The 70,902-nt window shown below is 41.0% G+C and overlaps 5 protein-coding genes across 8 annotated transcripts; 2 read left to right on the top strand and 3 right to left on the bottom strand.

Annotated features, from left to right (window-relative positions):
- Positions 1–621: 621 nt before the first annotated feature.
- arl9 (ADP-ribosylation factor-like 9) lies at positions 622–4,939 on the bottom strand. The gene is made up of 4 exons (XM_063876956.1): positions 4,393–4,939; positions 3,429–3,606; positions 2,921–3,096; positions 622–2,227 (listed from the first exon to the last, which is right to left on the bottom strand). Exons 1-4 carry the CDS (start codon positions 4,654–4,656, stop codon positions 2,051–2,053), a joined length of 795 nt encoding a protein of 264 aa, XP_063733026.1. The 5' UTR covers positions 4,657–4,939; the 3' UTR covers positions 622–2,050.
- A 1,697-nt stretch (positions 4,940–6,636) lies between these two features.
- On the bottom strand, positions 6,637–8,233 carry LOC134859479 (snRNA-activating protein complex subunit 1-like). Its single transcript, XM_063875987.1, has 2 exons — positions 7,453–8,233; positions 6,637–7,117 (listed from the first exon to the last, which is right to left on the bottom strand). The coding sequence occupies exons 1-2, from the start codon at positions 8,155–8,157 to the stop codon at positions 6,719–6,721; spliced, it is 1,104 nt and encodes a 367-aa protein (XP_063732057.1). The 5' UTR covers positions 8,158–8,233; the 3' UTR covers positions 6,637–6,718.
- Positions 8,234–9,273: 1,040 nt separating this feature from the next.
- srp72 (signal recognition particle 72) lies at positions 9,274–18,242 on the bottom strand. The gene is made up of 19 exons (XM_063876261.1): positions 18,103–18,242; positions 16,975–17,095; positions 15,666–15,786; positions 15,301–15,444; positions 15,076–15,187; positions 14,957–14,988; positions 14,484–14,608; positions 14,232–14,289; positions 13,781–13,912; positions 13,542–13,670; positions 13,011–13,083; positions 12,739–12,803; positions 12,530–12,625; positions 12,209–12,312; positions 11,967–12,044; positions 11,399–11,536; positions 11,252–11,289; positions 10,938–11,097; positions 9,274–10,258 (listed from the first exon to the last, which is right to left on the bottom strand). Exons 1-19 carry the CDS (start codon positions 18,200–18,202, stop codon positions 10,078–10,080), a joined length of 2,007 nt encoding a protein of 668 aa, XP_063732331.1. The 5' UTR covers positions 18,203–18,242; the 3' UTR covers positions 9,274–10,077.
- Positions 18,243–18,665: 423 nt separating this feature from the next.
- leprotl1 (leptin receptor overlapping transcript like 1) lies at positions 18,666–25,139 on the top strand. Its single transcript, XM_063876262.1, has 4 exons — positions 18,666–18,789; positions 20,599–20,674; positions 21,023–21,209; positions 22,419–25,139. The coding sequence occupies exons 1-4, from the start codon at positions 18,774–18,776 to the stop codon at positions 22,533–22,535; spliced, it is 396 nt and encodes a 131-aa protein (XP_063732332.1). The 5' UTR covers positions 18,666–18,773; the 3' UTR covers positions 22,536–25,139.
- A 1,341-nt stretch (positions 25,140–26,480) lies between these two features.
- On the top strand, positions 26,481–40,701 carry LOC134859357 (serine/threonine-protein kinase MRCK beta). 4 transcript variants are annotated; one of them, XM_063875797.1, is made up of 8 exons: positions 26,481–26,703; positions 28,860–29,017; positions 30,678–30,934; positions 32,343–32,430; positions 34,496–34,608; positions 35,301–35,453; positions 35,647–35,740; positions 39,953–40,701. In XM_063875797.1, the coding sequence occupies exons 1-8, from the start codon at positions 26,613–26,615 to the stop codon at positions 39,989–39,991; spliced, it is 993 nt and encodes a 330-aa protein (XP_063731867.1). In that variant the 5' UTR covers positions 26,481–26,612; the 3' UTR covers positions 39,992–40,701. The 4 variants fall into 4 exon arrangements, with proteins under 4 accessions (XP_063731867.1, XP_063731868.1, XP_063731869.1 ...); XM_063875798.1 differs by having other exon boundaries at positions 35,647–35,737; XM_063875799.1 differs by having other exon boundaries at positions 35,650–35,740.
- The last annotated feature ends 30,201 nt before the right edge of the window (positions 40,702–70,902 follow it).

Consider the following 70,902-nt stretch of genomic DNA (forward strand, 5'->3'; position numbering starts at 1 on the left):
TATATTGTATAACTTCAAAACAGATACCAAAAAAAGGTTTGCAAAGTTACTTTTTCACATGTTAAGTAAGATGGGAAATTAAAGTGTGGTAATGATCAGTTTCACCACAAGAGGCTGAAGTGTAGCACTACAGGTGATGTAACAACACGGTGTTTGATAGCAATGAATGTAATCCAGTTATATATCAAGGGAAAGAACGATTCATTTCAATGAGAGGACTTTTCTCCAGATTAGTGATCAACTTTCACGGGCTGGCCTGACCGTGTTTTCCAGAGTGGAGGCTGGTTTGAGCGCAGTCACCTACACACTGTGCCACACGTCGACACTTTTTGGAACTTATTTCCTGTTCCATGTTCTACTTTCTTAAAATGTACGACAATTTCTTCTAAATTAATAATTTTTCTAAAAGATCTGACTTGTCTTTTAATTTCTGGAATGTTTTGAAAACGTCAGATTCTTTTTTCTAAATTATTACTTTTTCGTAAAAAAAAAAAATATCTGCATTTTTTTTCCAAAATGTCGACTTCCTTCTTCCTGTGGCCCTAACTATCTTTGTCCATGTGTACCTGTGTGCATCATGAGTTCAACACATTAAACACAAACCACACAACAACCAACACATTTAGTGGAAACAATTTATTTAAGTGTGAAAAAATACATTCAAACTGTTCACACAAATACTGTCTGTTTGACATGTTGCTTTTGGTAAAAGGCTCTGAAAATGTAGAGGAAATAAAAAGTGCTTCTTTTTTCAAACCTCCTTATAAATGGTACTCCTGAAGGCTTTGCACGTACGGTGTATTTCCCTTTTATCCCAATGTTTACAGACACATTTCACCCAATAAGAAAGCATTAAGACTTTATAACAAGCAGCTGTGTACATCTCTCTAAACAACAACAACAACAACAACAACAACACATTATTACAAAAGTGACTAGAAAACACGTATTAAAGTATGTACGAACATTTATTACAAAACCAATAATGTGATCCAACAATAACACCCTGCAGTAACAGTGATGGGTAGTGTTAAGGTTCAGGTGACTTGTTTTCAATAATTAAATGACAATAAAACAGCTGATTTTTAAGGCAGACCTCATTTGAAATGCTTAGTTAAACCACTGTTTTATTTAGACGATGCTTGGGTGGGTTTTGTGTCGACTTTCTCTATCAGTTCAAATATTAACGGGTCATTAGAGAGCTTGGGAACAATCCTTTCTTATGTTTTAAAGCTGCAATAGTTCAAATGCATGTTGCCGTGCGAGATGGCAGAAAGAAGTCACGGCTTCAGAGTTAAAAGTACACAAAACATCACGTACCACCTGAATAGAGCAGCTTTTTCGGGTGTGTTTTGCCAAAATGTGAAGTAATAATACCAGATCTTAATCAGAAGCCTCATATTAGGTTGAAATGACAGCTCTTTTCCTCATAAAAACATCATAGGAGAGCTTTAGGAGTCGAGCTATTTTATATTCTTCAGATCACGACACATGGAAAACACTATGATGCAGTCCAGATAAATAACTCCGTTAGAGTCGACAGTGCTTTTACATTTAGTTTTCTGGCACAAACTGAAGCTAAAAGACGGTTAGCTTTGCTGGTGATGAATCTGATGGCTTGATTAAACCTACACCCTGAAATAAAGCCACTGAGATTCTGTACCGTCCGACCATCACCTACAGCGCTGAGTGGCATTAGGAATAAGCAGCACAGTAACAGTCAGTAAAGTGGAACATGTATGGCTCTGTTGATGAGACTCAACATCCGATTTGGTGAAAATAAATCTTTGGTGACTATAACGTTTGAACATAAGAGCTTCCTGTAGGCCTTAAGTTTAAATTAAGACAACAAAACAACTCTGAAGATCTAGTTTGTTGGTAACGGTGAACCACAAAATCGGTTTTTAGCGTCTTTAAATAAATCCAGATTCTAGTTTACTCAAATCAAGACGGCAAATACTTTTTAATTTTCTCATAAATAAATAAAGGTCTCGACCAAAAGGTGCAGAGAACCTGTTAAATCAAAAACCCAGGATTAAGCAGGAGTGTCTTATCTGCTGTCAGAGACCATCTGCAGGATCAGGTCTCGAGCGTCCTGAACGCCGGAGCTGAGCTCGGCCTCGCCCTTCTTCACGTGGGTGCCGATGAGGAACAACCTGCGGTCCCCGGCCCCGGACAGAAACAGAGCGTCGTGCAGGTCGGTGATGCCGCAGGATCCTGGAAGGTCCTGGAAACACGAGTTAGACATGAGGAGAATTAACCCTCCAGCTTTCAAAATGTCCTACGTCTTAAAATTACTAAGCTATTAAAGTCACGTAGATATAAGACCTGAGAGAGAAATCCTTTCTATGCTTTCATGAAATCATTTCCTACACAGACTGTCGTAAACAAAGAGTCGATTCTTTTCATACTCAATAACTTTGCATGAACAAAACGGCATTTCCTTATGATATTAGTCAAATAAACCATTTACTGTGTCTGATTTTGATCATATTATCGAGCGGATTGTAAAGAAATGCAAATTAAATCCAGGTGCAATGTTACCTAGATTCTTTAAATGACATCTCTTGTTTTTAAGCAAATATGGAAGAAGTTCAATGGCTATACTTCTGTTCTGGTTCCAAATGAACATGTATTCTAATTTTCTTCCTCTTGTGTAAAAACTAATTGAATTTCTTTGGGTTATGTGGTTCTGATCTGACACACCAAGTCTTCACTTAGACTCTGGGACACTGTGATGGACATTTGTGCATTATTTCTGACCATTTTTAGACCAATCTACAATGAATCTTAATCAACTAATATAATACTGCATCCCATGTTGAAACAAAGTCTCTATTTATTAACTGTTCATAATACTTTGAGAGGCTTGCAGGCTTTTGTTGAAATCAATGTGGAGTGTTTGTTCTGTCACGCTCACCTGCTTGTTGGCCAGTACCATTAAAGGCAGGCGGGGGTCAGAGGCCAGCAGCTCATGGAGATGTTTCTTAGCGACGGGGAAGAGCTCCGGGTTGGAGGAGTCGACCACGAAGACCAGCAGCAGCGCCTTGGACATGTACTTCTGCCAGTAGGGCCTCAGCTCCGCTTTACCTCCAACTGAAACACAGACATGAGACTGTGACATCCTGTTCAACAAGTGACTAAATGAGACTGCTAACGTTATCATGTCATTTAGCTTAGTGGTGGTAATGTGAAGTCATGTGACCGAGATGTAGTTCATTCATAGCACAGCATTAGCTATGGCATTGAAGCTTCAATTATTTTAAAAGTGGTGTTGATATGTGGAGATTACCCTTCAAGTACCATGGAAAAATCCTATTAGCTTTTTGTCAAAGAAGCCCTTGCAATGCGAACATCCCTGCCCCACTTTATAGGAGCAGAAGTGACCGGTCACATTGGGGATCATCTCTTTTGGGTTCAGGACTTACTCTCCAGGAACTCGATTTGCAGGTCCTCTCTGCTGATGGAGACGGCGTTGAAGCCGTGCGTCGGCTCCATGTCGTGCTCCAGGCAGCCGGTGGACAGACAGTGCAGCAGGCTGGTCTTACCGGCTCCATCCAGACCCAGAACCAGAACCTGAGTCCCTGCTGACTGCACTGGCTTGGACTACAGTGCAAACAAAATCAGCACACAGCAGAAGAAGGCAGAAAACTATCTGGAATTTTTTGATACACCAATTTCTGTACTGATACCGTCAAGATTTGTAGAATCAATAAATGTATTGTTTGATTTATTTGATGTATGTTTTAATCACAGCTTTAGAGCTGCTACTATTTTGAAGTTTTCCCAACAGCCAGTAAATGAATTTCCCAAATACTGATATGGCCAATGAGGTTAAACATTAAGGTTAATATGTGGTTAATTTCAAGACTCATTGTAACAGATTACTCTTTGGTCCATGGTGAATTATAGCCATCACAGTCTAATGAGCAGAAAATGGTAAAGATATATTAAAATGTAGGAAATCAGGAATTAAACAAAAGGTTTCAACATCAAATTTTTACATTTTCTGTCTCTGAAATGAATTATTTTTGTTTCACTTTTAATATAATAAATGCATTCCAATCTAATGGTCAGGTAAGCACTACATTTCCCAGAACCCCCCATGGCACAATCCAGAGAACTAGTATGAACGTGTGGCCATAAAATATAGCTTGGTATTTATTCAGCTGGTTGAAGTAGTAGTTTATACACCCTGGAAGAAGATCATAATAAAATATAAACTAAAGCTGCTGTTATTAAGATCATTTTCGATCAACTTTGAATACTGAAACTATCATTTTAAGTACATTCGGATGTCAATATTAAAGGGGAACGTTATATTTACAAGTAATACTACACTCTCCACCAACGGTTTCTAACGGAAGGTGTGTCCATGGTAACGTGTTTTACCTCGGGTGCTTTCGGAGCTTCTGCAGCGACAACCGGCGCTTCAGCAGCGACGACAACAGTTTGTTCATTCGCATTTTCCTCCCTTCGTTTTTCTTCATTTTCGGCCTTTTTACAGTCTTCCTCCAGCCGCGTTTTGTTCTCTTTACCGCCTTCCTGGGTCTCCTTCTCCCCGGGAGAGGACGCGTAGTTCCAGATAAGATAAGCGACTCCTCCAGCCACAGCCACGGAGGCTCCGAGGACACCGGCTATCCTCAACCCGAACATTGTGCTCAACAGCCGGGGTTAATGTTCTACAATCTACCTGTCTTTTTACCTGTCTGTTTCCACCATTGTTCTTACTTTTCAGTGGTGCTTTCACTTCGTATCCACCCCCTCGGTCTCCTCCATGAATCAACAAGTGGATTAACAGGCAGGAAGCTGAACTCCTCCCGCACGATACTTCCGGAAAGAAGTGCGCCGCTTTCAGTTGCAGTGTTACTAACTAACCGCTTGATGGCGCCATTATTCAACTCTTTTAACAATCATGCATTATAACCATAGACTGTATAAATAATGGGCGTAGTATCCGTGATGTCACCCATAGCTTTGTGAAGAGCCGTAATGAAGCTCAAAGTGGGCGACTCCCAACGTCGACATCTTCCCAGTCTACCTCTGAAGCGGGCGTGGCTACTGAAACACGCCCATCTAGCTCGAAGCTTCCAAGCTAGCGAAGGCTTCCAAGCTAGGCTACATGCTACCGTATGCTACTCTCATGCGGTAGTATTTTCTCCAGCGGCAAGGTGGCTATCACACGCTCCCGTTTAGCATCGTGGGCGTCTTGCTCGAAGGCTAACCCACGGCTAATTAGCTAGCTAACGAGCAAATCTAACAACTGAGCAGACAATACTTTATATATTCTATGGAGCAGACACACTGATAATTAGTGCTAACGGTGCTAAATTAATGATAAAGTTTCACTTACCGAAAAAACTGGAGACTAGACTTCTTGGACGGTCTGGTAGTACAATTATTCGCACAGCAAGCCATATTATGTCTGATATTTGCATTCAAAAGGCACCAACATGTCCGACAGGTCAAGTGCAGTGACTGTTATGCCTTGCACGACCGCTAGCCAGTTCACACTACACAACTCGCTCGGGAGTCTTGAAGTCGTTGTGGTGCGCACACTACGCGATTAAACGGCGACAGGGGGTCACACACTACACGATCTGTCACCAGGATAAAGCACCGGAGTCTGTCTGGTCTCCAAACTACGTTTTGGCACGTTTTTTTTTGCGCTCTCATTGGCTGTAGCTCGTCGGCGCACCCATTACCGGGCGCAACCCTTTTCACGCTACAGGATTTGGACTCGCCGACAGGGGACGCGTCGGGGAGTGTCTCACCTTGCTCTTGAGCAGTTCACACATAACGATCAAATGCCGACTGCCTAGCCCGATTTAACGCCGATTTAACGCCGATTCGTCCCTGAGCTCCAAAATCCGTCTGGGAGCGGCCGATTGGGCTAAAAATCGTGTAGTGTGAACTTGGCATTAGCGGAGCTAGCAGAGCAGACAACTAGCGGCTAGCGCCCACTGACGGCGCTAACCTGTCAATCAAAGCGACCACGCCCTTAATTATGCATAACTTTAAGCCTTAATATAATTAAAACGGGAGAGTTATATAGAAATCCACCCTCCTCACAGTTGTCACGAATAGAGAAATTAGCTATAGAGACCGAAAGCAGTTTTTGTACCACACTGTAAACATGTTTATTTCTGCTGTAAAAATTGGCATTTTAACAAGTAAATTGCTCTGTTTTGGAGCCAGTGCTCAGTTCACTGCTCAGCCCGGAGGTTGCCCCTTGATTATAACCAGTGGTAGAAAGTAGGCTCACTAGGTAAATGTACTTAATTGCAACATTAACAAAATACTGATTGTTTCTAAGAGTAATTGGAACATGGAAAATCATTTATATATTAATCAATATTCAAAGTCAGGATTTTTGAAAAAAGGAAACACACTATTGGGTTTATTTAATGTCTACCATTACATATTTCTACACTGCAAATTTGAGCATATTTCCTTATGATACTGTGTTTCGTATTTGGGCACATGGAAGTACTGTTTTATGAAATATACTTAAATCTATTGTAATCCCATGTGCACAAAAGTTCCTACCCTTATGAGATTAGGCAGGAAAACACTTCTGAAAGGAAATTCTGCATTTCAGTTGTAAAATAAGTCAAACAAAGAGGTCATTTCCCAAATGAAATAGACTTTATTTAACCTGGAGGAACAAAAACAAACAGAACATCTTTACAGAGCTGAACACCCTCCTCCCTTCCCATCACGGTACGAACGGTGCTTTCTGGTTGATCCTCTTCACCGGCACCCTCTCCTTCTGCTCAGGAGCGCTGAGGAGCCAAGCCTGCAGCCGGCTCTCATCCCTCGTCACCCCGAGACTCTTCCAGGTCCGAGCCCTCAAAGATGGAGGCCTCTTTCTCCGCCCAGACTCATTACGCTGCTCTGTTCCCGAGCTGGAGGACTCCACCTTCTTCGGCTGCCTGTACATCCGGTCCTTGGACTCCTCCTGGAAGTTGCTGTAGCTCTTCTGCTTGATGGAGGAGATGAGTCTGGCCCTGGTGCTGTTGGCCTTAGCTTCCCTTTCCACCTCATCCTCGTCCTCATCATCATCATCGTCATCATCATCATCATCATCATCTCCACCACCGTTGTCTTTGTTGTCCTGCGAGCAGTGGTGTAAAGTAACTCAGGTTATTCTACTTTCTACATTTTAGAAGCCAATATTGTACTTTTTACTCCATTACATTTATTAGACAGCTTTTATATACTTAAGATTTAGATGAGCTAATGCAACATATAAATCAATCATTAAATACACTTTGACATGTATTTATAGGTTGAGGAATCCAGCAGCAGTATATAAAGTATTTAAATTAGCTCTACATTTTGCAGCTGTGATAAAAACACACCTATAATCACAAGAGTAAGGCAGTACTGAATATTGAATGTGGGACTTTTACTTTACAAAGTAATTTAAAATCGGAGTGATTCTTCCACCTGTGAGAAGGTCTTCTGCTGCCAGGTAAGGAGCCCTGCCATGCAGTCTTTCAGGCGTGTGGTGAAGTCTCGCTGGGTCATGTTGGCCTCACATTTGACCTCCACCTTCATGTTCTCATACTGGCTCTCGATGTAGCTCACCTCCTCCAGGATGTCTGCGGAGAGGAGCTCCTGCACGGCCATGCTCCTCCCAATAAACGCTGCACACGTGGTTTCCTTCTTTTGTTTCCTCTGCTTTAGGAAGGAGAGATGATGCGGCATGGCGGTGAAGTGAATGGCTTTTGCTGCAACAAGCTTGTGATAGATATACATCACATCTTGATGCCCCGAGTCCCCAGAGTCCTTGATGAACTTCTGGATTACGTCCCAGTCCTTCAGGGCGAGTCTGATCCTCACAGGGGGGACAGAGAGTTGAGTGTGGTACAACCCAAACATCAGATACAGGCCTCCCACACGGATCTGATAGCTGAATGGAGGCAGGAAGTACTTCACGGCCGTGGCTAAGGCTACTCTGCTGAACCTCTTCTGTTCAGCCATACTGACGATGCCTATGAAAACATCTGAGAAGCCCATCTGCCTCCAAACAGCGGCGAAATCCTCGTACCTGATGGAGTTTGACTGCTGGAAATAAGCCAGTAGTTCCTCCACATCTTCCGTCAGAGGGGTGTAGAAAAAGTCACTGAAAGTAGGCCGCAAACGAGGCATCCTGTCCTCTAAACTAACACCTCAGAGACAATCAGGAGTCTGAGAGCTCCGCAGGGATTCAGAGCAGGTGAGGCTCGTCATTAGTTAATCACCTGAAAACCACGCCCACCAGCGGAAGTGTCAATCATGCAGGTGTGCTTTAGAGAAGGCAAATCCTCTCTGTAAAGAATCAGGATCATGAGGCTCAGGTGGCACTGTCTGAATGATGTTAGTTTTAGTTTGGATATTCAATATTAACTCTTCTTCATTTTTGTGTCAGTGACTTAAAATAAATGGATATTATCTCGCTTCTGTTTCTCATCCATATTGTAATAAAAGCTTTTTGAGTTCTACACTGGAAAAAGCAACACACACGTTTTTCCTTGAGTTTGGGTCACCTATTTTATATGAATATTTGATGAAAAAAATGTTTAAATAGTTTCCTGGTCCTGGGACCCAGTGACTCCAAATACATACTGTATTACTACACCTAAAAGGTTGTTAAGTCAGGGCAAAAATCTGTCGTTTTTCCCAAATAAATGAAGGTAAGTTCTTCAAAAAATAGTTTATGTTAGGGAATATTTTGCTTGGGTGTTTAACCTTTGACCTAGTTCATCATTTTCTCCTTCCTCTGTCTCTATTCTGATGGTATAGTTCTTTGGCCTTGGGGTTGCTGTAATCTCCCTGAAGGAGGGGCAGCTTGGGTGCTTTGTTGTTGCCAGTTTCTGACCGAGCACACGCTGACATGAGAGTTTATTGTTCAGGGACATCTGGGCGCCTATTTATCTAGCTCTAGATGCTCTTGTGCGCATATTCTATTGCCAGCTTTAGTTAGATAGTGTCCGTTCCTGTTTAGTCTGGTGATTGAAGAATGTTGATTGTCCATTCTGAACTACTTAAAACCTCGTACTACAGTAGAGATCTTCAGATTTGGTCAGGCAACCGCTCTGTCAGCTCATGTCAATTCTCCGGCCATCAAAGTTCCAGCTTTCCCTCTGTCTCTCTGAGATTTGTCTCCATTGCTCCAGAAGTTTCCATCACAGCATAAACCACATTATCCAAATGCTGACCCCACACACAGATCAACATACGTTTCAAGAGCAGTATTTATGTCTTAGGAAGCACACGGGTCATGTGTCTTTGTTAAGGGTTTTATTAAGACTTAACAAAAAGGGATCACCTGTCTGGTCTGAAAACATGCTCTGGACAGAATACAATTCAAGAATCTAAATGTGTTTCTGCTTGAATTTAGACCAACACAGGGATTAAAAAATAAATATTCCTTATCACTTGTTTTTGTAGCTGATTGAAAGTAAAAGGACAATTTAAGAGAAAACATGAAGCAAAACAGAGTGTGATATCCTATTACTCAGAACCAAGAGATATTAAGGACAATTCTCCCAAAAACGTACTTCATGTTGCCTTGAAAAAGCAGTTTTCTTACCATCATAACCATCGATATGTAAGCTCTTGAAGTCAGTAGTGAAATTGTTTGATTGAATAGAGTGAGAGTGGATTAACCGACTCCTTAAAGACATTTAGAGACGTTTCTGAATGTCTGTCAATTACATGTGAGCAATTTGGATTAAGAAGATGGAGCACCAGGTAAAAGTGAAGAAAACAAAAACATGGTACCATTCATCTGAACCTTTAATGACAAATAATAAATGGCAATATCTGTTTTTAATTAATTCCACTGTGACCTCACAAGGTCGCGAGTAAAAACACTTGGTTTTGCAGAGCAACGAAAAGTTAATTTCTGTGGAAACGTCCTTTAAATACTCTTCTGTGTACTTTTAACTACAAATCAATGCCAAAGAATAGCAGAGGGCAGCTTTTGGTTTCACAGAATTCAATGAATGGTCAGAACAAAAATAAAACTTGAAAATAAAAAAGCGGATTTCTCTGAGGCAGCCGTGTGTCACGGGACGCTCCCCTCGACTACCAGCCTCCTTTGCCTCCTTTCTTCTTCTTCTGTGGTACCTTCTTGCGCGTTGCCCCCGACGCTGCAGGTTTCTGCTGTCGCGGGGGGACCACGTTGCTTGCGGGGGCCGTGGAGGAGCCGGATGCAGACCCTGGTCTGGGAGAGGTAGGGGGGCTGCTGGCTGTCTTACTTGCATCCCTGGGGGGGGGGGGGGGGGGGGGGATAATTCATGTTAGAGGCAAGGAAGTATTTGTCCATTCTGGAATTGGTTAGCAGCTAAAAAGCACCAAATGTGATGCTTGACAAACACTGTGTCTCGTGTCTGTGAATACTTTAAAGGAACATTTAAATAAATGTGGTTTCAAAAAATGCTCCTTTGCTCTCTTTTCAAGACTTAAATGAGAACACACATCGCTAATTTTCAGCATAGTACTTGGTAGTAGGTATATTTAGAGCATGAAGCAAGACAGCCTATTCCCAACAATCGGTTTCGGTTTTAGACTCAAAATTGAAACTAAAATAAATAAAAAATGACGTGACTGTGAATTATACCTTAAATCACCTCTACTCATTGTTTTGTTTAAAACTAATAAAGTTAGTATTTAATATACAAAGACAAACTGTGAAAAGCATAGTAACCTCACATTTGAGAAGTTTACTTGTGTATTTACACTTTGGCTGAGACTGAGAATAACTTCTGGCTGAAGTAACACTGCGGGACATCTCCACTGAGGATTCATTGACACGGAAACAGAAAGGAGAATCTTCTGAGCTTTTCCTCCATGAGACAAGTTAACAACTGGGTTTCCCGAACAACAAACAGCCCAGAGAGCTCCACCTGCAGGAGATGTGTATATCGACGTGATTGTTCACTCACAGCTCGGCTGAAGCTCCTGCTGTCGCTCCCTGTGTTCCTTTTCCGATCGTGTCCTTCTTCTTGCCCTTCTTCTTGCCTCTGTAGTAGGAACGCTCCCTCATGGGCAGCCACCGCTCCTGGTCAGGGGTCGCTTTGGGGTCGCAGTTCTTGGGCAGTTTGCCTACAAAAACAACGACAGGTTAGACAGATCTCTGGTCAATAACAAGATGCTAAGGTTATGACAGCTCTTAAGGAGTTAAGTTGAGGCCTTTTTCAAGCATTTTGTGAAAGCAAGTTTCCATTTCGGTCCAAACAATATTTGAGAAATGTCTTACCTTTCTTTTTCTTCTTCTTCTTTTTGATCTCGCCTTGGCTGTAAAACAAATCCAGACGGCATAAAGAAGGTGAAAGTGTCAATACTTTTTTAAAACCATCTAGTATATTTCTGAAGCCAGTGTGAACACAGTAATGACAGTTCACACCTCTGTTCTTTGGGAAGGTTTTCTCCGATGACCTTAGCAGCCTTTTTCCTGACGTAGTTCGCTCCGTGGGAGTTCTCCAGCTCGTCCACGTCCACATTTAAGGCCATCGTTTCTGCGGAGGGGAGGTGTTTGCTGAGGCTGCACAGAATGCTTAGGAAAACCTATTTTATATTGGCATTTGAAAAGGTACACCCTGTAGTCCTCTTTGCACTTCTACTGTTAGGAACTAAATGGTGTTCAAGAGGTCATAGCATATATGAAATAGAATTAAAATATAGTGTTCATCTCAGCTTGGATAACAAATAATGAGGCTCCATTACAGTTTTCTATACAGTTAACACAATACTGTTCTTTAGCTTCTGTGGTGTGGTCTTCTAGAGCTGAAAATAAATACATTTTTAATTCTGGCAATTTCACAACTAAGCAGTCAACCGTTTTGTCTAGAAATTAAACAAGTGAATAATTATATTTTCCAAAATCACAAGGTGGTGTCTTCATATTTCTTATCTATCCAAGATAAGTCTAAAACAACAAAGATATGTATTGATTTCAGGAGGTCAAAGGATACGATTTGGCTTTATCTGTGTCCACCAGAGAGTACGCCGAGATGAGTTGTGCCAGTGTGTGGATGTCGTTGGTGTTTTGCCTTTTTTGAGAAGAAAAAACAAGACGCATTTTAGTTTTCCTGCTCCATAAGAACCTAATGATGTTTTGATTGAACAATAAGCAGAATCAACAGCTGAGAGATAACCACATCATCACAAACACTCCGCTCTGAACCACAGAGTGTTTCTACGGGGCTGAACTCACTTCCACAGCTGCTCCAGATCACTGATGGCTTCTTTTTTCCGTCCGTACTTCAGCTTGAAATTGGCAGCTTCTCGTACGAGGGCCAAGTGAGCAGCAGATCCGGGCTGTGGAGGAGGAAGATTATTAAATCAAAACACATTCAGAAATGACTTCCTGTCATGGCTTAACGTGTCAGTAAATTATTACTAACAGCCTCGACTTTAGGTGGAGAGTGGCAGCTGGTATATTCTGCATTATGACCCCATGTTTGTTTTGGATCATTCCTATCAAGTACTCTGATGTTTCTGCACAAATCCAAGAACATACATTTAAGACACAAACCTGCTTGGACTGGTAATGCTCGATCCCTTGTTTGAAAACCTCGATAGCGCTGTCGATGTCTTCTTCATGGGAGTACATCGTTACCAGAGCGGAAATCTGACGAGTCAACGACACAGTTTAGATTAGAGTTGAATCGTAGAGGTTACACAGTTACCAGGGTACGTAAACCAGCCACGCTTTATAGAAAAGGCAAATCTGAACACACTTACCATCCCCGATTTGTGCTTGAACTCTTCAATGGACCTTAGAACATCACAAGCTTTTGTTACGTGACCTAAAGACCAAAGACAGACCAAAAAAACGAGTATTATCACACAAACGCAGCCATGTGACCATAAAAACCAACTGAAAATGACTAAACTGCCTCATTTAAAAAAAATATATGTATTAAAAGCTTCTTTTTTTTTAAGGAACCTGGAGATGTAGAGCTGATACCCCGTAAGAGTAGGGTTAGTAATGAAACCATAAATCATATCCGTACCTTGTATTAAATAGAGTTGTGCCATTGTCAGTTTGATGCCAGAAGCACTCTCTGGATGTTGGTCTGAGAATTGCTGGAAGACAAAAGGATAATAAGTAAGCATGGTGCAAGAAAACACAAATCACTGAATGTGTTCAAAACAAAGGGTTCAGCAGCTTTTCACATTCAAGCACAAGGTACCACAGCCTTCATTATGTCCTCTAAATAGTTATAAATTGAACTGTCAACACCTTGATTTTCCAGCCTCAAATGCAAAACCTTTCTTGGGCCTGAGGAAACCCTGTCAAACGTTCAAGGCTTTGTAGGGACCCTGCATTAATCAGCAATTCTAGGATCATTCAAATGTCTCCAGGCATGTGTTGCATTCTGTGTGCCTGTAACTCTTATCCATTTGCTATGCCTGTCAATAAAACTAGACGTACTTGTGTAGTATAGATATCTATAGTCAGTGCTTCACTTTTTGCATGATCAGAAAGAAAAGCAGGAGGATTCATTTAGATTCAAGACAACCAGCAGTGTATCACTCAGTACCTGCAGCAGCTCGATGGCTCGGCTGTGCTGCTTCTCTCTGCACAGCTGAGCCACCTGGATGAGGACCGGCCGGGGGTGACCCGGATTCTGAGACTGAAGACTGGACGCCAGTTTCCTGCACTGCTCAGCCTGTTGGTGTTAATGCACAGACATATCCAGATTAGTAACGGGATCTAACACTGAGAAGTCAGCCATCACTGCTCTCCTCTTCCTCTGAATGATAACAGCTGATCCTCTACCTGGTTAGTGTACATGGCCAGCAGGGATTTGTTGAAGTCGATGGCCTGCAGCTGCTTCTTGGCCAGCTTGTACTCCACACCTTCAGCGTTCGTCAGCTTCACCTTTTTCTTCGAGTCAAACACGTTTTGGTCCTACGGAAACAGACAGAGCTTAAATTAAATCACATTTCCTCCTGGTGGACTTCGAAGAGTTGAAGATTTAGTTAGTGAGATTGAATGCGTTGAAATACAGATCAACATTCCACAACTATTTTTTGTACTACTATTCCGAATGTTATGCAGGTCCTGTAAACATCTTACTCTGTTTCGATATTCAGAATTAGTGCTTCTTAGGAAATTACCCTATTTTCCAATATAGGTGTGTGGGATATATCGATAAATCCAAGCTTTTATGTTGGGCCTAACTTGGAATATTTTGTGCATGTAATCGTATTTAGCATCATAAACTCACCTTGTTTATTGTAATGATATTGTTGGCAGTCACAGCGAGCAGCCCCACATCTGATGGCCTGCAAATAAAGAGCATGGCATATTCATTTAACATCTACACTGTTTACACATACTACCAAAAACAAACAGCTTGTGTACATAAATGCAACAGCGTAACAGGCTTTAACACACAAGTACAATCACACAACACACTGGAATACAACGGCATTAATGCTTTATTTCCTTCCTCAGCTTTCAGAAGTGATTCCCTCACTTGAGCTTGATGACCTGGTTGTAGAGCTGCAGAGCCTCGTCTGTCCGGCCCTGTAACTGCATGACGTACGCCATCTGAGAATGAATTACAGCCAGCTCTGAGTCGATGTCCTCCTCAGTCACATCCTGAAAGGGACAAACAAACAATTATTTAGCACAAGCATGGGCATAGTTGTACATGTAGTATGCAGAAAAACACCAGCATTATTCCTATTTGATCAAACATTTAAAAATCCTGATCTTTAACCGGAATATTTCTGGGGAATCAAGTCTGGGCTGTTCAGTAAGCTTCAACCGCACAGCTTCACTCTGCACTTACAAAAGAAATCGACTTAAAACAAGATGAAAGCCATTCATTATTATTTGTGCCTATTTGAGAGTTTATACTTCTTCAAGGCAACCTTCTTCTGCTAAAAGTGATGATTCTTGATGAATAGAGTTAAATATTTTCAGGAGAAATCAAACAACACTCACAGAATCATCTGCCAAAGACACTCTGCACAGCTCTGTGAAATAAAAACAACCAGTTAATGCCAGATCAAAGAAGGGGTAAATAGAAGTCTGACAGAAGTGCAGAACAGAGAGGGACTGACCCTCTGCCTCCTGTAGTTTGCTGAGCGCCTCTGTCAGCTGTCCTTGACCAATCAGAGCGCAGGCAGCGTTGTAGCACAGCTCATACGTGGACTCAGGCAGACCCAGATCCTCCTGTAGAAGAACATGGAACACATCTTCTTGATAACCAAATATTACAATAGATGCATGTTTAGAAAATAAATAAACCACATTACACTTTTCTTTATCTGGTTAGAAGTGCTTACCAACGGCGCTTCCTCCCACTGACTCATGGAGGCCACCACAGCAGAGAGGTTGGTCTTCCTCTCCTCCTCGTACTCGTCCTGGGAGTTCCTGATCAGGTCTGTGTAGACGGACTTGCAGTCATTGTAGCGCTCCATCCTGTACAGCTGTAAAATAAAGAGAGAGATGCTTCCAATCAGCAGGAGTCCTTGAATTTAAATTTACAACAAGGTTCAGAGAAAAAGCTAAGGGGTTTTAATGCCTTCCCCTCAAATTCATAAGCAAAGTGCTGGGCAGGGAACACTGTCTGCTTTCAATATACAGGGTTTAAAAGCAAGGTCTACAAACAAACAGGATCCAGCAATAATGACATGCTCTTTAGCCTTACCACTTGGCCATAGAGCTCCTTCAGCTTGTCTGTTTGTTCCGGAGCAGACTCGATGGTCTTCAGGGCGTTTTCCACTCGGTTCAGCCGGTATTCGCAGTACGCCTTCTCAAACACAACCTCACTGAGAAAGAGGAGGAATCAACGTTATTTTAGTGGGGAGATAGAGCCAACTGCAGAATAAGTAATCAAGTTGTTTTAGTAAATCATGAAAGAAGCCAGTTTTTAATACTGTTATCTGTTAAAAGCATTGAACACAGTGGCTTTATATTAAACATAGGGCTGAACGATTTTGGAAAATAATCTAATTGCGATTTTTTTCCTCAATATTGCAATTGCGATTTAATATGCGATTATTTTTTCAAGGTCCTCTTCTCATGTATTTTTCAACAAACACAAGCAATAAATCAATCGTGATTACAATCGTGAACCTGGTGAGGTAGCAACAGTAGCGAGGCACGTTCTGCACAATACCTGACATTGTGCAGCATCTTCCTTTTCAAAGCCAACATAATTCCACACAACTGACGTGCCGCCCCTCTTTGGTACCAAACTTCCAGCCGTGCACTCTTCTGACGAGCCCGAGGCCATTGTGCAACAGGTTCAAGCGCAGCGTGGACTTCTTTCCCTGCCTGCTCGCTTGCTCGGCTCGCTCGCTCGCTCGCAAGTCACGTGACCAGATCAAATCGCAGCCTTTGCGGTTGGAAAATCTTGTTTTGTCCTATCGCGATATTATCGCAGATGCAATTAATCGTTCAGCCCTAGTCAACAGAGCAGCAAGTAGGCTTTATTGATATTTAATATAACTAGTTGTGTCTAATAAAACATATCTGATTATGTTTTAGTGCCTATTCTCATCGAGTATGGAACAAACTATCTGCTGAAGGCAATTATAAGAGAGTATCATTAAGAGTCATATTCAAGCCATCGCTGCTTCATTTGCATCATAGATTGTAAATGCAAGCCATCTACTACTCATTTATTGTTTTTTCACTATATAAAGCACTTTTGTCTGCTTTACTACAAAACTGTGCTCTACACAGAATCTGTAATTAATAGTAGATTAAACAGTAGCGTATAATAATCAAAATGTCAAATATATCAAACACCAAACTATTCAATTAGCAATAACTTGAAACCGTGAGTAAACAGTAACATTAGAGAATCTGTAACCAGAGAATATTACGGTTAGAAATAGTAAATTATGTTAGTGGTTGCCTTTTTGGTTAATCAAACCATTGTTCCAGTGTTAATATAAACAAAGCAAATTGAGTTATAGAGAGACAGAAAAACACAGAACACAGTCGATTACCTGCCGAGCAGTTTGGAATGAGTGTTCATGACATTCAGCGCCTCTTTGAAGCCGCCGTTCTGAACCAGGCAAACTATTTTACAGTGAACGGCCGTCACATCGTCCCTGTTCTCTTGCAGAACTGTGAATAAAGATAAAACAAAGCAGATTAAAGGGATTTTCAAAGAGTGTGATGTTTGGACACAAAGACACCGGTAATCATGAAAAGGGGATTGCTTCAAATAAACCAAATGAGAAAGGAGAATAAATAGAAAGGATTAAGTAAGAAATGAATCTTGCTGAAACATGAGCAACAGTGAAAAATAACTGAAGTTCACTATAAAAATTACAGCAAATCAAAAAGGAGAATAAATAGAAATGATTAAGTTAGCTTGACTTAAGTTCACTATAAAAAATACAGAAGGAGGAAAATAGGTGAATTGAGGCAAACAAATACAACTTATTTAAACTAATAAATGTTGTCTTCTACAGTGCATGTTACCTGCACTATAATATGAAAATACCGCAATAAAATGAAAGGAAAGTGACGAGCTTGAGGTTGGCATTGGGTAATGATGCATTTGTGTATCGGTTTCTAAGGGACTTATGATGTCAGTACATGTGTATGTTGATTACAATGTTTGTATCACGAGTATGCTAAATATTGGAAGGAAGAAAACAGCAAATTAAAGAAACAGGTGCAAAATCCAACTGATTTACTGTGGACGGAAAACAGTATTATTAGAAGAGAATACACTATTCTGAGGGTCTGGTGACAGCTGACTGAAAGCTGGTTAGCTGCCCTCCATGATCAGTTAGCTGCAAGGCTAGGGACACGTCACTAGTCAGAGAAGGACCACGCATGTCTTTAGCTAAATACTACTTTACTACGTTATATAAAACCTACACAAACTCGATGCGTTTGTAGCAACAATACTGAAGTATACAAATATGAATATATGTTTGCTATACAAAGCTAACTTCGTGTTTGAGACACCTCACAAGTACATGTCTAACTACAGTTAGCTTAGCCACATGCTAACAGCTGGTCATGCTGCTTAGCAACTCAAGAAATAGACCGCATTTGTTCACTGTATACTACCATTTTCGGGTTGTTTTATAGTAGCAATGAAAGATGCGAATACGTACTTTTAGTCAGAGCTTTAAGGGCTCTTGTAAAGTCTCCATTCTGCCCACAGCGGTTCACTTCGGTCCACAGCGAAGCGACCGAGATCCCTCCGCTCGCCATCTTCGCTGAGTGGGGCTCACAGAGTCGACGGAAGTAGAAGCTGTACACATCCGGGTAAACAAGAATTGTGTTTATTTATTGTATTTATTTAAATTATTTGAATTAAATAAATACTCAAAAATATAGTTAATGATTAACCCCGACTTTATTCCATAGTGTTAGTTTTTTTTATTGTTTTGTTGTATATCTCGGCAAATGATGCTTTCATATACAACCTGAAAAGTAAAGCTTTCGTAGAGCTGCCATGGTAAGCAACTAATAGTAGCATAGTTTATACACTGTCCCAAATTAATGAACACTTTATTTCTATCAGACACCAACTTTGGTTGATGTTGAGATCATCAGAAACGTATTCCCCTCGTTTAGGCTATAAACAATAAAACTACAAACGATCATTTGTTTTTTTTATCAGGTTGTGTCTGTGAAAGCATCACAATTCCGATATTTATTATAGCACTGGAAGGCATCACCACAGGAGTTTCGGTCGAACTCGGCATCACTCGGCTTCACTCGGAGGGGGGGCACTGTTGTCATTCGTCAGGGCTGTGAGTCGAGCTTTTGTCCAGGAGAAATGGCTGGGATTAAAGGTAAGCCAATTGTACTTTTAATTTCCTCTAGAAAGCCTCTACATTCCGGCTCATTTTACGCAACTGTGACAATTCATCCCGAAGGAAGATGGATGCGTTTTCCACGTCCAGCTAGCTAACGGTAGTGAAGTAGGATATAGCAGCAGGGCCACTGTAGCAAGCCGGCCGTTGAAGCCGAATTTTGGAATGGCGTAGTGGCCAAATGGTGGTACTACAACATCCGTGAAGTCATTTTGGCCCAAAAATACTCTTTCCCATTGCTTTACATTAATAATAATAAACGTTATTTATATAGCAACTGTCATGCAAGTTGCAGCCCAACGTCTTTACAGAGTAAGAACAGATACATAACAGTAACAATGAGTACAAATATCAACACAAACAAAAAGGGTTAGATCACAGAACCATGAAACAGTAAAACAGGAACCATGATACCATTCAAATTAGCCCAAATTAAAAATATAGCTCTTTAAATGAATCCTATGGAGTTGGGAAAAAGAGTAGTAATTTTATTGTTAATCAGTGTATAATTTATGTTTGAGCTAAACAAACGAATCAGAACACCTTTATAGCCCTTATTTAAATTATTAGGATCCAAAAGTTAAATGTATAAATGTGCTAAAAGCTGAATCCAGAGTTATTTCAAATTAAATTCCAATAGCTTTATTGGCATGGCCATAATGATATACTGTATTGCCAAACATTTGTACAGTTCTGACATCTATACATAAATATACATAATAAAACAAGTTAAGGTGATTTATGATTATTGAATTATTGTAGTCCTTATTTTTAAAGCTGAATCCAGGGTTATTTTCTCTTTCAATTAATTTGACTGAGCCGAGAGCAGGGAAATCAGGGGCGGGGCTTAAAAGGGCAACTCAACAGCGCATGCTCAATGGGCCCACATACGGGTCCTTTATGCATTTACAGCCGCTTTATGTTGAGCTTCAAGTGCTCCTGAGTAACTCTCATAGGAATGAACGGAGTATCCAGTTCTCTTTATACATCCATGCAGTAGAATCGTTAGCATTTTAGCCTTTATTCCTCAGGCTAGAAAAAAAGGCGCAACAACACAATGAAATGCACAATAACGTTATTTGACACACTCCAGCTATGTAACGTTACATAATGATGGTGAATTTTATTTCCCCTCTTCTTTTAACAGTGTAATAACGTGGTGGATACCGTTATAATGCTAATGCTAGCTGCACCCTAACTTGATTGAGATGCTGTGCTTTCTGCAGTGAGCTGCCGGGATTATGTTCTGTTAGCGAGCATGCACACTGACTAATGCTTCCAGAGTTAAAACAGTCCCTAATGACCCGGCTTAGATTGCAAATGTAGCTGTTACACATGAAATCAGCTGATTCATCACATGAGAAGCTAAAGGGGCCCTGCTGCAAGGATGTGATGGCAGTGGTGGATAGTAACATAGTACTTGTACTCAAGTATTGGAAGTACAATTTTGAGGCACTTGAGGAGGTGGAAGAAGTACTCAGATGTTGTGTTTGAGTACAATTAGATGTACTAGGGAGTACAAATACTCTGGTACAAGTAAAAGTCCTGCATTCAAAATGTTATTCAAGTACAAGTAGAAAAGTACAAGCATCAAAATATACTTAAAAGTACCAAAAGTAAAAGTATATGGAGCACAATCCGGGCAAAACGTTTTTCATCTTTCGAAACAAAAACATGTATTAGAAAGTTCCTATTTTGATCCTGAACATTACATTGATGTGTTTATCAAAGCTGGTAGTGAACTGTGTCATTTCCCATGCTTAATATCCTCCCCTCTTCCTCTCCTAGCTCTCATCAGCCTGTCCTTTGGGGGGGCCATTGGCCTCATGTTCCTCATGCTTGGATGTGCCCTCCCTGTGTACGAGTAAGTATCAGCATCACACACTGTGTGTGTGTGTGTGTGTGTGTGTGTGTGTGTGTGTGTGTGTGTGTGTGTGTGTGTGTGTGTGTGGGGGGGAAAACTTCACACTTGGCACTCACACACATGCTTTGGGTGATCCCATCATAGGTTTACAGCTTTAGATGCAGGTGTGGAGCAGGCTTGGATTACCTGTCTTGGGAATCCAAAATAACAGTTTCTATTGTATTTAGATGTCATTACACGATGTGTCCCCATCTCAGCACTCTCATATAAACAACCCCTCTTTAGACTTATTCCTCTCTGGACATTCCTAAAACACCCCCTTATGTTTATTTTTCTCTCTCTCTGCAGTAAATACTGGCCTTTGTTCCTCCTCTTCTTCTACATCCTCTCCCCCATCCCATACTGCATCTCTCGGAGGGTGGTCGACGACACAGACTCGGCCAGTAATGCCTGCAAAGAGCTGGCCATCTTCCTCACGACGGGCATCGTCATCTCAGCCTTCGGCCTGCCCATCGTCTTCGCCAGAGCTGAAGTAGTAAGTCGCAGAGGCTTCTTGGTGCCTTTTACAGCAACAAATCAAACACACTGATTTGTAGGAGAACTCTGCCAAGCAGCAAACCTAAAGTAGAAATGAAACAGACACATTTAAACACCTTGTGAACTTGTGAAGCTCAAAATAAGTGTCTCTCAAGTTGTGTCTCACCCAAACAGCCTCCATTTACAAGAGCTGGATTTAATTAGCATACACATCTGATGCAGTGGTGCAAAGAGAAATATTCCGGGGTATATGTAGCAAGGAAGGAAGAACAAAATCCCATAAAAGATAACAATATACTTTTTGTTAACCCTAACATTTCATCCCTTTGTGCCACACTGTTACATGCTCACACACACTGAAGATTATTTTTGACTTAATCCCAAATTCACTGTCCTTCTGCCCCAAATAATCACCAGAGCTCCACATGTGGATTAATCCGCACTATGTCTTCCTGTTTGTGTAACGTCTGCAGGAAAGATGCAGGGACTAGCTGTTTCAGGAACACGATGAGACGGTAGAGAAGGTGTTGGTCTTTCTATGGGGAATGATGACAATAACATTTACAGCTTGAATAATTATGGATTTTGAAAAACAAGACATATAACCTTGGACTTTTAGAGAGTGGGACGGATATTTTTTGAATCGATTTCCCATTTCATAGCGGTAATCAAAGCATTACATTACATACTCACATATCTCTTGCTGTATATTTCTCTGGTCCTCTGCTCACTGCACATGCATTTCAGCCTGAAACTTTACTTTCCACCACAAAACACCTCCACACAAACAGTCTGTCAGGAGAGAAATGCTAGTGAGAGTTACTAAACGTTAGGTTTATCAATTAAACATGGCCCCAATTTACTTCAAATTACAAGAACTTTCTCCATTTGAAGATTGGTCCTTACTTAAAAAATTCAATGTAAAACAAGGTGTCTAAATGATATACAAACAGCCATATCCCATTGAGGAAAAACATGTCCACCAGAGAGCCAATTAATAAAAAAAGGGGGATGGCTGTAGTTGGACAGGATTAGCATTTAGCCGCTGCTAACATCTCATCCTGAGTTTAATAACAGTAGAGCAGTGTGTGAATTGATGAACTCTTGCCGTGGACACCCTGTAGATTCTGCCCTAAATATGCGCTGAACCCTGGCAGCAGTCACCGCAGCATTTGTTAACCGGAATAATTGATGCGCGTGTTTGCAGATCGCCTGGGGTGCGTGTGCGCTCGTGCTAACGGGGAACGTAGTGATCTTCAGCACCATCCTGGGCTTCTTCATCGTGTTCGGATCCAACGACGACTTCAGCTGGCAGCAGTGGTAAACCAGCAGCAGGGGGGGGGGACCTTATTCTGAACTGTTTTTATTAGCATTACAATTATTATTATTATTATTATTATTATTATTATTATTATTATTATGGTAAAAACTGTTTGGTTCTTGTTGTTGTTATTTATATGATGACCGCCCACCCATAGACTCACACCAAACCAGTGCAATACTTTGTTTTTTTTACCGCCTGCTTCATATTGAACTGACACAAGTGGGATGGAAAATGCTGACTTACAGTTGGATTTGTTCTCGTTTTAGTTTTGCTCTTGTGAATTTTTTCTCCATTTGTGTGTTTCATTTGGAGCGACATAAGCTGATGAGCGCTGGTGAACAACTGCTGGTTTTATCTGTGAACAAACATGTTGAAAATAGCCCAGTTGAATGTGGAAGACGACTCAATCTGACCAAAGGGACAGGGCCATACCTTTCTCTATTTAGAAGACACTCTGGTAGAAGCTAAATGGAGTTTAAATTAGCAGAACAATGATCGAAAATCTGCATCATATAAACTCAGATTCCACCACACATTTCAATTTGTGTGGAATTTGTTTAAAACTAAAATGCTTTTTGTCACTCAAAAGTGGAAAATAAACAGATCAAGTGCGGGTTTAAGTTAAGCTTTCTGCTAACGTAATGCTCAGATCGCTATTCTGTGAAAGTGTAGAAGCTCAGTGTGTGTTTTAGACTGTTACAACCCTTCTCATTTGTACATCCTGTTACATGTATAAATGTTACTCTTTGTTTGGGACCATGTTGGCATTACATGTTCAATCATTTTCATTTATGCAATCCATAAAAGTCGTAAGCTGTCGCCTCACAAAGTAAGTAGACGATGTTCAGGAGCAGCAGAGTGTTTGTATCCTCCTTAAACTCAGACGAGAGGCTTCGTTTAAACAGCCTCAGCGTCACTGCAGAGATCAAATTTACCCGACGAGGTGATTTCCCAGCTGGATGCTTATTCGCCGAGTTGTTCTGCATACGATAGCTGTTGCCTCACTCTAATGAACGGCCATGCCTCGCCGTGTCAGGTGAAGAAAGCACGAGAAGCCGCCAGCTAGGTAGGATTATCCCGAGGACAGCGATTGAAACTGAACGGAGATAAGAACCGGCCGACTTATAGCCGCTAAGCTTTTTAAACAGGACCCTTTCAAAATAAAAGCACCCCTGTGCTCAGTGTAGTTTTCTCTCTCTAAAGGTTTGTCGCACATTTCCTCACACCAGCATTCTCATGGTTTATGATTTCTATGTTCTCCGGTCTGAAGGAAATAGTTTGGGTTGTGTAATATGTAGACAGGTTTAGCTCTCCTGTTTCACTGCATTAGAGGGAATGAGTGTCTGGCTCCTGGTTGAATGGAGGGTCAAGGGTCGGACATTATCCTTTGGACGTTGATTTTGATTTTGTTTTGGTTCATTTTGAATATGTGCCCTCTGGAAGACACTTTTATTTTATTTAAATAAGAACTGATGACTGATGATAATTTATAATGTGTCCCAATATTTAACATGTTCTTGTGTTCTTGTGTTGTAGGCCATCCCAGAATTGTTTATTTTTACCATGGGTTTGCATGCACACTGATTTCCAATGAAAGTTTAATCCTTCTGATAAAAAAAAGGAAAAATTAGGCAAAAAAAACCATGATGGTACTACAGGGGTTATTATTTATGTACATGTGCTTACACTATAAACTGTTTGTCAAGACAGAGTAAAAGCACATACGTTGCTTTAAAACCGTCATTTGTGATTCCTGTATCTATTTTTGTATGGATGACACAAACAAGACACAATTCCCTTATCAATGAACTTTACAAATGTTGATAGGTGGTCTAAAAATAATACTTTGATAGCTGATTACTAGCTTTATGCTAAGCTAATCGCTACCCGGTTCTATACTTGGAGCACAGACATGAGAATATCTGTCTTCTCATCTGATTCACATTAACAGCTTCAATTTCTAAAGATAAACAGAAAGTAAAACTCTTAAATTAACTACATTATGTCTTAAATCAATTAACAAATCTCTGAGAAAAGCATTGGAAATCTACAGAGGAAACCCCCGGCTAAAAATGCTAACTGACCCTGGGCTCTGGCACTGCAGTTCGACATTAACACTCCTCTTTAAGATATTTATTTCCTCTGTTACACAAATCCCTCAGTGAAGGCACTGATTGTAGAAAAGCACCATAAAAACCATGGCAGCTTTCTTAATATCCAGTTATATGTAACTAAGTGAGTGAATATTGAACACTACTGACATGATTTGTGAATATTGTTACGTGACACCACTTTTGAATTGAACGCGCTCTGAACATCAGGGGAACGTCTGTGTGACACTGTGGATTTTAAGCTAAACTCCTCAAATGTTCTCCGACTTTGTTCTGGTGTGTCGCTGTGGGCCGGGTTTCTCTGTGTTTCTGTGAAGAGAATCTGATCCGGGGAGGGATATTGTATTTCTTTATTTTAATAAGGAGCTTTGTGTCAACATCCAACGCCATTTCGATCTACGATGTTTCTGTTTAGTAGGCAGAAGTCAGCATGGTGGTCTTCTTCTTCTTCTTCCTTTTTTTTTTTTTTTTTTAAATAAACGCCATTTTTGAACATCCTCTCCTTTGAATGACTCCAAATACATTTACATGACACATCACAAACATAAGTAAAACTGATATCATCTGCATACAGAAAGTGTTTAGCAGATCATGTCAAGTATAAAGAGGACATTTTAATATACAGTGATGTTATTATCAATCCTGAACCTGTGATATTTAATGGAAGTCAACTGGATGATTAACTGACACTTGAATATAAACATTTGTTAAATAGTTTATGACATAACTAATGTAATTTATGAATCTACAACTTTTCCTGAGGCCACTTGCTGCCGTATGAACAGATACTGAAATAAAATGTCCTAAAAGATTAAGGAGTTATGTCCTTATATGTGCGTTTAAATACATAATTTAATTTGCTTTCTACTTATTTAGCAAACAGTGGCTTTGTTAATTATTCAGACATCTTCCCTTTTAGCCCACTTTGTTTTGTCTTAAATGTAAAATATGTGTTGCTATCATTCAACACAGAAATCATGTGATTGGAAATACTCACACGCAAACTACTCCGAAACAGCATAAGGTGAACATTAAAATGACAACAGGAAGTAAATGACAGTATATATATATGAAAAAACAAACACTTTACAACATAAAATAAATAAAGTTCATTAAATATTGTACGTAAAAAGAAATACTGCCCTGACAGCATGTCCCACTGTCATGCTGGAGAGGAGTAGCTGGGCTTTGTCTCCCTCTGCTGGCAGCACACTGTCAATGCACCAGCAGCGACGTGAAAACACACATTGAGCAGAGAGGAACATAAAGAGTAAGAAAGTGAGATCACGGTGTCTCATTAATACAGATATTTATTAACTGGTGTGTTAATGAGCTCTGTGTCATATGAGAAAAACAAGCAATAAATCAACAGTTTGAGACTAAATTCAACATATTTATTACCGTATTAACACGTCTCATCAGTACACCACAAGATTGTATTTAATGCCAAAGGTATTCTCCTTTATAAAAGCCATTATGCACACCTATGTGGTAATAAAAATGGTTGACCTGAGGCTGAGATAGAGAAGCCGGCCTGCAGGACGCAACACGCCCAACTCTCTGCAGAATTCATGGCCTTAGGGGAGATTTTGAAAACAAAAAGTGCATTTAAAGTCAGATAACACCTTCAATTTGTGCACAAAACCATTTCTATTTACACAAGCAGTGAGCCAGATGGCAAGAAAACACGTCAGGTCTCAAAACACACACAGAAACACACCCACAGCATGTCCCACTGTCATGTTATGGAAACAGCCGCTTGGATTAATGCTTAAACTTGCCCTCTGTGGGCGGCTGCAGGTACGGTACACGACTCCTGTCAGAAAGACGTTGTGCACAGTGGAGTAATGCAGGAAATGTGCTCACTGTGTCCTATCTGACCGTGTGTGACACACCTTAAGGATCATGGGAAGCCTGAGGAAGCTTTAGATTGTGTTTGGAGAGAGAGGGTCAAACTCACAGGAGCATGAGGAGGTTTTTCCGAGCTCACCGGGAAGAGGACTACAGTCAGATCCAGTATCTGACGGCCAAGTGCACCCGCCTGGCACACGAAAGAGGTAAGCCATCTGACCTCTGAGGATAAAGTTACACATTTCAGAACTAATACTGGATGATTCCTTTATTGTATGTAATGCTGTGTATGTCACAAAAGGGTCATTTGATAACTGCACTTAAGGTACCAATAGATTAATGTTGAATTACAAAAAGGCCCAGATTCAGTTATAAGGACAAAACAAGTAATAAAGGTCTGACTACAAGAGTAATGCAATGCAATGTTATCTAAAGTCTAATTTAACACACATAGTACCAGGTTTCTAACAGTACTTGGTGTTCAAGAAGGGATTCATGCAGTAAAATACAAAAAAGAAGCACAAAAAGGTTAAAGAAAAAGCACGTGAGAATAAATAAATCACATGTAAATATCAGAACCGTTAGTGGAGTAACACTTTTCTGTCTGTAATGCTCTTTATTCCAGTAGAACATAGATGTTGTAATCTGCTTGAGGCACCAATAGTCCAGTGTTGAATGAGCAAAAGCTCCCATTTAGACACAAAGGCAATTCAAAGTGTACAAACACACAAGAACAATACAATAAAAAATACAAATAATAGTTGAAAAGAAGACAATTCATATAAAATCATTTGACAGCAGATAAAAATGATTGGGAAATTATGTTTTTATCCTCATTTAAAATGCAGTTATAAAACTTGGTACCATATTTTGTAATACACAGTACCAGAGTAATGTGAGCTAATGTGTAATTGAACATAGTACTGAGGTATCTGAAAGTACTTGGTGTTTCTTGTATGCATTCATGCAATAAAATGAAGCGCTTTCAGAAAACATAACTGACAAAGACTGAACGCTGAAGATTAACCTTCCTGTGCAGACTGTCCACAGGAGATAACATAACTCAACCTGCTTCAAAGGTCATGACTTGAGAGCGAAACGGTTAGATATTGTCAGCGTTAACGGGGAAGAACAGGTGGATGTTGCCATAGTATAGAGAGCAATGTATAACATGAAGCCTCTGTTTACTCATTTGTGCTCATCAGACATCATTAAATTGTTCCAAGTTTTATTCTAGGGAAGGAATTACACAATGTTGGCCAGCGCTCAGCAGCAAGTCATTCATTCAGGAAGCCGCCTGCTTCAGGTTCTTGTCTTTGCTTTTGGAAAGCTTTGGATGCATGCTCTATAATTAAGCTTCACTTCAGCGTGGGGTAATTAAAACCCGCTGACGTCATTTGTTATCCCAGTCTCAGTTGTGCTTGTAAAAATCAACAGAATAACATTAAGTTATATCTGTCAGATCAAGAACCCGCAAACATCAGATAGACATTATGCAATACAGCAAACAGAAAACACACACACACACACACACACACACACACACACACACACACACACACACACACACACACACACACACACACACACACACACACACACACACACACACACACACACACACACACACACACACACACACACACACACACACTCACACACTCACACGTCCAACAGATATAGAGCAAAAAGAGCTCAGGCTTGTGTTCACGTGAAGTTTTGGAGGGTCAGTGTGAGTGTGAGCCATGTAAATGCAATATCCTATACAGATGTTTCTTTCCTCTACAAGGAACAGTAGAAACAAAACAGTCCTCACATGAAACTACTCCCAACAAAGTCTGGGGATTGTCTTCGGATACCAGGTCATGATTTCCGTAAAGCTATTTTCAAATGGGTTATATTTGTCTCTTTCGAGTTTTGTTGAATTAGAGAGAGGGCAGGAATCTCCACCCTGATACCTCCAACACCAATCCTGACCTCTGTGAACCTCTGATAATGACCAATGGAGTTACAGATATAATGGCAGACCCTAACTACAGCGTGTTCATGGTGTGGACAATAATGAATTAAGAAATGGGAGCCACAGAGCTGAGATCCAAGAAAGAAATCTGTAAAAAAAAGTGTTCATGCAAGGATCAGGTGAGAGAGTGGGGATGCTTTAAACCTCCAAAAAGGATTTAATTGCCCGAATTGCATTTAATATGTTATGGCTTTCAAACATTATGGCTATTTTATGCCGTGGGCAGGGAAAACATGCTTTTTCATTACCTCCCATTAAAACCAGTGGCACAGATCTTGTGCTTTTATTGAATCTATGGTGGAGCAGTCCCAACCTGACCTGGTGTGTTGTGTGTGGCTGCAGCGGTGCTGGAGAGGGAGTTCCTGTTGTCCAGAGACCGGGAGAGGAAGCTGCAGAATGATCTGGAAGCTGGGGGCGCTCGAATTGTCCACCAGGAGCAGCTGAACCTGGAGCTGAGGATGAGAGAGGACCAACTCATCAGCAGGATCGAGCAGCAGCGGGTGAGCACCATTCTGTCAAAGAAGGATATAACCTGATTGTGTTGGGGTCATTTATCTACGTTTATGTTATCGACCGTCTTAAAGCTGCTATAGTCAATATGTATAAACAATGGATTAAATAAATATTTGTTTACAAGTCAAAGGATTAAAGGTTTCTATCATTTATGCTGCGTATTTTTTGCTTGTTGGGGATCTTATTACAAAATTACATTAGCAATGATTCATAGTATTTTTCTAAACCTGATTCATTTCAAGTCCAGATTCACCTTACATGGTTGCTCTAGTTTTGGTCTCCACCTTCACCTGAGATTAACATCTGGCTATTTACCTGCTGATGTTCCACTGTTCCCCTCCAGCTAGGCTCTAATGCTTTCTGCTGTTTGTCCTTGAAACGTTGACAGAGGATGTATTTGTTTGCCTGCTTCAGCTGAGAAAGAAACCAGACATCAAATGTGCCGTAAAACCAAAACTATTAGTTAATAAAAGGCTTGAAAAGTTCCACATATCCAGAGAGTTTGCAGATATTTCTTCACTCTGAGCTGCTGACTTTTCCCAGAACATTCGGCTGTATTTTAACCTCAATCGTTGATGAAACAGTCGAAGTTTTGTAAGGAAAACCTGACTTTAGGGACAATTTCTGTCCAATTTAGACTTATTTTACTTTAATTTGTGTAATTTAATCTCATAGCGCTTAACCTTCGTACAATCCCATCATTTAAATGCACAAAGCCGTGACCATAGCAGCGAGCCACCTATGCTGCAATTACTGAAATTACACTGGAATTAGGCTACCAGTAAGCGCCAGTGTTAACATACTGTAAATGCAGGGGCTTTGGCACTGGTGAGCAGCATTTCAGTGGGGATTTGGTTCCTCGACACAGGTTGCTTTTAAATGAGCTGTGAGCAGTTTAACTAAAGAGAGATTTTAGTCCTTTTACTCAACAGGAAAGAAAACAGACTGAGAAAAATACTTCATTTAGTTTTTCTACCTCTTAGATTTATCATGGTAGCAAATTAGCAGCTTTTCTAGAAACCCCATTGATATTTGTTAGAGATCGTCTCACTCACTCTCTTTCCATACATAGATCTAGTGTCAGGTTAGGGCTTGTCTCAAACTCGCTGACCTTGAGGTGTGTTTTAAATCACTCGTGCAGTCTGTACAATAAAAGAATGCAAGGATCAGGACGTCCCCAGGGAGATTTGAAAAGGTCACAGATACATGATTAATATGCATACTTAAAATGTGTATGTTGTCTGTGTGTATTAACCAATCTAATGTAAGCATCGGATGTGATCAAGGTATTTCACTATTTAAGTAACAATATTGATAACTAACTAACCTGCAAGCAAAGCTAAGCGGTTACATATAGCATCATGTTTGTATGACTCCTAACTATATGACACTTTAACTGCACTGTCTCAATAAGTACATTTCTTGTGCACATGGTACATTTAGCAAAAAAGCAATGTGATTATGAACAGATTCCAGCAGAAAAAATAAAGTTAAAAGTTATCAGGATGTGAGAATAGATCATAATAGCCATGAAAAACAATTTGAGTTGTAAAAAAGGCATGTGAGTTGGCATTTAAAAGGTATGTGAGATGGTGTAAATAATGTTCTCATCTGACGTGACTGTATCTCCATGTGTCTGCCCTGCAGGACCTGGTGGAGTTGCTGCAGCAGCGGGTGGGGCTGCTGGCAGAGGCGAGCTCCCGGGATGCGGAGCTGCTGAGACAGGTCGGCTCAGAGCTGCTGTGCCTGCAGAGCTCCGAGGTGAAGCTGGAGGGCCTGGTGGAGGAGCTGCACGCTGAGGCCCAGCACAGAGTTGCGGAGGCAGTGAGCCTCCAGGTGGAGCTGCATGGTGAGGCCCAGCGCAGAGTTGAACGGACGGAGAGCCTCCAGGCAGAGCTGCGCAGGTAGGCCCATGTTAACAGATATTCATGATATGTTATCTTCAGGTGCAGCCGAACTGTATTTTATGATATACGTACATGTACTTGAATTTGTAGAGACATACAATATCAAAATCAAATTAGATCTTTTCCTGAAAAAAACTAAACAATTTTTGATAGTTTTGAACTCTTAATCATTGGTTAATTTTACCATAATTAACCAAAAATAAGCAGTAAAATGTACTGCAGTAGACTAAAAACAAATCTAAATGAGCTTCCTTTATTAAAAATCAATATTGCCTGGTTAAAAACTAATAAAAATAAAGGCAATTTAAATTTTAATTTAGACAGCATGCATGTCTTAATTGTATCCACTAATGTGCACAACTTCTAATTCTAAAATGTAAGCCTTTACGGTGCTTCAGACGAGGACCACAGCTCAGAGTTTTGGAGGAAATACCTGAAAACATGTCTGTGGTAACCTCCGTGTTTTCCTTCACCATGCTGAATAGTTGATGGTGTGATTTGAACACATTCCTCCATGTTCCATCCAGCTGTTCACACCCAACGCAATGAAAAAACAGCATTAACACAGATAAGGCTGCAGACTAAGAAAATAAATGTTCATCTAATAAAGAAACACCACAAATGTGTGATTAGCATCTCCAGCAAACTGTAGCCAAGTGAGGCTGTCAGCAGCTGCTCTGCAAACCCTCAGAGTGTGTTCTCAAGGCTGAAGGAAAACACGAGGCTCCTACCTGAGATTCAAAGTCAGCAGAAAAGCAGCGCCGTGCCTCCAGCTGCTGAATTTCAATCCCCGTGGAGAGTTGGCTCAATGTCAGAAAACAGTATCACATTATGATTCGATTCAGGAAGAAATCCATCCCTACATCAGCAGAGAGGTGGATCTTTAAATTCCAAATGACCCTTACATGAAATGCATTTATACAAACGTGAAAACTGATCTTTTTAGCTCCTCTGTGAAAGAGTAGCATGGAAGAGACACCTGGAAAAACAATAGAAAATAACACAAATATTATATTTAAACTTAGTTTTAAAGCCCTTTATTCTTTCTCCTTTCAGTCATTTTTACGAATGTATTTGTTAATTTAAAACTGAAATAATAGAAATTAAGATTCTTATCATTTGGTTTGGGAAGAGATTTAATTGTAAATCAGAAATGAAACCAAAGACTATTTATCTCAACCATACATTTATGACATTTCTTTGTATTAAAGTGTATTTTTGGAATGATTTTATAGATTAGTCGGCTTGTTTTTTCAGTATTAATGTAAGAAAACAGATGAATACAGTGTGTGATGGAAAACATGTGTGTGAAACTACATTGCTACGACTAAAATCCAACAGGTTTGTGTTTAGTGTTAAAAGTAAAAACAGATAAGATGTAATCCTTTTGTTTTGTCTCTACCAGAAAGACGGAGGAGCTGGAGGAGCTTCAAGACACCAACCAAACGCTGACAGAGAAGCTGAAGGATTTACAGTCCGCTCATCAGACCGAGGTAAGAGAACAGGATTACAGATCACCCTGAAGTAGCTCTGAAGTGGAGCTCCAACTATCCAATGTGATACCCTACTTTTCTCAGATTCAAATCAAAGAAAAAGAGTCCGTAGAAAAACCTTCAGAGAAACTGCTCCTGCAACAGGGACCACTTCTGTCTTGTGGATCTTGTTAGTTTATACCTTCAGGACTACAATCCTTACTATGTTTAAAGTATACTCGCACCTACACATTGTTTTATTTTTTAATCAATCAATTGTTTAGTCTATTAAATCTCATAAAAAGTGAGCCACAAGTTCCCATTTTCCTTGTCAAAGTTGGTGGAAAACCATCAAGTATTTACATTTAAAGAAAAGAATATTAAAGTTATTCCAATAATTTGCTCTTGTTTCAGCTCTTCTGGGTGGACTAAAATCCCCAAAACTTGTTGACTAACAATGTTGATACAGGCAGAACCAATGTTGTTCTCAGTTTTCAGTGACATGAAGACAACAACAGATAATTACTGACATTATGGGCTGCATTTAAAAAGAAATGCTGTTATTTACAACAGAATCAGAATCAATCCATTTCCAGCTGGAAGGACAGATTCTTTGCACCACCAATGAAGTACAGGATCTGAAATAAATCAGATTTGTATGATACATTTCCATGATAATTTACATAATCCATCCCTAAAGAAACATAAATAACATCCTCTGACAGGTCCACAGTCAGGGGCTGTAATGTGCCTTTACTCCAGCAGGTGTCAGCGTTGCACACTGTGTTTGTCGGTCCTTTCTGCTTCTGTTTACAGATTAGTAATGGACCTTTAATGATGTTATAATGTGTATGTAGTATTTCTCTTTGTCAAGCTTGCAGCCAACAACTCCTCCGATATAACGCAGAGCAGCCCCGCCCGCTGCCAGCTGCACAATCAGCAGTAATGCATTAACGCTTTCTCAGGCCGGCTCAGGTCATGGTGTCAGCGTGCCAACACACCGAAAAACAAGTCGTCATTAATTTCATGAAACATAAAACCTCAAGGCTCAAATTTATGTGTATTTATGTACACATTTGAGGAACTACAACCACCCATGAGCACGCTGTAATTCAGATTCCTCTCTGGCAGTGGGTTAGATGTTCCTTAAAACACTGTCAGGATTTCTTTGGCCTCAAAGACTCACTCCCTTCCTGGCCAGCAAACAATCCAGCGCTCCTGTTATCATCCCTCCAGAGAGGCAGCAGCTGAACCTTAATGAGAACATTTGTTTCTAATAAATAAAGTCAGTGAGTTATTGTGAATGTCCTGGGAGTCGGAGATTAAATCCTACTGTGTTTGCTCATCTCTTTCAGATGATGCTCCAGATTTTCAGTCTTTTATTTGATGTCTTTTATTTTTTTCAGGTCCAATGCATTTGATATAATGGTTACATTTGCACAGGAATCAAAGACACATTTTTTATACATTTATATTATATTTACCCATTCTTTATTTATTTTATCGAGCACTCAAGAAGTTCATAATGGATTTTGTATTGCCACTGAAAAATGAAAATGACTTGAGTTGTAAATGTATCTACATGTGAGTCAATGGGTGACTGATTTTAAAATGTGACTTTTCAAAACAACAGCATTTATTATCGATATATTAAACTGCTTGAAGTTGGCAATAATTAATTAAGCTATTAAGGGAAAAGTTAACCCAACATTTTAAGGTTTTAATAATTGATAGGCCAACAAGTTTTATATTTAATTATGTCTTTATCAACAAAAATCTGAAAATGCATAAAAATACATAAAAGGGAGGAAACCATTTGTTTGTTATTTGTTAATGTCCATCTGGGAAGGGACATACATATCTTTGATAAACACTTTCAACATTACATATTCTCTTACACACCAATAATTACAGAGCAGATCAAATAAAAAAATCAATATATAAATACTAGCATTCAATGATTAGTTTTAAAAGCAATAACAAATCCCTTGGTTGAGCTTCTCAAATGTAAACCTTTTGTAGTTTTGTGGTTGTCAGTAAGGATGGTGCTTTTGTCCTGTTGCTCATCACTCTGTCTGTCTCTGAGGTGAGGGAGCTGCAGGCGGAGAACGAGCGCAGTCTGAGGAAGCTGCAGGGCACAGCGGAGCAGTGTGAGTGGCTCTGTCAGCAGCAGCGCTACTGGATATGTTGTGTCAAGAGGTGAGCATTTTCTCCCCCAACATTTACAATCACCATCTGAGACACAAGAGCTGAGGTAAAAAGCCGACCAAGGACATTAAAGGCCCTGAAACATCCCCAATTAAAGAGGCCCTACTGTGCTTTGTGGGGTTTCCCTTTCCTGTAGTGTGTTATATAGGTTTGTGTGCATGTAAATGGTCTGCAAAGGCTAAAATCCCTGTGTGCCCTCCTCCACACACTCCCCCCGGCCTGAAACGCCTCCATTGGACTCCTTTGTTTGCTTCTGTAACATTATGACCTTTTCACATTCATTTTGCGCTTCTATTGGATAGCACACCAACACATTGTACGTGATAGGCTAAGGGGCGGGACATCTCTAAGCGAAATCTCTAACCAATCAGAGCAGACTGGGCTATGGTTTCAGACAGAGGGTGAAAAGACAGGCAGTATGAGTAGAATAAACAGCTCTTGGGACATTAAAGCATGGAGACATGGAGTGGAGACACAGTGGAGGCCAAACGAGCATAAAAGGACCCCTTTAATCACTGGGAAAGACCCATTCCTTCATTTATTGTATTTTGTACAAAGAAAAGCTGTTTTATAAAAGAGGAGTTGCAGGAACACCCTGCTTAGGGGCATGAATGCAGATCCTTTTCATCGTATACATTATTTTTATCCTCTCTGCTTGTCACTGTGCATAAACAAATCCACAGATTCAAAGACTGCCTGATGGAGGAGAGAGACGCTGTGCTGCGACAGGTCATCATGTTGAAGAGGAAGACAGAGAAACTAAAGCAGAGTCGACACAATGACAGTCCCACACAGAGCGTCCTCTGTCCCCTGCAGGACTCTCAATGCTGCGACGGGTAAGAAATCAGACCGACCCACAAACAGTAAACTTATCACTTTCATCAAGCTGCACAGCTGAGCCAGAAATCAACTCTGGAGTGTTTTAAAACAGCCTCCCAACATTACTCTTCATCTCCCATCATGTTTATACATTTTCCATGCTGGCACGCTCCTACATTCTTTCCACCACAACATGTTTTTCTTTCAAAGCAGTATAACGTTATGGGATGCCGATGCAGTAGCCAACCTGGAGTCTCAGGTGGAGAAGTCCAACATGCTGTACGCAGAGCTCTTTCACCAGGTAGTAGTTTCATTTTTCTACTTCTTATGGTCACATCCTTACGATGCTTGACAGCTAGATGCTCGAAATATCAAAAATATCACAGGAAAATACATCTGTTGAGGCTCTGCATATTGAGTACTGCGTTTACCAAACTACGGGCCTAGTTCAGATGGTATGGCACTGCATAGGCGATATAAGCCTCTGGTGTTAAGGTAACACTTCCGGGGTTTTGTCGTTTTTACCCTTATCTGGGCAAAGATGTTCTCTACCGTTCCCAGGTCAATTGTTAGCAACTTCAAGAATGGAAGGAGGTGAGAGACATCATTGTTTCACAAAAAAACAGTTTAAAAGACAGTAATTTAAGATAAAACCCCCCCCCAATTAAAGTAGACAAAAGACAATGAGTTACACGATTGAATTTGGCCATATTTTCCTCCCCACAAGGACCCTAAATCACCCAAAGGTCGCTCAGACACGATTGGCTAAGACTACTCTGAATTATTCAAACACCAACATCTAATCCACGTTCTGCACGAGTCTTGTAGAGATCAAAGTTGCTGCGTCACTTAAAAATGCAAAGGTCTTATCAGGTCTGTGTGTGGGAGACACGTGCAAACCTCAGGGGTGAAATAGTAGAGATTTATTAGGGAGGGCTAATATTCATCTGGTTGCCAATCCTCAGTCTTTCCAGGTATAAGAGGTCCGTCTTGAACAGGTGTGAGGAAGTGAGGTATTTTCTGTTCCTGCAGCAGTTACTGAAAGACCTTTGGCAACCAATCATGGAGCCATTATGGTTTAACACTCAAATGATTGCAACTTATTTCATTATCGAATAAACTGTCTTTTATTTGACAGAGTATATCATTTTTAGTTAGTTGTGAACAATGCTTATGAGGAGCAAGAAGATGTAGGTGCAGTACACATTCACGTTTGAGAGATTGGAATTAAAATTGTTTGACATTTTTACTCGGAAAGTACTCGGACTCAAACTACAAGTCGATTATCAAATATCTTGCGGATTGATTTATTTGTATTCTCAAAAGAAAACTGTGCAAAAATCTGATGAGTTTTTAGCTCTTATCCGACAAGAACCCTCAGATGAAGCTTTTCTTTCCGACCTATCAGGAAGAAAACATAGATCAAATACGGGAACTGATCTGAGGACAGAAATAAAAGACGTCCAAGAATAACACGACTAATATTTATCTGAGAGCGACTGCCAGTCCCTACAGGGCGCTGTCACACATCCAGAGCTCTGAAACCTCACAAGTGCTCGGCCTCATCATCCTTTTTGTCTTGTAGAGATGACTTTAAAGCATTCATGCAATCACTGGGAGACCGCAGAGCGTTTCCTTTAAGACGATCCCAACACAGAGAGAATCCGACAGACATTTGTTCTGTACGCCCATCCATCCAGATGTTAAAACAGCTGTAACTTCAACAAGGGGGCGACCATCATTCGGCCTTTACTGAGAAACAACCCGGTCTATTTACTCGTACTGTACCTTTTGGCTACAGTTTGATTTGATTTGAGAAGAGACCAGTATCTTCAGAGTGATCAGTTCAGTGTTTTCTTTGGATCAGGGACAAGATCTGGAGGGTGAAATGTTAGAAATCCACAAACTCAATAATACTAATACTGGGCACAGCTGCCAGTCCACAGTGGGTTTGTTTTGGTGCCAAAAGTACCCTGAAACCCTCACTGAAGCCTCATCAGTGTCTTTATTTAGTCTGTCCCCTGTGTATGTGAACAAAGGAGTACGATTGGCGCATACATCATCACTAGGGGGAATATAATCCAAGGGTTATTCCTGAAAATGCAGTAAAAAAAGCGTTTCAAAAATCTGCAGTTCAACTATTTATTGATTGTAATTTAAATGAGCAGCTTTTTTGCATTTCAGCCCCGTTTTCTCCTGAGTTTTACACATTTGACCTTTTCCAACTACAACTGTTAGTCCAGGGAAACATACCGTGTGAACCAAGGGCGAAACAAACACCAAGGTAGTTTGTTTACCCAGTCAGCTGTTTGTGCGTATTTGTGAAGGAAGCGACATCTCTTGTTAAAACCTTGTAATCGAACACATGGGCAGGAGGAGTATAGATTAGCAGCCACTGGGATTCATTGGGTTTCCGGCTGGACCCGGTAGGTGGAGGGGCATTTATTCGGCTGTACACTGTGGAGATCGGTGTTTTTTCCAGCTTGAAACACACATTTTAAAGTGCATTGGAGTAAAAAAACTGGGAGAAAACAGATAGGACTGATCTGTCCTTTTTTGTAAATCTACAAATATTAATTAATGCAACTTCGGGTGTTATTTTTGTAGTTTCCATGGCTGTTTGTTCAATTAGTAATACTAATATTGTACTCACCTTGTTCAAGGCTGGTATGGAGAATGTATTGACGTCTGCATAAACAACAAACAAACTTTGAGATATTTCCCGTGCAAAAGGTTTTGCTAAAAAGTGAGACATTGACACAATCTATGAGACATTGGCTAAACGTTTTGCGTCTGTAAAACCCTTGCACCTTGTTTTGATCTGAGCTGTTGTTTTGGGTCGTAAAATGTTATTGTAGGTGAAATCACGGCAGAAACTACAAAATAAGACCCCATTTAAGTGGACGGACACATTAATGTGCAGGAGAATTATTATCTTGCTTCATGAGCGGCTTTCTCATTTGAAAAGAGACGCTTTGAGAGATGTTTATGAATACATCTTTAATGGATAAGATGCACAGTAGCTGCCCTTCTGACTTGAATGGCAAACGTCTCTTTACCTTTCAGTCTTTTAATGTGCAAATCTCAGGGGTGAAATCAGAAATTGAAAACACAGACAGTCCTCTGAGCACAGCTGCCAGTCCCCCGTGGACTAAGACATTCAGAAAGCTGATGCTTCACGGGCCCTGGAGTCAAATCAGTCCTTTATTCCTCCTGTCCGTCTGCTTTAAAAAGGTCAAAAGGGGCTTTGAGGAACTTTTGATTGCAAAAATATCTCTCCAATCAAAAGTTCTTCAAAGCCTCAGAAACCCCACAAAGAGCTCCGTCACAAACCCTGACAGGACTTTTATTTTGAAGAAAAAGGTGTTCGCTGTCCGCTTTTGGGATTTTTTTATAAGCTCCAACATCTGACAAGCTTAGGGGGTTTAAAAAAAAGTGTGGATCAGAAGAAGCCTGACAGGAAAGTACGTAGAGCTGATTCTCGTGTGCCAGTCCTCAGAGGAGCTGCGGCGGCGCTGCCAAAGCCTTGAGACATCGCTGAGACTTTCTGGGCACATCAGGCATCCTCTCTGTCCGTCTGTCGGCTGCACATGGCCTCCTTCCCAAGCCTTCCTCTTCCAGAGCAGCGGAGAGATGACTAATAACGACTGGAGGGAGGCGATTGCCAATAGCCTCTGCTTCTTTCCCCTCACCTCTCACAGGCATTTCTCTGGATAATTATTGTGATTGAGTGCAGATGATGCACGGTGCTTTTTTCTTTAATCCAGAGGAAGGGAAATGTAGCTGGAGGAGCAGGGACCGCCGGAGACATGGAGGAAACAACCGTGATGAAACACATTATGATTTATGTTAACTGTAGATTTAAGTTTCGTAGATGAGGCTATCACTCATGTATCACAAATATGAAATTTCGAGTCAAGAAACGTTATAAAAAAGACCTAAAATAACATTAAGAGTTGGGTGATTTCATTTAAGTTCTTTAGATTAAGATTTGAGGCTATGAAGCTTCAGAATTAAACATATTTGCTGATTGAACAAACTTCCTAAGGGTGCAGGAAGGGTTTGAAGTGCATCCTGTTTGTCTGAAAATACACATTACAGCCTCAATCAAAAAAATATGGCTTTCTGGAGAATTTTCACCTTAACGCAATGCATGCTGGGAAGTACACTAATAAACAAAGTTTCCAAATAACTGAGTTAAGTAAACAAGCCACTGGATGTTTAGTCAACTGAATTCAAGATTACATGTTTTTATTGACTATTTATTAAAGAAGAGATGTCTTCCTAATATAACTTTAAATATTTGACACATTTTACTGAATTATGCGTTTGATATTTTAGGTTTTCTAAATCCTAATAAATGCAATTACCACCCAACTACATATATGCAACCTAAAATAAATAAAACCTACACTTTTTTAGCAAATTCAAACCCCTTTTTAACCTTGTTATAATGACGTCTGCCATTTTCCTAAAGACATTTCTCTCCCTGACTTCCCTTATTTTCTGTCCTCAGGCGGGGAGTGTTATCAACGGACACCAAAAACCTCCGTGAGGACAGAAGCCTGGAGCCTGGACTCGTCTTCTTTTTCTGTTCCCACCTTCAGCCGAGCAGAGGATAACCACTGGATGTTTGTGTGTGCGGTTAGCTCATTGTCAGAAAAACCCAGAAAAACCTTGGAAAAACCAACTGGTTTTCTTCCTCCATTGTTCACCTGTCTCGAGAGGAATCTGCTTCATGACATATGACTGAATTAAACCCTCCTCTCCTTCACATGTGTTCCTAAAAACGCATTTCCATGTAATGGTCCATTATTCAGAGCCAGTAATTAACACCACTAACAAGATAGCAAAGCACCTGAGAATGTTCAACGAATCCTCGCAGGGGAAGCAGCAGCTGGTGTGCAGAGGAAACAACAAACGTGTTGTTTGGACCAAAAATGAAGCTCTAATTATTCCCCCGCTGAGAATCTGGTACATCTCAACCCTGATGATCAGATCTCTCCCTCACTTATCGCCCGTCAGCCAGGGTCCAAAGCGTATGTGAGGTGATATCGACTCGGCTTCATCACATGGGAACCACATGAAACCCGAATGCTGCAAAAAAGCCAGAAGCTATAGTTGGGAAATACATTTGAATCATCCATTATGTCATCATTAACTATGTATTAACTGCAAGCAACTGTGTCAGGACTCAGGGCTGAATGCATTAAACAGCCATAAACCATTATCAGGTAATAAATGGACAGTTCTCCTGCCTTCTAACCTGCTGTGCTTTTTTATCAATCACGGTTTTTCTGGTGCGAGTTTTGGAAATATTGTCAGCAAACATGTCTGCCTTTTCTTGATAATAATGGAACTGGATGGCGATTGGCTCGCGGTGCAAGAAGCTCCTAACGCACATTTGGAAAAGAAATCATGACCCATGAAATACATCTTGAACCTGTTACTCAACACAATCCAAAGAGCTTGTTGTGAACAGTTTCACATATTTTTCGGACTGGATGATGATGCAAAAGGAACATTACGGCTACTGGCTGGTGCTTTCTGCAGATGTTAAATTAATGGTGTCCTCTTTGTCTAAGGTGTTATAGCATAGTTAGCTTGCAGCATTAGCAGCCTCTAGTTCTTTCTGCACGGTGATATGGTTGGTAGTTATGTAGAGAGAAAATAGATCCTACATCAAACTGCTCACAGTGGAATATCTTAGGTCATTATTTCTAAAACGAGACAGCGCTGTTGAGTTTTTCAAATGTATTTTTGGGCAGATTTAGAATATTATGCATCTCGCAAACAACAATCAAAAACCTCACGCACAGTCAGGTCTGGCTTGCTCCGATCTCCTTGCTTTTCCTCGGACAAAACTGGCCATCATGGGAGACCTCCTCCATGGGGATCATCTCCCACAGAATATAAGGATCATCACGCTCGGTTTTTAAGAAGAGCCTTAAGAAACCAGCTGTTCCTCACCGCGTTTGGCTGACTGTCCTGGTTTTATGTCTTTTGTATGCTCTGTTTTCAAACTAACTCCCTGGTTTTGTAAGTCCTGAATATATTTCGTAGATCATTTTTAACTCTACTTTCAGCAACCGTGTGAATCACCTTGATATGATTTTTAAAGTGCGCTTTTCAAATGAAGTGTCTTATTATTATCTTGTATGTCATGTTTTATGAGGAGTGTGTTTTGTATCGTGTGTTTGCAATTTCCAACTTGACTTCTATCCTGGAATTGTTTGTTTTTCACCAGCATACTGAGGCAAAAGTCTCAGTATGTTGTGTGGCAATTAAGTATTGAATCTAGGTGGATAAATAGCACTAAGAGTACAGTATCCTCATATTGAAGCCACTGTGGCGCATCCTCTCGTGCCTTCCTCTTTAATGGTATTTGCACATGAGGTCATTAAACTCATATGCATGATCATTTTATGGTGATCGGTGCCAGTTTGAAACACCAGGCTAGAGAGTAACTTAAAAATGGTATCTTAAAAACACATCTAAGAGCAGCGGTGTAGTCTAGATTTCTCCCAGACGTCCTAAATTTGAATATGCTGAAAGGTTACTGTGGAATTGTTTCTTCATGGCGCAAATAAAACTGCTTAACCCAGTTTAACAACTCAAAAGTCAACATAGACTTGCCCAACCCAGAAGGAATTTACTTTTTTAATGATTTAACAAAACCACAACCTTTTTCCTAACCTCACTTAAAAGTTTTATTAGCGCTAACCAACAACATGCAGACAGGATGCTAATTCTGCTCTCAGGTGTGCAGGTCTTCTAGGTTAAAGGTACATGCATTGGATACACAAGGGACAATGCAATGATGATGGGGAAACACATAGACATTATGGTACAATTGCATTCTTTTAAAGTTACTTTAAAGGCAAATAGTTTCCACTCACTCTCAACGTAAACAGTTTCCAGCCTGGGGATTAGCATTTTAGTCATCAACCAAAACACATTTCCTCTCCCCGTGTGATAATGAGGGTGAACACCTAAATTAATCCGAGGTATTAGGATCAGAGGGTGCTTTCCATGAAGCTGACTTTGCATTAAACAGGAAAGCAGTCTTTGTTTGTTCATTAAAACGCGATACCAGGGGGGGAAAGGGATGTAGAGGTGGAGGAACGGGTTATAAAAAGGTGCAAATATTTTCTAACAAGCTAAACAACAACGACCAAAAGGTCAACATCGGATAGAAGCAAAGACATGAGGGACAAAGGAATCGAGGATGCTCAGCTCTAAGGAAACAAACAGACTTAGGATTTGATCCCCAAACGTTGACAACGCCTACAATGCCTGGTAGTATGTTGAATAGTGGGTGGGTGCCTTATATGACAATTATCAGAGTTATGGAGTGCCCACAATTACTTCTGTTGGAATGAACACCACAACCAGAATAGCCTGACATGTTTTATTGGTGCAAATACAATGCATCCATTTGAGGCGGGTGGTGGTGGACGTGGTGTTCTTCACAAGTCCTTTTTGTTTCTTGTGCGGTGTTAACTGCCGCCTCTTACCTTGGTGCCCTAGTGTGTCTTTTATTCAACGTGTTGTGTCTGTGTGTCTGTCTCCTGCCCATGGTATAAACGAGCCTGATTGTCCTTGAAAATATACCCTTCGTTTTTAGTAGTTTCCTCCCCAGATGGCGTTGTCAGCAACCAAACTCTTTCAGCTAGCAGCACCAGCCCGCCACACATGCATTTATGTACTATATTTGCTTCTTAGGGCAAAAACGGTGGCCTCTAAAGAGTGGGGGAATATTTGTGGATCGACCAACACACATGGCGAGGTTTAGAGTCAGAAAATGTGACAGTACAGGAAATGTATGAACTCAAACAAGTTGTGTAAGTGTTGCATTCCTATAACTAAAACACAAGGACGGAGAATGCAGTTCGACAAAGGCCGAGCCTCTAAGCAATCATTGCTTTATTTGATGCAGTAATGGAAGATCTTGGGCTGAGTTAGGGTCTCAACTTGTGAAGAGCCAGTCATTTCCAATCCATTTTTAGTCAGCATGCACTTGTTAGAGTCTCTTGAGCCATTGTTTCATGATTTCTTGAACATACGAATTGGTTAATTCCTACATCCTGTAATATAAAGCTCTAAGCTTTTAATCAATCCCATCAAACCAATAGTGTGGACTCAGCTAGAGTTTGTGACCCAACCTTATTAAGTGCCGCTCCAGGTGGTCTATGTGCCCTCGCCCCTGAAGGAGCACCACTAGATCGTAATGTGTGCATGTTTAGGTAGGTTGTGAATTACTTCCAAGTCTGGCATGGAGGATCATGGGCAGCGGTACCAGAGGCGAGGGTGATGCTGCTCTCAGAAAGACGTGCCAGGCTGCAGGACCCGGCGTCACGTCTCGTCAGAAAGGTGTGGCCCCAGTTTCGCGGCGGCGCCAATGACCACGAGGGACGCCGGTGGCAGCCTGCCCTCTGACTGCCAAGCGCTAACAAGAGTCTGACCTGAATGGGCTGTGAATGTGGCAGAGGTGTAGCCAGGGATTAACAACGTGTGGCAGCTGGGAACCAGTCGCACAATAAATAACGCTTCCACGCAGACTCAGACACTATAGTCATTATTAACAGAACAGTTATAGCTACAGCAAGAATAGCACGTGCATGTCCAGCCGGCGTCACAGCCAGACAAAACACATTGCAGATATTTAACACCAGGATATGGCCGGTTAAAAAAACCAAACGTGAGACTTGTTAAAATGCAGACCGGGAGACTTGTATTTCCACGTGTGACTTTTGTCTGTGCACTTGCTCAGTATGTTCTGTGTGAAGCTTGGATTATAAAATAACACCACATGGGTTTGGAAAAAAGTTCATGAATAGAGAAGCGTTCATTAAACATATTTATAAGAGTCCATTTGGAGAGAAATCCCTCTGTCTCACAAAGCTCCGGGATGTTCGGCACATGTTTGTTTTTGCGGTCGGAGCTTAAACCGAAACACAAAATGTTAGTGAAACATGGAGTCACGTCCTATTCGCCCCCTTGTGAAGATGAGACTTGAATCCAGCTGAGTTGAAAGCTGTTTACCCCGGTCTCTCCTCTGTGTATGGTGCTGTTTTGGTTTCATCAGATTGATTGCTATGGATGTTTTGGGACTTTTCTCCCTCTCCGAGTAAGAAGGCAAGCTCCTCGGTCGCATGCTAATGTGAAACAGGGCAGGGACGGCGCGGTTTTCCCTCTGACACTGTTTGGATGGGTATGTAAATGTTTAACGGTGGCGTGAGTAAACACACACAAGGGTTAGGTGTCGGGATTTTGAGAGGGTCTTGTTTGGGAGGGGGTTGTAGCTGTTAGCGCCCACGCAGCTAGCAAGCTAACGGCACAAAGCTGCATGTAAACACCAAGCAATTTCTCCCCTGTAAGAAACATTGACATCACTACAGGAATCCTCTCCATAAACACAATGCATTGCTCAGTCGGGGGAAAATGCGACTGGCAGGGAGTTCAGGTTCACACATTAGTCTGTGAGTGTCTTCTAAGACGTCATTGAATAAGAGAAAGCATTATTTCATTGATGGATTAAAACGTCTTTTATCTGGTTTTGCTGCACGACTTGTTTCGATGGTAGTGGAACTTTTTCTGTGTCCTTCTGCAACATTCCTTGGATTGCGAATAAAGACTATTGACAAGTTAATCGCTTTCATGCAAGTGTGCGATGGCAGTCACCATTTCTGTTGTCTTTGTGGTCATCTTTAAAAACAAGACGTGACACGAGATCAGGAGGAGCTGCACGCGATGTTTCAACTTACACGATTACTTAATGTGGTCTTTGCAAAGCTTGTGCGTGTTCATCTGATTTCTTTGTGATTTTTTTTATCTCCCTCTTCTTGGCTACGTGATTGTTAGTGTGTGTTTATGAGGAAGGCAGAAGAGGAAGGGATTGGTCTTGAATCTGATTCACTTTTGCTTGAATACTGTGTCTTGTTTTCCAGAAACTGGTGGTGGTAATGATGGGAAAATAAGGGAGAATATTCTCATAAATATGAAGAAATATGGTAGAGTTGTTGCCAGGACAACAACAGTCTTTGGGAACAAATGAAGGTCAAATAAATAAATAAAGCTTCTCTTCTTCTCCTTCTCCTCCTCCTCCTCCTCCTCCTCCTTCACAGTGCAAACTAGCGTGAGAAACGAGCATTGGGCCTGACGGTCTCTGCTGTTTGACATGAGATTTATTGATGAAAGGAAAGCACATGGAAAGGTAAGACACTCCTAACAAGCAGCACAGAACAACTGGAGTGTCCTTTGAGAAGGTAAAAAGGGTTTGACAACCTTGAGCTTCTCTTAAGGCCCCTCTTCCTCCAGCATGCGCTCGCTGTGTCACCATGAATATGCTAACCAATTCATTGCTTCCTGGCTCGTACACAGCCGTCCTTTTGTGTGGATTCAACAGGCTCTCCGCGGGCAGACAATGATTGATGAAAGTCGTACTACTATCTGAGTGGGTGTTTCCTTGTGTTGCTATCCACACAAGAGTCAGAGGGAGTTTCCATTCTTCAGTGAGGTCAAGTTGGCCGGTTTTCACTTATTTAAGACGCGTTTCTGGGTTTAGTTTAAGGTAAAAGTTGCGGTCAAGCATGCAGAGCTGGAAGGAAAACGGGTTGTAGTTAGGGAGTGAATGTAGACAATAAATGCTCTCCCAAACGGAGTTATATCAACATGTGTGTGGCTGTGTTCGTGTGTGTGTTCATTGCTTGACAGTGGCAAGATGTTGACACGTCATCGACCCCTGGTTGGCATGTGGAGGCGGCTTATTTTACAGCCAAAGGGGCAACTGTACGGTCACTGGGAGTGTGTGTAGGAAGCAATGAGCCATCCGGACCGTCGAGTGCACAGGTGAAGCAAAGTGACAAGGTCGTTCCATCATCGGCCGACTGGGAGGAAAAGCCTCCCTTTACATGTCACAAGAAGCCTAATATCTACGGATATCTGGAAGACAGATGGGTTTTATGTTAAGAAATATACTTTCCACTCTAAGAAGTGTTTACACTGGCCGGCGTTCTGACTGATATTATGATGGCCGTTTCTCATTGTTATTACTTTGTCAATATCGCCACTTCTGTTCTTTTGCTCAATTTTGATTAATTGCTTTGAGAGAAATCTCCAGGATGACCTGCGGACGTGATGGATGGAAGTTTAAGCTGTGAACTTCATTTGATGTTCGGCTATTAAAATCAACTCTGTATGATCTCATCCACTAAAAGTTTTTCTACACCCAAAGACACTTACATATCGAAAACAAGTTTAGAAGTTCAGCTTCTCAGCACATTTCCACGTCTGTCATGTGTGTATTTATACCATTTTTTTTTACACACTTGAAGCAACACTGCGGCATTTTGGGAAATACAGTTATTAGCTTTGTGGCCGAGAGTTAGATGAGAAGATTGATCACTCATAGCGAGCCAAAGGCCTGACGTTGTGGGTCCGCACTGCCCTCTGTTCCACTGGCTTCTGGTATTATTATTTCATCATTCATTTGGGAAAAATTGAAGCATGTTTTCTAGGGTTCCATAAAACATATACTACTACAGAAGAAACTTGAAGTCTTGCTTGAAGTAAATTAAGCTGTGATGTCTTCCAAGTTCTGGGACACATTGGAAAGGTTTTCTGATAAAAGTGTCGAACATATCAACCTATTTGGATTCCTTAATTTAGACATTTGAAGCAAGCCACACAACATACCATCCATAAGCCTCTTTTAAAAGCTGTATTGTTAGGTATGAGTGCAGTACAAATGTTAATTAGACTTTTAACGAGATATTTTACAACTCAAACTCAACATGGACCTTCTGGTTTCAATTTGGTTGTGAACATCATGAAAACTGGAAACAACAAACCTGGCTTTTAAGGTATGAAAATACACATACCAGATCTTCTAAGACTCACTAATAACCCTAACCAACACAATACACAACATGCTAATTAGTGAGCTTTTATAGAAACTTGTAGGTATGTTTTGTTACTTTCAGACAAAGCCAGGCTGGCTGTTTACTCCTGTTTCCAGTCTTGGTGCTAAGCTATGCTAACCATCAGCTCTTCTCCTGCAAGTTGGCAGGAAAGTGACCAAACATATTTTCCAAACCTACATCTTGCTGTTAGTCTCTGCCTGCAGACTTTGTTTTTGAAAGGCTGATTGCTTAATGCCCATTTATGGAGAACACGTCAACTTTGTCTTTTAAACTGCTGCTTTCTTTCTTTCAGTATAACACCAGCAAGATATCAGTCTGTTCTCCTGGCACCAGTTTGGTGTACAAGGTGGACCAGGTTGTAAACATTTCCTCCTCAGGTTTTGGCAACGACATCTGCAATCTATTTTCTCTCAGACCTGAAATGCCTTGTTTTGGAGAGTTTTTTATGTCTCTGTTTTTTTTTAAAAAGACATCCAGCTTTCTATTGGCACCTCCAAAACAAGAAGGGAGAGGCCTGTGAAGGACCCTGGGCAGACTGTCAGATATCAGCAGTTAAGGATGGATGTCTTTCTCTGCTTTTGGCCATTAAAACCACAGTAGAGCTGCGGCTGCCTGGCTCCTGGTGGGCTTATATCATGTTGTGTGGAGGAGAATTATTGTCAACTCTCTTTAAATCAGGACGCTCTTCCTCGGCATGTGAAGTCACAACGAAAGCCGGGGTAAAGCCAGGCATTAAAAAGGCTCAGTCAGCTCACCCTCTGCTTCACATTTCTAAACCTGCCATGGACAAGAGGAAAGGATTTGAGTTGAACAACAGACGATTGTGAGCGTACGTACGAATATGTGGACACATGTTGGCCATATTTTTGGAAATGATGTCCTGGAAATTACATTTGAAAAAAGTGGGGGTTGTGTTTTATTTAAGGACAAGAAAACTGCATGTTGACAAGATGAAAAATCCCCTTTGAATGGAGTGCTGGGGTTAACCCGTCTACCTGCATTACGGGTTGAAATGAGTGACTTCAAGTCTGTTTCCATTCTGTCTGTTAGAAGTTAGTCAGTCTTCGTTAGCCCAATTTACCAGCAGGTGTTTTGTCAGGCTTGTATAACATTTGTTTTCTGCCAAGGAGGAAATAAATTCCGGATGAGTGAAGGCGAGTCTAAAGCGTTTCACTACGTAATTACTGCAGAAAGCTGAACAAGGTTGCTGTTATTGCTGATGATGAGGAGCTCAAAAAGTCAAGTTAATTGGGTTGTCTTATATTGGGGGTCAGTATGGTTGATTTTTCTGCGTCTTGAGTACATTAAATAACTAATCGATCACGCCAAAAAACATGAGAATCAACATAATTTGTCTGATGTTTGAGCCTGTAACTGTTTAACTTCTCATGTCACATGTTCCTTTTCCTGTTATCTCATGTTTTATAAATGAGCAAATTCACTTTGGATGAAAAAAAGTTAAATATCATCCAAATTGATGCTTTTATTCTAAGCTTATTTCAGTAATATTAGCTGGGAAATGATCGAATAGCACTATTAATGCAACGCTTTAGCCAGCAAGATAGAGAAGAATAACTCATTCAAATCCAAGTCAAGCCCCAGACCAGGTCAAATTGAGTCCGAATATAGTCCAAAATCAGATCCCGTGAAGTTTAAGTCAAGCCCAAGAACAGGTAACGTCAAGAGACATCCAATAATCAGTCCAGTTTAGTCCGAGTCAACACCATGACCAGGGTCAGTCGAGTTCATGTCAATACCAAGAGTAGTTCCAAGTCCGAAAGCAGTTGAGACCAAGTCATGACCAATAAAGTTCTGTTAAAAATTGAACCATCCTCTAAAACCATACTGTTAAATGCATAAATGTGAGGGTTGAGGACAGGCTATCACCATCCCAACCCAGAGACCAAGACACTTCAGTTGTTCAAAAAGTACAGAGACCAAAAGTTCAAGACTTCAAAAGGAGGTCTTGGGTCAGTACTGGAGACAGAGTCCAGGTTTAAGTGCTACAGCCCTGTCTGTACAGTCATTAATCTATTAAAAGACTACCAGAAGTTATACACAGAGCACTTCATAGTCCAGATGCCAAATCCTCATAAACTGTCAATGAACTTAAACCATCCCGACGCACTCTCACACTATTGCAATAAAAGTCCAGGCTGCTGAGGTAGGTATATGTCAGACTTGCAGAGAGCTCCACTCAGTCATCAATGTGGGCTCTTCTGCATCCTCTGACAGCACAAAGTGTAACTCTTCAAGACTAACGCAGCCACTGGAGGTCCCTCTTGCACCAGGATTGCCGGACCACTGAAAGCCCATTTGGCACACAGCGAGAAATCTCTCCAATGTGTCTTCAATTAGTGGGCTCCAGTCAACACCGTCCTTTGAGTTGGAATGTCAGCTGAGCTGGAGATAACCTTCTTGGTTACTCTTTTATCTCACCATAAAAACCCCAGTGAGGGACAGCTCTGTTGTGGATATCCCGCACACATTTGAAAAGCAGACTCACAGTTGCAAAGAAAAAGAAGGAAAGCCACATCTGAGGGATCCTTTTCACTTTTGTTTTGATGTGACGCGATTCAAGTTATTGGCTGCTCCTAAAGTTTTCTTTTCCCTGTGCACCCGACTCGTAATGATGGGTAAGACGAGAGGACGAACTCTCCCGGTGCACAGGTGGAGATTCTCCAGCAGCAGGGTGCATGGATGAAACACATGCGCGCGTTACGGTTTAACGAGCAGTCGCTTTGAAAGATGTTACGGATATTTGTCCTCCTAATATTCAATATCCACACGTTTGATAAATTGAATGCACACAAATTGAAAGAATTCAGAGGTTCAACTTGAATGCGATTCACATCAACGTGGGAAAATAGTCTTAGTGACAACTCTCCGCTGAAATCCAGACTAACAACATTATTTCAGGTTTCTGCAGGCAGGAAACCCCGCGACTCGAGTGAGATTCATAACTTTTATACGAGTCAATTTATCGGAGAGCCAGTGGGATGTTTGTTGTTCTTGCTGCTAGTTCAGGGAGCAGGAGTTAGTCTGTGTGTCTGAGTCACAGCGAGTGGCTTATTCAGAGAGCCGACAGGTCTTTGTTTTCAGACTGTCAGAACTCACAGTAGCAGGGAAGTGCTGTGACCTCAATATGATGTACATGTATGATCTGAAAGCACGGCACGAAGTCAAAGGTAATGTAGGGAGCGCTCAGAGGCAACTGAACACATATCAGTCATAGCCTAGTTAGAAACTGGTAAATTCTGGCTTTCTGATACATACTATATACATATATCTACATCTGCTGGGTAAAAATAACGGTGTTAGTGTCAGCAAATCTGGCAGTTGCAAAGCCGACGTCATTATCCGGCTTCCATGTAAAATAATTTACATTTTGTATGTGACGGGTTCGGGTTAGTCTCCCTAAATCTAATTTCCCAACACAGACCGATGTGGATGTTGGAAGCAGAAATATTACAGATTTTTTACTGCCTGTTCTTTGCTCTACTCTCAATAAATAATGGTTGTAGTTCTTGACCCTCTCAAAGTGTATTCTAGTGTCCAGTGTGTTTCTGTATCGGAGAGCCAGGGGGATGTTTGTTGTTCTTGCTGATTTAGGGAGACTAACCCGAACCCGTCACATAATATAAATTACTTTACATGGAAACCGGATAATGACGTCGGCTTTGCAACTGCCAGATTTGCTGACACTAACACCGTCATTTTGTATTTTCAAAGTCATATTTCAGAAAGGTATACAAAAGTCACACCGTACTGGAATAAAAAAGTGGGTAAAATACTTTTCATTCTAATATTGTATGTGTTAGTGGTTTCATTACACACACACACACACACACACACACACACACACACACACACACACACACACACACACACACACCATTAACTCCTGTGTAATATTATTGTAAGGTTTCCCACCTGTCTGCATCTGTCAGCAGGGTCTTCTCGCTATGGATACCTCCCACCTACTGTGTCTGCAATGCTATCTCACACACACACACACACACACACACACACACACACACACACACACACACACACACACACACACACACACACACACACACACACACACACACACACACACACACACACACACACACACACACACACACACACACACACACACACACACACACACACACACACACACACACACACACACACACACAGTTGTCTCATCCCCAGCAGGAGAGGGGCGAGACGAGCATGATGACCGAGTCGTCCGCCGCAGGAATGCTAAATTCTTCCAGAATGAGGTATGACAACAAACCCTACAACACATTCAGAAAACCGTTATTGAAGATGGACCATCCTCCAGTTGTCTCACGGCCCGTTTTGTGAAAACAAAAGCCTTTAAGTGAAACACTGGGGGTCCAAAATCTTGTCTTCTCCCCAGAGTGATTTCAGGGTTTCTCCAAATTCTTCCTCAAATGCACATCAATTCCAAAAGTAGGTTTTGACTAGTGCAAATGCGGTGCGAGGCACAGTCACTGCTGATATAATGAGAGGAATATGCTTGTAATTAAATAAATATGAATTGGTTTAGGTAAGACTGATGAACAGCCCCCATTGATTTGTGTCGTCAGGTGCTTCGAAAGAGCAATCAGACGAGTGGTTGATTGTTCAAAAAGTTAGTCGGTAGAAAGTAGATTCGTGAGCCTGATGTGGAAATACTGACCGTGCTCTGTTTTTAATCATCATAAATTAAAACATGTGGTGTTTTTAATCATCATACATTAAACCAAACAAACTAGATGTGTTGCTTTAGGTATTTCTGTCTTTGATTGCATTATCCAATCACGGAAAAACTAGTCCAATGATTCATGAATATAAGTATTATATGCAGCCCTACTGTCAATCAGTGTGCTATCATGTTGTTATTTTGGCTTTCAGTTAGAGCCAACAGATGAATGATTCTTATATCTTGAGTGCGACTCGGACCCAGGTACCTCTCAAAAACTCGCCAGCTTGCTAACCTGGCTCCCTAATGGTGGAATGAGCTCCCCATTGACATCAGGACAGCAGAAACTCTGCATATCTTCCACCGCAAACTTAAAACGCATCTGTTTCGATTGAATCTTGGCAATTATAATCTTGCAAAAAGATCCTTGTAACAAATGATCAGCACTTACAATTGTGTGATTTGCTTGGAGTGAATATATCTGCACCTTCCCTGTTGTTCCGAGTTGGATTGGCTATGTATTTTGCACTTATTGTTATAGTTGCTTTGGATTAAATCATCAACCAAATGAAATTTAATATCAAAACTCTACTTTAAATGCAGTATATTGTGTATTATACTGTATATACCATGATAAGTCAACGATAGTAACATACAATCAGCTGTAACTCTTGCAAATTGACATTAATACACTATGTAAGCAACAGAAAACAGGCTTAGCTTGACAAACAAGTATCCAATCATTTCATCAGACTCCCTTCCTGTGCACACACATATTAGTCTGTGATTATTTGTACAAAATGAGTTATACTCTCTTCAATACTACTACTGTTTAATCACCAATAGGTTTCGGGTTTAAAAAATCATGCTCTTGCTATTGTGTATGTTCCTCTTGACTTCCAATAGAGGGTCTGGTACCTCATGATGGGGGAAAATGTTATTTTCCTTTTGATCAAAATAGATTTGTGTGTACTCACAGACTTCAAACTGTTTGTATTTATACCTCCATGTTGATGTGAGACCCTACATGATCCCTTCTTGTTGCATTTTGTTTTTTTGTACTGGGGCTTAATGTACTGCTGCACTCTGTCAAAGTGTCTCTGGATGAAAGTGTCGAGTAAAAGCTTTCAATGCAGATGAGAAAAATGTGTGTGAATGCTCCCCACATACACATGCGTGACTGTGTGTGCATTGGATCCAATCTGCGGGTGCATCTGTATGTGTATGTATATATATGTTCAGCGGCTGTGAGTAAATCCTTCTCCACTTGCTTCCCGGCGTCTCTGCCAAGCAGACAGGGTGACATGAGAATTGAACCATCTGTGCCCCCCCCCCCTCCAACCCCCAAAACTCCCTTTGCTGGCCCGATCGCCAAACAGCCAGTAACTCGCTCCAGCTGTCTCCGAATGGAAAAGACGATCCGGAGACGTTCCAAGCGAATGGCAACCGCGATACAAAAGAATGAAAGGAAGAGCGAGAGCGACGAGGCAGATGCAAGACGGTTCTTTCTTTAAGCTACCCGTCTTAACTTCCTTTCAGTGACCGAAGAAGAAACCTCCGGAGGCCTCTTCCAAACACAGACAAGACAGGACAGCAGGTTTACCCCATGTTTTTATGATGCCTCCACGTCAGGACTGTCAGAATCACAGCAGGCTCGCAATATCTGGAAACATGAAGAGTGAGATGAGCTGAAGGCTGTAAAACCTGAGACACATGTGTCACCATGACAGCAACTGTGCGTCATACCAAGAGCATGCTTGCTGCTGTTCAATGCAAGGGACACTTATTCTCAGGTTCATATCAGTATTTAGCCCCTCTACTGGGACATGTCTCCATGCTTTAATGTTCAAAAAGCTCTTTATGTTTCTCATACTGTCTGTGCTGCAGCACCTCTGTTCATCCTCTGTCTGAAACCAGAGCCCATTCCGCTCTGATTGGTCAACCACTTAGAGATGTCCCACCCCTAAGCCTATCACGACAATGTGTTGGAGCACTAGCAAATAGAAGTGCTAGGGTTATGTAGTGATGTCAATATGTTCCGGATGTAAACAAAGAAGTCCAATGGAGGTGTTTCAGGCAGGAGGGGGGGAGTGTGGGAGGGAATCTCAGACCGTTCCCATGCACAAACACCTATACAACACATTACAGGAAAGGGAAAGCCCCCCAAAGCAGAATAGGGCCCCTTTGAGGAGGCATACTGCTGACTTTGGTTGACTCAATTAATTTGAATGCATTTTAAAATCTAGATCCTTGGCTCCCATTGGTTTACCGTTCATTTCAGTACGCTTTAGAAATCAATAAGTAGATTCTAGTGTGAAGCTTTCAACCATTTGGGTTGGTAAGAGCAATGCTTTGTCACCAGTGTGTCCCCATTCTGTTTGTATCATGCATGGATGTGAGTGTCCTGAAACACAGATTGGCTTCTCTAACGTCCCAAAGAAAAGCACATGCAGGCAACGAGGAAAAAAGAAGAACCTTGCCAGCTAGCAAGATGGTTGTAAACAATGTACAATTTACAATACATAAAACAACAGCTTTGGAGTCGTTTTACGAGATCCTGGGCATGTAAACACAACATGAGTTTGCATTTCAGGGCCTTGAGAGTTCACCATGTTCTTCTCATCCCTTTCTTGAGCTCGATATGAACCATCACATACCAACATGACACGTGTGTACTTTTATTATTGGAGCCACCCAACACATGCAGAGCTGCTCAACGCTGCACTCAGAGTACAATAACAGGGAGGATATTGACGCCGTGGCGGTTTGCTGAGCCGATGATCCACACTCAGACGTCGGAAAATGGAAATAAAAAAGAAAAGCTGAATGGTTGAAAAGTTTAGTCCGGCTGAGCTTCTGTCAAAACAGTTGACGCAACGCTGTCAAAACAAGCAGCTGTGAGTAAACCCTTGATTACAGAGGGAGATGTGTTTCTGCACTATTGTTATGGAAACATGCACGCTGATGCATGTTTTCTCTTACAAATGGCTCACGTTTAACCCCTTTGGTGATGTTTCATCGGGACGCTTTCTGGACTCGTGCTATCACTGCACAGTTATTCACTCCGAGGATTTCACAATGCATTAACAGCAGAATCGAGGCAAACTGCAGCATAACATCATGTCAGGCTTGTAAAAATATGCAATAAATGTTTAGATTTTGTTTATCCGCGCCCTAAAAATAAGTGGATTGGATGACGGCTTGTGATCAAGCGTGCGTTTTGCTGTCTTCCTCCATGTTCATCACGTCTCAATTGGTTGGATAATTCAACCCATAAGACAAATCTAAAGGGTGGTAAAGCAAAAGAAGGAATCCCAGAGGAACATGGAACAACCATTTCAGCGTCAGGCTAGAACACCGAGCCACAGACTCATAAATCAGCTCAAATGTTTCCTGGCTACAGAATTTTCCTCAGCGATTGTACGAGTGCCTCGCAGTGGCCAAAAGAGCTGCCCCGCATGTCACTTCAGCAGGCATGTTAAACGCCACTGATGCACACTGCTCTTAAGCCTGAAATTTGGTATCAAAACATAAGGAACATATTTTAATACTATTTTCTGCACAGTGCGACTTCTGTACATCTATTAAATTGCCTCAGAGCTGAGACCCAAAGCACTTGAAGACCGCGAGCTCCCCAAAGAAAAACAACACAGTCGAGCAGAATAAAGAATACCTATTCATCTGACGGCCACGGTATTTTCTTTGCAGCATTGCTCGTGATTTTTTTAAATAATCCTATATGGCCAGGTTTAAAATTTGACTTTATAAACGGCTGTTCCCCCTCCAGGTATTTTCATTGTCAATTAACCCGTATGGATTGGTGTCAAGGGGTGGTGGTTGACTCCCGGACCCCAGACAGGTTGGAGAATGTCTGGCTGTAAAAGAGAGGAAGAGGCGTCTGGGTGTGGAGCTGGGAGTTGTGGGTTTCGGAGTCTGGGGCATTACAAGTACTATCCATAGTGCTGGTTTTCACAGCATCTGCAGAAACTTGTGATTTTCAGAAGCTAAGAATAAAGAGATTGATTCTCATGCATTTTTAGGGGTTTAAGCAAGTACATGTTAACTTTTATATTGTGCGTTCAATGATGTATTCCACTTCTCTGGATTTAGACGAGTGTATTTAACGTCTATAAGCTTCACTTCTTCACGAGTTCCTAGGAGAGCCGTATCGTACACACTCCCTGAAACTTTTCGTGTTTTCCCTTCAGTAATGACCTCCAATTGTACTGTACTTGGGCCTCCTTCCAAAGCTCTCAGAGGAGCGTTTTTTTGCAGAAGAAAGCTCAACTCAAATCTGATTACAAATACATAGACTGTAATTTACCCAGATCTCTTCTACAATCTGTAATCTACAGTTGAAAATCTGTCCAGGAGTTGTGCATCGTTTAGTGTAGCACACCATACATGGTTTGCACGGTTACCAAAGAAACACGTGTTTTTCAAACAACAGTCTCCACCCAGCTTTTGGGGGTAATTAGTGTGGGTTTGAATGAAGGCCAATGCATATTGTAGCTTATAGTGCACTGGCGAGTTGCTGGGGATGCTTTGATGTAGCACGGATTGGATTGAGGTCTGGCTGCATTCCAAATAATACGATATGACCTCTATAAAAAATCCATCCAAAACATGTCTTCAGTCTGCTCTGGGATCAGTGCATGGGTCATAATCCTACACCATGCTGATTATGGATGCAGAAGCCAACAAATGATCTTAGATCCATAATTTCTAACAGGTTTTTCTTCACAAGGGGAGTAAAAGCTTGGAAAACAGGTAGGGTTTCATAGTCTAAACTCAGTGCACTTGTGATGAGCCATAAAGAGGATAGAGATGTAGCACGAAGGTCAAAAAGTCAGAACCAAAGGCCAGCTAGAAAATTCACTCATGTCATTTTAATCTTTAGCCAGACACAAAGTCTCCAGTGGTAAATCTTAATGGCTAACTGGTGTTAATGGTAGCTGGATGAATCCTCCTTTCTGCAGCGATAAGTCAAGCTTACCTTCAAAGTTGACTGCTTTACAACCCAGCAGACACAGCCATCAAGACCAAACTAGTCGAAAAAGCTGATCATATCTGAGATGTGTGCTGCAAGTCAGAGCCAAGCTATCAGTATAGTGTCTAGTTGATTGTTATTCATTCTTATCGAGCTAAAAGTGCAAAATCGATATATATTGTCCACCAAAAGTCTGGCTTAGATGATAATCCATGATATATCGTTAAGTACAAGTACACACATGTGTTGCTTAACTGGCTATGGTTCATATTAGACACCCCAGGGTAAGTCTATAAGCGAGTCACCAATGCTACTCTCTGGAGGAATGCTAAAACCTGGTTTACTACAGATGTTCCAGTTCATTACCTGTGCTGATTCACACGTTTTTCCATCAATCACTGAACACATTAGTGGGGATATGAAGATGCAACTGCTGGAGTCCTTATTGCAAATGTGTTAAATTACATTTCCAACCAAGTTACGTATTGGATTTAATGTTCCAAAATGGTTGCATTTGCAGGAAAAAAAAGCAATTTTGACAGAAAGGAACTGCAAGACAAACCCATAGAGACAGGGATGTATGTGTGTGTGTGTGTGTGTGTGTGTGTGTGTGTGTGTGTGTGTGTGTGTGTGTGTGTGTGTGTGTGTGTGTGTGGGAATATGGGAATGCTGTGCAACACCAGGTCATGTTACAGGAGAAATGGGGTAATGATTGCAGCTGAACGTTATATAATATGACATTTTCAAATAAACAGATCTGCATTTTGCTACTCTCCATCACTGATTGCTATAACACAATTGCGATTCAAAATACAGCGAGTTCACAGAGGCTGTTCCAATAACAGTGTTTGATTGGTCTCTCTCAGGAAATATGAACTGGCTGACGGACAGGGATGTGATCTACTGTGCTGTTTTGGTCTGTTTGTATGAAACAGAAAAATGAGGTTGGATAAAAAAACAGCAACCAATAGAAAGTCTTCATTGACAAACAATTCATAACTCTTCAGGAGCTCTACTGTTAGATTGCCAGATGATATCTGGAAGTGCAGTGCAGAAATATCACAGTAATGAGTGCAAATCAAGATTGAAAACAGCAGAATAGAGGATATTGTGCCGACTCGCTGACAAAGGCTGGAAGATGTTTCAAACTGTTCATTGAATCCGAGAAAATTATATTATTTATTACACACGTGTACAAAATCCAAACTGTTATACAATACTGAGTAGTGCATTACTCAACTATTTTCATGTATTGGGTGATATGATAGTTTAAAATTCCCAATATTGCTGACTCATGAAGTTCTTTTTGGCAGGTTAGCTCACTTTTATCTACCAATTAGTCCTGGAATTGTATTTGTATTTGTATAAGTGTTTTCTTACTACTTAAACTCAAGGTTTGTGAGGATAAAGGGATGAAAGATAGGGGGCTGGAATAGTATCTGGATTGCGAAGAAAGGGTTAGACAACAACTGATTTGAATCAATTTTCAAAGCCCACAAAACCACTTCAGAAAGTTTCAATCAGATAGAATTCTGACACGTCAAATTACAAGAATAGAATAACAGATGTATAGAGAGGAGGTCGAGTTGACCCAGTCCATCAGCCCAACCATCTGACCACCAAGCAATGTTAAACCTCCCATTTGAAAAACCCCACCATGATATCTTCCATTTCAATACAGCATCGTGTTCACTTGTCCCTCCAACAACTATTCCTCACGTCCAAGAAGAAGGCAACGAATCAGACATTTTGGAATCTTACATTTCTTAAAGTAGATAAACAGTAGCTGTGAGAGCGCTGCCAAGCTCATTTCAAAAAACGTATTTGTCAGTGTCACGATAAAGTTCCCTGAGGCCCATCGTCGTGCTTCATGTCTCACACACAATTAAAGAGGCCCTATAATGCCTTTGGGGGTTTCCCCTTTCCTCTAGTGTGTTATTTAGGTGTGTGTGCATGTAAAGGGTCTGCAAAGGCTCAAAAGTTCCCTCCCTCCACACATTCCCAGGAAACCCCTCCATTGGACTCCTTTCTCCACTTTAGTAACATAATGACATAACTATGTAGCACTCAAGCTTCTACTGGCTAGCATCAAACACTAACTCACCAATCAGAGCAGAATGGGCTCTGGTTTCAGACAGAGGGTGAAAAGAGGTGCTGCAGCACAGGCAGTGAGAAATAAGAGCTTTTTGAACATTAAAGCATGGAGACATGTCTGAGAGAGGCAGGAAATACAATTATGTACCTGAAAAGTCCATAATAGGGACCCTTTAAGTCACAGAGAGGAGGTTGACAACTCTATACACATTTAATATGCCAAACATTTCTGTCTGAGTGAGTAATTCATTCCTCAGGTGACGAAATTGAAAAAGCAGTTATATAGAAGCCTCCCTGGACAAAAGCAGGAGTCCGGAAACAATGAAATGAACGCAGCCAACAGACCATAATGAGAAAAACAGTGCTAATACCTAATCCAAAAACGAATTCAGCTGCGTTGTAAACCTGGTGGTTGAGTATAATTGCGGCGATGGTGAAATGCCTCCTCTGATTTCTGGGCAGAAAAATGTAACTCGCGTGCCGGATAGAGCGAGCAGAGGTGTGTATTTAAGAAAAAGAGAGAGAGAGAACGTGAGAGGAAGAGTGAGAATTCATTCAGGGTGGCCTTTTCCATCACTCTGAATCTTTTTCCGTCAGAGACAATGTGTGAAACCAGTAGAAAACTTTCCAAATCTTTTAGAACCCCTGGAACCGAGCTGGAAAACAGATGAATTTCATCGTTATTATCGAAATAAATTGCAGTCTGGAGGGTCCCAAAAGTAAGGATCTCATGTGGTGCGCTCCGCGACGAGAAACAATTCAAACAATACCCCGGCCTTTCAGCGGGTTGGATATGAAAAATAGAAACAGAAACTTTTTGAAGCTGCACCAGATGACAGCTTATGGATTCCTCATCTCTTTCGCCCCTTGAACGCAAATAGCTTCACTTCGCTCGAACACTTGATGGATGCTGCAAATCAAATTTGGGTTCTTGGGGTTTTTCTGGCACGTTGGAACATGTGTGATGTCTTTGTAACACCCGGAAAGTTGTGGGGTGACCCTCGAAGTGAGAACAAAAACTATCGGCTGACTTTAACGTACAGATGTAGACGTTTTATAACTTTCACTTTTAACTGTGAGTTTTTCATTTTCCTGATTAACTCTGGCTCCTTCTCCAAGAGGCCTATGTATAGAAGAACGGTCTAGATTTATCTGTAATAACTGTGAAGTACACCATATAGTGTCAACAAATCCAATGGAAAGAGCAAAACCAACAGCACATTTGGTTCTTCCAACATGTCAAAGTATAAATAGGTTTATTTCCAACATGGTTTCAACACCTTTGTTAATGGAGAATAACATTTAGACCAGGGGTGTCCAAACCTTTTTCACAGAGGGCCACGTACAGACAAATACACGGAGAGCTGGGCCGCTTCTAGAGGAGAATGTTGTCTCAAAAGTTAAGTTAGAAGTTCGCAAAACAAATCAAATGTAGGTGAATAATGCGCGATACTTGAAAAGGCATTCAGAAAAGAACAGCCTACATCCCGTCTGTCTTTAGGGTTCATTTATTCTGTTGGCAGCTCATTCCTTAAAACAGAAGCCTCAGATTGCTGATAATAAGAGTAGATATGAAGGTTACATTTCAAGCTGGTTATAGAAATAAGTTATTGGGCTTTTTTTTAATCAACTAAGATCTGTTAGAAAATGTTTTACATTTGAAATGACTGAATTTATTTGAAAGTTGCGCTCATTAATATATTTGAACATATATATTTGAGAAGTACAACATAAGACAAGCAGAAGTTTGATTTGTGGGCCATATTGCATTATACTTTTAGAATTTGTAGAGGGCCGATTCAACATGGCCTAGAACATTTGATGGCTAAATTAAAATGTCAATATGCTTTTTCTGAACCCCGACCCCTTATTTTGATAAGCCACTTCTTTTTAACAACTGGATGTATAGAAATTACTGCTTCAATTTTAATAGCAATGGCGCCGTGTAGTTTTTCACATGTTTTACTAAGACTAAAGTAAACTATACAGGTGGATTTTTTGGGGAAAAGGTAAACAAATTTGGTGCATTTTTGGCTTTATTTACAGCAGTGGCTCAGTCAGTAGGGGCTTGGACTGGGAATCGTAGGGTCGCCGGTTCAAGTCCCCAAACAGACATGAAATATGGAAAGTGGACTGCTACTTGGAGAGGTCCCAGTTCACCTCCTAGGCCCTGCTGTGGTGCCCTTGAGCAAGGCACTGGACACCTCCAATCCCCCCTCCCCATTGCTCCCTGGGCGCTGCACGATAGCTGCCCACTGCTCCTAGTACTAGGATGGGTTAAATGCAGAGGACCAATTTCACTGTGTGTGCTCTGCTGTGTGCATGTGTGTGACAAATAAAGAGGGTTTCATCCTCCGACTCTATTCTATTCTAGAATATAAAAAGGATAAGTTATATTGACAGTGTCTGTGCTCACGTAATGAAAAGATCAGTGGAAAAAAGTGGCTCATAGGTATGTTTTTAATAGTTTTCGGACGACGAAAAGGTAAAGTAATGGAGCAAAAAAAGCAACACTGTGCCACGGTAATCAACCTGTAATGTAAAAAAAAAAGCAGACTTTGAATGCAGACACACAGCTGCGACCTCCCGCACCTGTAAAGAACAATAAATACTATTCTCCGTTAGTTTTAAACGATGTAATAAACGGTGCAGGTTAATATTTAGCCTAGCAGGACAGCCAAGAGTATGGAAACAATCAGGAAGAAAATGAGTAAAAGGCTAAAATACATGTCATGTTTAAACCCCGGGATAATGTGTAAACACTGGTTCCTTGCCCTTGGTAAAATCCAAAGCCAGTCAGTGTTTTTGTTAGACAGAAGTGCGAATGATTGAAGTGTAAACCACATTAGATACAGCTTTCATTCTTTCAGAGTTACTGTACTTGCCACAAATCTGAAGTTTTGATAACATTTCCATCAACTTTTCACACTTAACTATGTATTTCATTTTGCTATTCACCATCAAACCACGTAGGTCAATAGTTCAAAACAAGACAGTGAATGCATCATGGAAGAAGATGAATGAAAGGAAAATGTGAGCTCTTACTCTCATTTCACACAGGGGGGTTTTTTGAGCACCAAAATCAACTTCAGTGTCCAAAAAAGTCACTTCAAATGAGGCAAAGCATTCATAAAAAGTAGTCAAACTGCCCATTAGTTCAGAAATGTTACGATTCTCGTGTTCTCAGGTTTTATTAACGCTTGCCAAGATATACCAAGATCTGTTGGACTATTTTTACTCTCCCTCTCTGGGAGTGGAGACCTCCAGACCAACGTAATTGAGCAATTCTTTTTGTTTTATATATTGAGGAAATTATCCACCAGCAGCAGTCTTTCTTCTCTCTCTTCAGAACTGCCCCTTCTTTTGCATTTATTTAGTTAAACTGACCCCTGCGGTTAGGAATCAAGGCTCTGTGATCCCTCCGTTTCTATCTGAACTTCCTGCAAAAATACACAGCACGGAGGGTCTTTCCTGTATTTCCCCCTCCACCAAAACAGAAAGAAGCTGGAGTGACTGCAGCGTTGATCTGAATGCATGCCCTGAATTCGCAGGGGGAGACAGGCCTGACGGCTGTGTGGTCTATAGCCCAGTGTTTCCCCGTGCCTCTCGCTGTCCCTCTGACCAGGGAAGTTTGTGTATTCTGGGCCGCGGCGCAGTCCCGAATCCAGCCGGTGTCAAGGCTTGGCCAGACAAAGCAGACAAAAATGGTTCAGCCTCCAAAGTAAAAAGGCAGGACCAAGATCAACAAACAGACCCAAATACGCAGGAGGAAGGCAAAATAAGCACGACACGGATGGCGTTCGCTGCCTGCTGCAGGAGGGTCGGATCAGCCTTGGAGGTAATCCCGGGCTGCCGCCTCGGAAATTGATTGGCTAAGAAAAACAGGTCCGCAGTGAGTGAAGCGTTTGGGTGATAGTTTATCTAAGAAGTGGCTATAAGCCCACATTATGATAATTAGATCAGCATGTGTTTGATTATTACGGTGACACGAGACACCTCATATATCGGCCCCACAGGCAAGTGACTACACCAGATCCTTGTCTTTGGGAACAGGAGATTACTAAAATGCTAATCTTTTAAAGCACTGGCTCACAATCTTTTGACCCTTTTATGGAAGAATAAATTCTTTCTTGCAACACCTGATCATACATTGCAAACGAGTGTAAGCTGTGACAAGTCCTCCAATCAAAGTATCCTCTCCTCACACACTTTTCAAGTCCTGATGATTGAAAGCTATCCAGAGTTTCACAGGATTTGAGACAAAAATTTGAACAAATCAATATTATTTTGAGCTATTTTAATAATGATGGTTCCAATCTTTGCTTCCGGACTGAAATACCTCAGTAAATATTTGATTTGTACCAACATTATTTGTCCCAAGACGATGAATCCTATCATCTTTGGTCTTACTGTTCTTCTAGTGCCACCAGCTGGTCAAGGTTTTAATTTGTCCATTTAAATATCTCATAATCTATTCCCTGGATTGGCAAACAATTTGGTACAGACATACATGGTTCCTAGATGATGTATCCGAATGCCATCCATGAGGTTGATATTTGTGGTTTTCCAGGACATTTGCACTGTTGGGTTGCCATAAAAGTCATGAATGAGAATGACCACTCTTTTTCATCCTTGTTTTAAAATCTCAATTATCTATTAGCATTCAGTCTTTCAAGAAAACCATTTTATGGGCACAAAAGCACCTCTTACTTTAAATATCTTGCTTTAAATGGCACTTGTGATTCAATGTTAAAAATAGCACTGTCTCCTTTTCCAGTGTGTAATCTTAAAGGCATATCACACACAGAGAAAAAAAATGGCGGGAGGATTTAGACTTGGAAACCGTTTTCGGATGTGCCTTTCAGTTCTGTAAATAGTATTTAGTGTTTGTGGTTTCAGGATCTTTATGTAGCAGGAGGCCACCTAGGATAACCTATGTGAAAAAAACAAAAACTGAATACAAGAGCGAAGAAAAGGACTTCTGTGGCTTGAAAAGAAATCACGCTTTGTGGTTTTGTAAGACATACAGTAGAACAGTAGGTCATTACTTCCAATGCTACCATGCCATTTGTCAAAACCAGGCAAAAATTAGGTCATAACAGGATTTCATTTGTGGTGTTTCATACCGCAGACTATTCATCAAATGTTCTTTCTATTTCTCTTTCAGTCTCTTGATAGCGACAAAAAGAAAACTCCGCCGCCAACACTTTCCCTTTCTACTGTTGTGCGGTCTCAACAGCAACAATGACCTTTGGCCCCTCCAGGAAGAGCGGCACGGTTGAGCTATGGCTCGAGTAACTTAGTAGGTCCATTTCAGCGCAGTTCAACCCTAAACAAATAACTCAAGGCCTGTGTTCTTTGAACCTCACAGCTCCCCAGATTTCCAAGGTTAACACCACTCCTGCTTTGGAGAGTGATCTATAGTTTCATGCTTTGTCGTTTTTATCGAGCCCTCTGCCCCCGCGGTCACACGGGGTCACTCCAGTCGACCAAATGAAACCTCGAGCGGTAACAAGAGTGTAATTTCCCCCTCGCTGAAAACCTAATGGATACACACACTTAATAAAAAGGATACTCGAATAACTCTTTGGACGGAGACCTGGTGTAACAATCGAGTCAAACTAAAAGGTTGTGTTGTGGATTTCTTGAAACTGATCTGCAATGATTTAGCTATCACCAAATGTTGGATGGATGGGAGTCATAAGTTCTGGACACGTCACCGTCAATCAACATCAATCAGCTTTACTTTGTTTTATGGTGAATGACGACGATCTGAACCAAAGTCAGCTTCGCCAATCTTAAGAGACTCCATATGTTGCGTTTGCTGAAATGTAATTTGGAGTCCTGGCAGGAAATATCCTCCATAGAGCCATGAATGTGTGGAGGACTTGTGAAGACAGCGAAACCTGCACATTCTGCTTCATGGCCTCTCCTTCCCAAGGTCATTTATAATTTTTATTGGCTATATTTTAATACTTCAGTTTACAAATGAAGGGCTTTATTCCAAAGTACAGTTCATCCACTTTGGCAAATGTGTGTGTGTTATTAAATATCATGAGAATGAAATGTTAGCAATTTTCTGAGTGAAAATTGACCGTCTTCTCACTGGCTTCAGTCGTCTTAATTGGTTGTCATTTTGCGCCAACGATGACTCGCCTGGAAAAAGGGGTAATTTATTTGAATAGATATTATAACTAAATATTATCAGTCCTCTTTGGGGTTTCAGGGCCAATCATTAGTCAGTGCATTAATAACATTGGCAGCTCCAGCATTTACAGAAAGGGTTTTCCATGACTGTAGCAGACCGAAAAATAGCTGATGTTATTGTATTGCTTAATTTCAGACCTATATCCTAAAGGAGGAAGGGTTCACACTTTGCAAGCATATCTTTGGCAGGTCTTGCATATGACTTGAATGATAAAGTCACGTCTTTACAATGAGAGGAGTTGATGTAAGAGTCGGTAAAACACTGCTTGTCATGTCACTTTTGCACAAGGGCCATAAAGGGAGTTTTTTCCAGTCCAGAAATCGGAGCCCCTTGCCAAGTCCCCAGCACTGATAGCCCAGGCAGGTATCATAAAGCCATTAGGTGCTATGCAATGATGAAAACATTTCTTGTTGAATCCTAATGTCCAGGGAGTGGAAGATAACGTTCACACTTTATCTGTTATCTGCACATCTCATGTTGAACAGCAACGTCCTTAATGTGTGTGGGAGAGCAGGAGCCAAGTTTAAGGAAAAGTGTGAGTCTTTTCAATCCATAATAAACATTTCCAAATGACGGTGATAACGAGGACGCCCTATTAGATGCTGGTGCTGCTTTACCGCTCTCCATTAGCTCTAATATGCAACACTTGGATTGGATTACAATGAGGCTAATGGCTTTTGGCTCCTTTCGTAGGATATGATACAAGAATGGGAGGGATTTTGGTGGGAAGAGAAGTCTGGGATATGATACATAGCCCCAATACTTCTAAGCTTATCAAAAATCTCAGCAGCTGTGGTTGGAGGAGAGGGAATCTGCGCTCTGGGCCCATTGATGGTCACTCAATCTTGCCAACGGTGGTTAGAGGATAAAATGCAGCTGCTTCCTTTACAGTGTGAGACGGTGATGTCTGACTGGATGGACACGAATTGGCTTGTGTGAGGTCCTGAGGGGGGAAAAGAGACCCAAACCACAGCTGCAGGGCAACAAGCCATACAAGACCCATGTCTCTTCACTTCCTCGCTTGCATCTACGCCCGTTTCCTGTCTGAGCGGGGATATTATACAGCTGATAATGACACGTAAAGTAATAGCCGCGCAGATGATGAAAACACTTGACCTCCAACCTCGGGGGGATTTACATCCGACCTCAGTAGTGCGGAGAGAGAACGGGCTGCCGAATCAGTGCCTTCCCGTCTTGTTGTGTGGCCTCAGGAAAGCGTGAAAGGAGGCTGATTTCTGCAGCCTTGATTCGGGATGAGAGAGGAGCTGTGGTCACAACTCAATCCGTCCCATATGGGGAAGACATGAAGCTCGAGGGATCTGTTTGTGTGGGTGTGTCTCGCCAGACAGGGACAGGACTCTGGCAGAGCAGTCATGCCACTGTAATGTGATAGTACTAGCTCAGATTAGGTTTATAATCACTACATTTTAATTACTTTAACTGGTGTTATAGCAGTTTTTTCCCCCTGATGAGTAGGAGTCAGTGTGGTACATTTGACATGTAGACTACCCTAACAGAAAAGTAGATAAAATCACAGTTTTTAGGCTTTTTTTGTGCATTTGACATTCAAATTACCACTAGAACTGTGAATCTGTGCTGTCATAACACTGGAATTTCTAGCATTGATACAATACCTGTAAAAATACTGATATTGATACCAATTTTGTACCACAGAAGAAAAATGAGGGCATAACATTTTAATGTAACTTGACAATAATGACGACTTTTCTGAAACCTTGCCCATTGTTTCATCTGAATCCAATGCACCAACACTTATGAATTGATTCATTTGAAGTGAATATACCTGCAGGTTTCGTGCTGTTCTGAGTGTCTCTTCATGGTTCATTGCACTTTTTGCATGCTTAATGTAAGGTGTGACACTGTAATGGAAAAGGGAGCCAAGTGGGTGCTGCAGTTTTGTGTTTGTGTGTCATCATGCTGAAAGTTCTGCAGGTACAGGTGAGCAGAAAATGAGTTTGGAAACTAATAGTATGTGGTTGTGAAAAAGACCTAACAGTGAACAGTGTGAGCCCACAATATGCTTTCCCGATTAGAAAGTGAAGAGACAAACGAACACGCTGAAAATATGTGGAAATAAGGAGCCATAAAATGGAAAGACAGACAGAGAAATTTCACTAATCCTTTTGGAAATTTGGGAAAACCTGCTGTTGTAATATTGGCCTCGCCAGTAGTCTGTAGTTTCAATCTGCACAACAGCCAATCCGTCAGATGACATGTTGAAGTGCTAAGCTTTTAGTGAGACAATGAAGCCCTCCCTGTTGACGTCTCCACCGGAACAAGAGCCAAACGCCTCAAATGCATGTATCAAATGTAAACTAAGAAGAAAGAAAGAAACAAGTGTATAGGAAACTTGACAGGATGAACTTTCCTACTGGAGAGGATCCTGGCCTTTCAGACTGCAGGAATTGCTCTATGATGGAGACCCTACTAGAAGTCCCAGCAGTACCTGTATCATCCAACACATGCAGAGAGGCTTATATATTGCAGATGGGCTTAACCTTAGCTATTTTATTTATTAATATCTCCCTATTACTGCAATAAAAAACAATCTATTCCAGTCCTTTGCTGGAATGTGTGTACGGACATGAGCAGAAGGAGTCTCCTCCGACAGCTGAGTTGACTGGAAACGGTTTGTAATGAGGGTCAAATGAGCATATAGCATTATCATTGTGAATAACACGGTGTAATTACCTCATTCACACATGGACACCATTTTTGAAAGAGCCCAGTGACTGTGTGTGAATGTGTATGAATGTTTGTGGTAGTGGAAACATGACTCAGTGCTTTTGAACCCAAACACTCTAATGAATTCTCCACAATGCATCATTACATACCGAATGTGTGTATGCATATGTGCAGCTGCGTTTCAAGCACTCCAGATCTTTAATGGCAAAAATACACTTGGCCTTCCATCAAGTCCAGTTGGTCTAAGAGCATGCCGAGGGACCTGAACAGTAAATTAATCAATGTTATATGATCATCCATTAGGTCGAGGTTGACTTAAAAAGTACGGAGTATGGTGTTCATCAAACTGTTGACACTTCAGAAAGACTAGATGCTCCATTTGCGGTACAGTAGATGGACATCTAAAGCAATAGAGGGCTCTCCAGTGTGAAGTGAAGGCCTCAAAGGAAGTCTCTGGGACGAACAACTGGTACAATTGTGCCATGGTTTGTCTCTTTGGTCCAATGCCCATTTAACATGTAATGGTCTCTGGGAGATTAACCTCGATGAGTTTTTTGATTCTGTAGCGCCACCACGAGGTTCACAATTATGGTGGAGGTTGTAAAAATGTCTCGTGAATTACTTGATTGATTGTCGTAAAATTTCGGTTCTGATATGACAGACGGATTTTAAATCCAACACCATTTTAGAAAAGCTAAATATTTCCAATAGTGTCCAATAGCATGTATGCTAAATGAGTTAGCATACATGATGTTTGCATCACTCATTTGAATTAGTTCTTAGCTAACTCTCTTATTGAAGGTAAAAAGTATAATATCAAGCTAACAAATGATACATTAGCTTAGTAGTGCACCTTTAAATACACCTTAAATTAGAAAACAAAAGGTCTATAATTGTTGCTGAATAGTAAAGTACACTTAAGTACACACCATCTGTTGATAAGATGGCACCAGATTCAACCAACACGGCCCGTTAGCACTGCAGTGTTTAAGGCATCAGGTTGACTTTGTGAAGGAGAATAAGCTCACATGATAACTTCCACAATTAAGACCAGTCAGAGGTCAATATCCAAACACCATGCTGGGTTTTAAAGCAAATTCCTGAGTCAAAAATCGTTTAAGTTGAATTGAATTAACTTTAAATCAATTTCAGCACAGGTTCACTTTGTAATCAATATTCATGAGATTGGACCCGTCGGTGGGTACAGACAACCACCGAAAAATAGAAGAGAAAACACTTCTGATGTTTCAGATTCCCTCAGAAAATGCCAATCTATAGGGGACGGTTTAAGAATTATTTTAGTTATGATGTCTTGTTTATAGTAACACCTGGTTTCCTAAGGACAAACATAGGTCAATTCAGCCTAACAGAAACCCTTTTTGATAGCAACCCCCAGCAGAAAACCTTTAAGGAGTAACGTCCTGTGTAATGACGGAGGACTCACCGAGGTTGGAGAACTGGCAAAGTGTCTGTTGGATTTGGACAGCCAGTCTAAGCATCTCTCCAGGCTTTCACTATACCACCAGTCTGCTCAGTTTACCTCTTTGCATGTCAGTTCAGGTCTCGATCTCTCTCTCTCTGCCTTTGATTTTCTAATCCATGGTCACAGTCCTAGCTGGGACAATAAAAACATGTGTGGTTTTGGTGTTAAAAGCTGACAAATAGAGCTGGAAGGAGTTTAATCAACAAGACACTGAAAGAATAGAGTGCAAGACGGTTTTACTTTGCAAAGCTGTAAAAATGGGGTGTTATAACTCACAGTTGAACTTATTTTTGAATGTTATGGTAGTAAAGATGTGATATCCAATCTGAATTAACCATGGTTTGATATGGATGTGAAAACTGATACACCACGGATTGTAAACGCCTCTGCTAAGGAACATTTCTGCTGCCACGATGCATTAAGACAAAATCGTAAGCACAGTCTGTTTCCAGTCCTCCCTGCGTTACCTACGAGTGAACCTTCGTTTACAGCCAACATGAACAAACAAAGAAAAGGATGTTTTATGGTATCGGCATTGAGAGTAGACCTGTTAACATAAATAAAAAACTTCTGGGGAGGAGGAATATCTGTAAAGCACGCTGAATCCTGCACACTGATTGTTGTAAGCCCTTTGTGGCTGCAATCACGCGGAGCCCCAGAGCAACAATTCAAGCCATCAAATGCAACTCCAAGTCCTTGAGATCAGGAATAGAAACACATTTTCTTTGTCTTGTAAGTCGAAAAATCGACATGACTTCATTCAGTGTTCTTTATAGATTATGGCTTCAAAACCACTGTAGTTACCCTGCCAGAGTAGATGCAGAGGGAACTATGTCAAAACCTTTGTCTATGGAAGGAACAGGTGCTTGGTTAGAAACACATGCATAACAAAAGCTTCATTTTCATCACGAAAAAATGGCTGAAACAGTGGATGTTGGATTTTACCCAGAACAGATGGACAGATGTTCCTGCTTTTTGACCAGATTTAGAGTTTGGCAACCTTTATTGTTACCTCATCGACAATACAACAGACATCTTAAATGCTTATGATTACCTCTATGTGTTCAGGTAATTGTTCCATATAGAATTTAAAAGAGACACAGGTATATTTTCCGGTATTTTTCACAATCATATCAGGCTAGGCCCAAAGCAGGATGTTAAATTGGGTAATAATGGAGAATACATTGGAAAAAATGTACGATATTTAAGGTATAAAGAAAGAAAAGGTCCGTGCTATAGTCATTGTTTAAAGCCCCCTTGATTCCTTGCTGTCCAAAAGGATGATAAGACACAATATACAGCATAAACGAGGGCTGTCACTTTTAGAAAAAAATCACAATCGATTTTTTAGGCTTAAATTTT

This window comes from Eleginops maclovinus, chromosome 23 (assembly GCF_036324505.1).
Source record: "Eleginops maclovinus isolate JMC-PN-2008 ecotype Puerto Natales chromosome 23, JC_Emac_rtc_rv5, whole genome shotgun sequence".
Taxonomy (NCBI): domain Eukaryota; kingdom Metazoa; phylum Chordata; class Actinopteri; order Perciformes; family Eleginopidae; genus Eleginops; species Eleginops maclovinus.

What these genes read in the sequence shown, in the direction of transcription:
- arl9 (XM_063876956.1), bottom strand. Translation starts at nt 4,656, where the DNA reads ATGTTCGGGTTGAGGATAGCCGGTGTCCTCGGAGCCTCCGTGGCTGTG. An exon ending in GCAAATCGAGTTCCTGGAGA is followed by an intron (nt 3,097 to 3,428) that starts GTAAGTCCTGAA and finishes TCTGTGTTTCAG; the next exon opens with TTGGAGGTAAAGCGGAGCTG. An exon ending in TGGTACTGGCCAACAAGCAG is followed by an intron (nt 2,228 to 2,920) that starts GTGAGCGTGACA and finishes TCGTGTTTCCAG; the next exon opens with GACCTTCCAGGATCCTGCGG.
- LOC134859479 (XM_063875987.1), bottom strand. Translation starts at nt 8,157, where the DNA reads ATGCCTCGTTTGCGGCCTACTTTCAGTGACTTTTTCTACACCCCTCTG. An exon ending in AGCAGAAGACCTTCTCACAG is followed by an intron (nt 7,118 to 7,452) that starts GTGGAAGAATCA and finishes CACTGCTCGCAG; the next exon opens with GACAACAAAGACAACGGTGG.
- srp72 (XM_063876261.1), bottom strand. Translation starts at nt 18,202, where the DNA reads ATGGCGAGCGGAGGGATCTCGGTCGCTTCGCTGTGGACCGAAGTGAAC. An exon ending in AACCAGGTCATCAAGCTCAA is followed by an intron (nt 14,290 to 14,483) that starts GTGAGGGAATCA and finishes CTTTATTTGCAG; the next exon opens with GCCATCAGATGTGGGGCTGC. An exon ending in AGCATTACCAGTCCAAGCAG is followed by an intron (nt 12,313 to 12,529) that starts GTTTGTGTCTTA and finishes CCTCCTCCACAG; the next exon opens with CCCGGATCTGCTGCTCACTT.
- leprotl1 (XM_063876262.1), top strand. An exon ending in TGTGCCCTCCCTGTGTACGA is followed by an intron (nt 20,675 to 21,022) that starts GTAAGTATCAGC and finishes CTCTCTCTGCAG; the next exon opens with TAAATACTGGCCTTTGTTCC. An exon ending in TCTTCGCCAGAGCTGAAGTA is followed by an intron (nt 21,210 to 22,418) that starts GTAAGTCGCAGA and finishes GCGTGTTTGCAG; the next exon opens with ATCGCCTGGGGTGCGTGTGC.
- LOC134859357 (XM_063875797.1), top strand. Translation starts at nt 26,613, where the DNA reads ATGAGGAGGTTTTTCCGAGCTCACCGGGAAGAGGACTACAGTCAGATC. An exon ending in GCAGGATCGAGCAGCAGCGG is followed by an intron (nt 29,018 to 30,677) that starts GTGAGCACCATT and finishes TCTGCCCTGCAG; the next exon opens with GACCTGGTGGAGTTGCTGCA. An exon ending in CAGAGCTCTTTCACCAGGTA is followed by an intron (nt 35,741 to 39,952) that starts GTAGTTTCATTT and finishes TTCTGTCCTCAG; the next exon opens with GCGGGGAGTGTTATCAACGG.